The 70138-nt window shown below is 52.5% G+C and overlaps 2 protein-coding genes across 4 annotated transcripts; both read right to left on the reverse strand.

The window, feature by feature from the left end:
- Positions 1-28521: 28521 nt before the first annotated feature.
- CHST14 (carbohydrate sulfotransferase 14) lies at positions 28522-30567 on the reverse strand. Of its 2 annotated transcripts, XM_028496094.2 has the most exons (2): positions 30141-30567; positions 28522-29981 (listed from the first exon to the last, which is right to left on the reverse strand). In XM_028496094.2, the coding sequence occupies exons 1-2, from the start codon at positions 30447-30449 to the stop codon at positions 29319-29321; spliced, it is 972 nt and encodes a 323-aa protein (XP_028351895.1). In that variant the 5' UTR covers positions 30450-30567; the 3' UTR covers positions 28522-29318. The 2 variants fall into 2 exon arrangements, with proteins under 2 accessions (XP_028351895.1, XP_007111733.1); XM_007111671.2 differs by having other exon boundaries at positions 28522-30567.
- Positions 30568-33029: 2462 nt separating this feature from the next.
- Positions 33030-56192, reverse strand: BAHD1 (bromo adjacent homology domain containing 1). 2 transcript variants are annotated; one of them, XM_024118395.3, is made up of 7 exons: positions 56042-56192; positions 40349-41791; positions 38205-38587; positions 37064-37223; positions 36588-36664; positions 35739-35830; positions 33030-35317 (listed from the first exon to the last, which is right to left on the reverse strand). In XM_024118395.3, the coding sequence occupies exons 2-7, from the start codon at positions 41775-41777 to the stop codon at positions 35128-35130; spliced, it is 2331 nt and encodes a 776-aa protein (XP_023974163.1). In that variant the 5' UTR covers positions 41778-41791; positions 56042-56192; the 3' UTR covers positions 33030-35127. The 2 variants fall into 2 exon arrangements, with proteins under 2 accessions (XP_023974163.1, XP_023974162.1); XM_024118394.2 differs by having other exon boundaries at positions 35739-35839.
- Positions 56193-70138: the final 13946 nt, after the last annotated feature.

Genomic DNA, 70138 nt, shown 5'->3' on the forward strand with positions numbered 1-70138 from the left:
AGTTGCAAAAATTTCCCCAAATTTTACATTGTTTTCTGACTTTGCTTATAGTATTTTTGCCATGTGGGGATATTTTCTTTTTAATGTGGTTAAATATATCAATCTTTTTGGTGTGTGTGGCTGCTGGAATTTAGTTATAGATAAATTATTTTCCCACTTTAAGAGAGGAGCTTATTAAAACAGCTCAACATATTATATTTTTATAAGACTATTTACAACAAGGCATTTATTACATAAAATTGATCCCCTCCCCTGCCCCACGTTAGTACATTAGATAAATAAGAATGATATGATCATTTAAAATAGAAAATGTCTGCATTCAGATATTTTTAGACATTTTAATTTATTATAGTCTAGTCATATATCAAACAGATATTTAGTACCTTAACTAATTGTCACATTCAGAGCTGGAGAGCAGATTCAAAACTAAAGACATGAGAAGACCTCAATTTAGGGTACATTTTCAAAAAAATAATAATAATAAATTAAATTAAAAAAATAAGTAAAAAGGGAATTCCCTGGTGGTCCAGTGGTTAGGACTGTGTGCTTTCACTGCCGAGGGCCCAGATTCAGTCCCTGGTTGGGGAACTAAGATCCCGCAAGCCACACAGCCTGGCCAAAAAAATAAAACTAAAAATAAAAAAAAATTTTCAGTTAAAAAATAGCGTACATTTCACATCGAAGAAAGAGTGTCCGTGAAGGGGATTGATGCCTATAATATATAAAAAAGTATTAAAATAAATATTTTAGAACAGAATACTCAGGTAAGGCACAGTCATAACAAACTCTGGATCCACCTTAATCCATCAAAAATCAATATAGGTCTTCCCTGGTGGTGCAGTGGTTAGGAATCCGCCTGCCAATGCAGGGAACACGGGTTCAGGCCCTGCTCTGGGAAGATCCCACATGCCACAGAGCAACAGCTAAGCCCGTGTGCCACAACTACTGAGCCCGTGTGCCACAACTACTGAAGCCTGCGCTCTGCAACAAGAGAAGCCACTGCAATGAGAGGCGTGCGCACTGCAACGAAGAGTAGCCCCCACTCGCCGCAACTAGAGAAAGCCCGCGGGCAGCAACAAAGACCCAACACAGCCAAAAATAAATAAATAAAATAAATAATAATTTTAAAAAAAATCAATATATACTTAGCAGGGGCCTGCCGTGGCAAGGCACCGCCAGGCACTGTGGGGAATATAAAGAGATTGAGAGGCATTGTTCATGTTTACCCTTCAAAATTTCACATTATTTTTCACATATGTATATGATCATTTAGGTATTAAGTCATCTTTCTAAGGTATTTAGCTGGCAAGTCATCCAGCAACTTTGGCCAAAAGAGAACAAACGTGAGTAACCATGTAATTTTTGTTACTAAAATTAAAAAAGAAAACAGTTGACATTTCACTTTTTCTCTACCGACTAGAAGGGCCACAAGAAGGAGACCAGACTTCTGCCTCCCTCATATTGATTTATCTTGCCCTATCTCTGTATCTGCCCCCCACAATGGAGGGAATAGAGGTGAATAGAGGTGAAGGTTGGTCATCTTGCCACTCTCTATGGCCAACTCTTTCCATCTTAGGGGTACAGTTTTATGACCATTGCCTTTGATGCAATAGTGTAGTATCCCTATAAAACATAAATGATTACACAGTCTTTTATTATTTCTATTATTTTATGTCATGCATTTTAAGTGTTATTTAATGCGTTTTGGGGGCAGTGATAATGGGTAAAGATTTGTGAAGTCTGAAAATACATCTAGATTATTTTGCATGCATTTTTGCAGCCTTATGGAAATAATTACCATTTAGAAGATAGCCGAGATAGAGAGCTATAGACCAGACTTCATGCTCCTCTTTCATGGTGTAATATATTTCTAGAAAGGGGCTTCCCATCCTGGATCTGTATTTCCAGCTCCCCTTATGGGAGGGGCCACGTGCTAAATTTGCATTGGTAGACTACGAACAGAAGTCATTTTATACCATTTTCAGGCCAGGTCTAAGAAATATGGGTGCCTTCTCCAGGTTCTTTCTTTGCTGATTGGCTGCAGAGAGTGACAAGGCCCTGGGAGATGGCAGAGCCATGTGAGGGAAGGAATCACCAGAGGAAAGACAGGTACCCACTGAGCAGGAATGTTAACACCAGACTGTTATATGAGGAAGAAATAAACTTCTGTTGTGTTAAACCTCTGAGATGTTGGGGTTTATGTGTTACAGCAGCTAGTGTTACCCTAAATAAAACAAAAATCCATTCATTATGCGTTGCGTTTTTTTTGTAATATAACTCCAATATGGAATGTAGATCACTCCTCTATTTCGCCTGTGTAAGTTTGGTCCCTCTCTCCTTATGGATGTTATAATTTAGTTGACTGTTCTGTCTTTAGCCATGGTCTCATTTAGTGACCTCAATGAACGATAGAGGGTCTAAAAAGAAATTTGCAGACAGACGCAAAGCTGAAAGGGATAGCATGATGTTCAATGAGAGAATCAAGATCAAAAAGTTATCTAGATTGATCAAAAGGAACAAGGTGAAATTTAGGCATGCATTAAAATGACATGCTTTTATAGACAGTGGTTTGAAACAATTGTAATTATTCAGACATTATTATGAATTGGGATAGGGAACATTTGATAAGTAATGGAAGAAAAAAGGGATCATTTCTATTATGTGTAAGGAAAAAGCAGTTCTTGTGAGATGCAGCTTACTCTCCAGTTACCCGAATAAAAAAATCTGGGGCAGAATGCTTTAAATTGTCATCTATATACTTTCAGTGTATATGGCTCAGACATAGAGACTTCCCTCCACTTGGAAGACCTTGTTTACTTGAAAAACAACAAGAAAACACACATCAGAAAGACTGGATTCAAAAGATTACAACCTACAGTTTTTAAAATTCATTAGAACTCACGTTTGTAGAAAAAGGAGAACTCATTCTAAGTCAGACTCTGTCTAGGTGTCTAGGGGAAATGGAATAGAGTTCTGTGTGAAATTACCATAACAATAATCACTCATCTTTATAGTGCTCTAGAGCAGGGGTCCCCAACCCTTGGGGACTGGTACCAGTCCGAGGCCTGTTAGGAACCAGGCCGCGCAGCAGGAGCGAAGCTTCATACGCCGCTCTCATCGCTCGCATTACCACCTGAACCATTCCCCCCATGCCCGCCTCCCAGTCCGTGGAAAAATTGTCTTCCACAAAACCAGTCCCTGGTGCCAAAAAGGTTGGGGACCGCTGCTCTAGAGCAGTTCTGTCCAGTAGAAATATAATGTGAGTCACATATGTAATTTTAATTTTTTTAGCAGCCACATTAAAAAAAGTAATAGAAACAGGTGAAATTAATTTTAGTGTTAGATCTTATTTAACTGGTCATTTCCACATATATTCCACATGCAAAATTATTGAGATATTTTGCATTCTTTTTTTCAGACAAAGTATTCAAAATCCAGTGTATATGTTACACTAGCAGCACATCTCAGTTCAGACCAGCCACATTCCAAGTGTAAGTAGCCCCGTGTGGCTAGTCGCTGCTCTATTGGCACAGTTCTGAAGAGTTCATTGTCTTGTTTAATCTTCACAGAAACCCTCCACCATAGGTATTATTATTGACATTTTACAGATAATAAAACTTTTACAGAAGTGAAGTAATTACCCCAAGACACCCAGCCATAAGGGAAGATTCACTTTCTGATGGGCAGTGTATCTCAGGGTTAAGTGGGCCAGTGTGGAGTCAAACAGAACTCTAGCTTCAAATCCTGGCTCTGACATTTTCTTAGCTGTGTTACCTCAGGCATGTTTTTTTCAACATGTGATTTCATTAACCGAAACCTGGTGATAATAAGAACCCTCATAGGCTATTGTGGGATTAAATGAGATAATGCCTGCAAGGTCCTCAGCACAGTACCCACCCATGGCAAGTGCTCCCTGGAAGTTAATGGTTATCACCTTGACAACAAGCCCAGTGCTCCTCTCACCTTCCCACACTGCTTCCCGGGAGCCTCATCTTCCATTCACCCAGGGTTCATTCTCCATGTGTGACTTTTACCAGGAACCAGGGAACTGAATGTTGGTTCTGACTCCAAGACCAGACTCATCCCAATACATCACAGCTGCTTTGTTGTCATTTTTTGGGTCAAACATATTGTTGTCATCTTCCAACAGCACAGGGTGTGATGACTTGACAAACCACAAAGTGAATCCGGAAGTGTTGAAAGGCAGCCACGGAGTCTCATTCTGAGACCCCTCCAAAGCGCCCCCTCACAACTGCGGGCATTGTAGGAATACCTGTCACTTGGTTCTGGGACTGTTCCACCCCTCTTCGTGCCCTTTGCAATCTGCACAGCTGAAGGGAGGAGATAGAATGTCTCTAGGCAGGAGCTGGGGCGTTCTCACAGCCTCCTCCCTGCCTGGCACCAGTATCCCCACTTATCTGCAGTGTCGTAACATGACCCCTTCCCCCAGAGCCAGGTTGAACTTCCCGCAAGCCAGTAACAGAGTGTTTTTTACCACCCTGAACGAAATACTTTAATAAAATATGGGGTTGGAGTATTGAACCCACAAGTAGTAATATGGTGGTGCTCATACATGCAATGCACGCTGGTTAGTGACTGCCCCCCAAAGTGCTTTCTTTGCCGTCATAGAGCAATAGTTTTACCGAAGACAGGCTCTCAAAAGATTGACACATAATGAAGTGAATCTTAGTTCATTCACTCATTCAACAGATATTTATTGAGCCCCTACCACGGACCAGGTGTCGTGCAGGGTGCTGGGGACGCGATGGTGGGCAAAAAAGACAGAATTACCGCCTTCAATGAACTTATCTTCTAGAGGGGGATGTAGATAGAAATCAAATATAGAATTACAAACTGTAGTAAGAGCTGGAGGAGAGGGAGCAAACCGCAGAGAGATCTGATCTGGTCTGCAGGTCAGAGGAGGCTGCCCTGAGAAAGTAAGGACTGAGCTGAGGAGGCTTAGACTATGTGAGGGCCTGAGGGGATAGGGGAGGTATCTTGGCAGAGGGGAAAGTGTAGCAAGGACTATGCTGGGGTCATCTCAGGTCTAGGATAATGGAGCTGACTATCAAGAACCTCTTTTATACAAAGGCCCACTGTGTATCCTGCGGAAATGGCAAAGGGATTTTGGGGTTCAAGGTTGGACTCCGGAGGTTCCAAAATCATCTCTCCTACGGAATTCCCTGGTGATTCAGTGGTTAGGACTCCACACTTCCACTGCAGGGGGCCGGGGTTCGATCCCTGGTCTGGGAACTAAAATCCTGCAAGCCACGCAGCGTGACCAAACAAAGCAAAACAAAACACAAAATCAACTCTCCTAAATAAGAAAGAGAAAAATGCTGCCCCAGACTTCTGAGAGAAGCAAGCTGGGTGGGCAGGTATGAGAGGGTTAGGCCACTTGTACACACCATCCTGGGGCACTAGCTGGTGTCCCACTCACAGGCCAGACGGTTCAGGGTTTGCCCAGACTTGAGAAAGCTGAGCGTGGTGACAGTGGAGGAAACATCCTCCCACCCCTGCCTTGATGGCAGCAGCAGTTGAATGTCATGAGGGCCAGGGTGGTGGCCCTGGCTTCTTTTTGTCACCAGGTGGCTGGAGCAATAAGGAAATGGCAGCTACAGAATGTAGTAGGGTGGGAGAGGCAAGCACAGCGCGGGCAGCTTCAGCTGAGCTGAAGAGGGCGGATCAGGGGTGCTGGGATCTCACCCAGTGATGTCAATGTATTGGGGGCTTGTCACGAGAGATCATTGCATTTTTAATGCCCATGACTGACCTCCAGGTTGTCAGGTTGTGAGAACATAATGATAAAGCTCAAAAAATGTCCAGACTTGGGAGGTGTGTTCCTCTTCTCCCCCCCCTTCTCTCTTCCTCTTCTCTTCTTTTCCCTTCGCTTCTCTTTTCTTCCTCCTTCTCCTTTTTCTTGGGGAAAAACCATGAGTTTTGGACATGTTGAGTTGGAAGTACCTTTGAGACATCCAAGTAGTGATGTTAATTACCAGCTGGACATGTAACTCTGTAACTTAGAGGGCAAGACCTGGGCTAGAGATCTGTGTGTGAGCTCATTGACATACATGGTACTTGAAACACTGGGCATGAATGCATGGCTGGGGGAGAAAGCAAGAGAGAAAGGGGCCCAGGAAAGGTCTTGAAGAGCCTCAACATGCAATGACTGAATGAAGATGAGTCCACAAAGCAGCCAGAGCAGTAGGGTCAGAGAGTGAGGAGGGACACCAGTAGAGGGGGTTGTCCAGAAATCTAAGGGAGGAGTGTGTTTCTGGAAAGAGTGTGGTCCACAGGGTTGAGCTCCCGGGAGGTCAAGAATGGAGACTGAAGATGCCCACTGGATCTAGTGAGTCAGAGCTCATTGGTGATCTTGGGGAAAGATGTTTCTATGGAGTTATGGGGGCTGGAGTTCAGGAATAAATAGGAAGTTCGGAAATGGAGACAACAGGTGTAAACAACTCTTTCTAGAAGCTTGATTATTCTGTTAGAGCATGCAGTTGTGACGTTGAAATCTGTGCATTAGGATTCACTGAAGGAGGTACCATATTTCAGTGGAAAGAGAGCCATCATTTGTCAATGGGAAATCACATACTAACAGAATTGGCGCCCCCCTTAATGAATCTGTAGAGCATTGACTCTGGTGGGATTGCTACATATATCATGGCAGCAACAAGACAAATATTCTTCATTTTGGGTATGCACCTGTAAACCTGAACAGCATGATCTGTACGTGCAGATGGTTTTGTAAACAATTACTGATATAGGGGCATTTTTAGCCCATTGATCTACTAGGAACAGGAAGTGACAGGAAAAGAGACTAATCACGGTGATGGATGTGTGCGTCAGAATTCCTGACTCACAGCATGCATCAGCACCCAGGTCTCAACACCATTGCCTGTGACACTTCAAACGGCATTGAGGCCACCTTAAAGCCAAGGGGGAGGGTCTGCCATGGCAACACAGGCATGTGGCATTCATTCAACTCTGACAAATGTGAACTGCGAAGGCGAGAGTGTGGGACCAGATTTTTGGAGACTGAAACATTTACTAACACCCACAGCTTTGATGCCCAAAGTCAAAGGCAGAGGATTATTTCAGTCATTTTTGATCGCAATACTTCAGACATTTTGACCCATTTGAAGACACTGACAACACTCACTTGGTTCTGAATGGAATCAGCACTTTAAAAAAATCTGTGTGCATACGCCTCAAATCTCTTAACTCTAATTTCTGACACCCAAAGCGTCCATGTTAGAGGCGGATACTCCTCTTTCTATTTTATCCTTTTTACCTGGAAAGAAGTGGATCCTGAAAAGTTGAAATACATGTCAGGAGAAGGGAGAATGTTTGAAACTTTCAAATCAGTGTTCATTAAGGTAAGTATCTTGACGGCGCATCACACTGACAGCAGAGACGCCATACACTGAGAGCGTTGGTACTCACTTAAAAACGGCTTCGGGCACATTTGAAATGTACTTATTCATAGACTGTGCATAAATTAAAGGGAAGGGTTTTCAGAAACAGTTATCTGATGGTGACAGTTATCTATGTTCAGACATCTGGTGCTTGTCTCTCCTCATGCCTGAGCTCCTCGTTGGGTTTAAGAAAGATGCCAAAGCTGCCAAAATATCTCTTTTGCGCCCAAATTCACTTTAATAAATACGTCTCCATGTCTTCGGGAGGAAGAGAATGAAGCAGGTGGGCTGAGGCAGGACATCAACGTGGGCAGCACCAGAGGACCCCAGGGTCTCCTTATTACCAGGGAGAGAAGGTGACCTCCTGCCTGGGGTGATTTTAGAATGCCTGGAAAGGACCCTGGGTGGGGGGAGGGTGGGAACGATGACAAACTGCAACCACAAAACTCCCCCACCTGTAAGTCAGGAATCCCTCTAACAGGAGCTAGAGATAAAATGTAAATGCTTATGGCTCTGCAAGAGATAATTCAGAGATTTTAATTCACCCTCAGGTGTAAATGGTGCTTCCAGAAATCTGGTCAAGCCTGAAGGAAGGAGCGTGGGAGAAAGACCCAGGCAGTAGGGCAAGGGCTGCCTCAAGGGCTGAGGTGTCCTCTGGGGGCAGGCAGACAGGATCCCCATTTTGGCTTTGGTTCAGGGCTGGGTCTGACTGGGAGGGAGGCGGAGAGAGAGAGAAATTGTGAGAGATGGGAGTGGGTTCTTTGTACTCTTGGGAGCAGGGTGGTGGGTTGTCGGATAGCGGGCACATCAAAAAGATACCACCCTTTGGCTGCCTTCTCTGCAAGCCTCAGGCACTTCTTTCACAAGGACGCCTCCAACGTCTTTTCATCAGTCCTGACAACTGCCATGTCAACACAGGACCTTAAAATTTGTTGCAAGACACCATTTTCAGGTATGCTCAGAAGAATCAATCCTGTCCACTACCTTCACTTTCTGAGAGAATCAAAGTGATAGTTGGTGGGGATCAAACCAGATTCAGGGGAAGGACCCCACTGAACTCTTCTATCCCTAGTTTAATATTATGGTTTTAGCATTTGCATATATCTTCTTAAATAACATTTAGGATCGTGTTTGTATGTGTCTGTGTATACACGGACTTACCATTATTAACTTATAACTTTTATTTCTTTAAAAAAGCACTTTTTTATGAGAGGCAATGTAACCTAGTGTTTAAGGGAGTAGGTCCTGGAGCCAGATGGCCAGAGTATAAATTCCAGCTCACGTATTTGCTAGCCATGTGACCTGGAGCAAGTTACTAAACCTCTCTGTGCCTCACTTTCCTTATCTGCAAATTAGGCATGATAACTGTACCTGCTTCCTGGGGGTGTTATGAAAATGAAGTGAAATCATACATGGAAAGTCAGGCCAATGCCTGGCACGTAGTAGCACCTAATAAATGTCAGCCGCTTTCGTTGGTGGTTTAGGGTTTTGCTTCCTATATCCTTCCAGCTCCTTAAGCCACAGTTCAAGATGTTCCTCTGTCTTCTGTATTTCCTTCAAATTGGCAGCTGGTTATCTCAGGTTTTGTGATGTTAGTGGCTGTTTATGCTGAGTGCCTAGATCCATTAATTCGTTGGGGATAGCGAAATGGTGATATTCTACCAATTATTTTTTATTTATTAATTGGAATACTTTATTTTAAAAATGCTTCCCTTCAGCTAATACTTGGTTACCCAGTGGTAAAAGTCAATAGAAAGGCAAAATAAAGGCTTTATTCTTTCTTTTTATTTACCAGTTTTGAAAATAACAGCTATCATTTTCTGAAGACGACTTTTTTTAAATTTATTTTTTTAAAGGTTTTTCTGACGTGGACCATTTTTAAAGTCTTTATTGAATTTGTTACAACACTGCTTCTGTTTGGCCGCGAGGCATGTGGGATCCTAGCTCCCCGACCAGGGATCGAACCCGCACCCCCTGCATTGGAAGGCGAAGCCTCAACCATTGGACTGCCAGGGAAGTCCCTAAGTTCATAGCAATATGGACTCAAGTTTGAACGCAGCTAAGTTTCAATCAGTTACAATTATTATCCTTTTTGAAGTTAAAATTGTCCCATCTTTGGCGGGTGGGAGGCTTTTTAAGTTGGCTCCTGAGTCTTTTGACATGACTGAAGTAGACTTTGATCACTTCCTTGCTACGCAATAAAACAAGATGTCCAGGCTGATCCTGTATACCTCTTACCCCAGACCTGGAATCAACCATCTCTCCAAGAAACTGTGGTTTCTTTTAGTAGAAAATGGTATTTCAAGACTACAGTCTGGATACTATAGATACTCATTGCTCCTAGGTTGGTCACTGTTTCTAGGCCTCTTCAGTTGACAGAGCTAGGATGGATAGATCAATTGATAGATCAATCAATAGATATAAACTATCTCATGAGTTCCTACTGATACTTCCAATTCAAATTCAGGACTAAAGGGGTTTTTTTTGTTTGCTTTTGTTTTTGTTTTTGTTTTTTGGCTGCACAGCTTGCAGGATCTCAGTTCCCTGACCAGGGATTGAACCTGGGTCAAGCAGTAAAAGCCCAGAATCCTAACCACTAGGTCACCAGGGAACTCCCCTGTTTTTGTTTCTTTAATCTTAGGGGGTTTTATTAGTCATGTATACTTTAGTAAGAATTAGCTAGACCCTTTCCAAATTGACAGATGAGAACAAGTTCTCAAGCAAGCTTAGGCAGAAAAGGGAAATTTAGTATAAGGATACACAAGGACAGAAATGCAGACAGACCTCAGGAAAGTGGTGAAACCAGGGACAAGAAAGTTATCAGGGATTAGGGCAGCCCTTCCCTATGGGAAGCTTCTTGCTTTTCTTTCATCAGGTCTACTTTCTCCACTTCATCATCCACATGGTTGGTAAAAGGTGTCCAAACACTTTCAGGAGATGGGCATTTTCTTGTGTTACAAACATGGCTACTGGGGGTGGAGACTAGGGAAGGAAAAGGAAGGGCTGTTCCTAGGCAAGAGGGACTCTCAATCACCTGGAGTCCATGTCATGAGGGGTGTGAGTGCATAAAGGCTGTGGGCACAAGGGAAGGCAACCATGATCGTGAAAAGAATGCAGGACGGGGTTTTCACGTAACGTTTTCTGTATCACATTTGTATCTCTTTTCTTCCACTCCAAGAAGCCCGGTTCACAAGGACATAGGGCAGGATAAAAATTAGAATATCACATAATTAATAATCTACTTTAGGACTTCCCTGGTGGCGCAGTGGTTAAGAATCCGCCTGCCAATGCAGGGGACATGGGTTCGAGCCCTGGTCCAGGAAGATCCCACATGCCGCGGAGCAACTTAGCCCGTGAGCCACAACTACTGAGCCTGTGCTCTAGAGCCCGCGAACCACAACTACTGAGCCCGCCAGCCACAACTACTGAGCCCGCATGCCACAACTACTGAAGCCTGCTCGCCTAGAGCCCATGCTCCACAACAAGAAAAGCCATTGCAGTGAGAAGCCCATGCACCGCAACGAAGAGTAGCCCCAGCTTGCCACAGCTAGAGAAAGCCCGTGTGCAGCAACGAAGACCAGCACAGCAATAAATAAATAAATAAATTTATTTATTTTAAAAAATAATAATAATCTACTTTATCCCACTTCACACACACAATAGTCTCAGAGTAACATTAATACCACCACTATCAATGTAATTACTGAGAACAGTTAAAACTCAGTTTTCACATATGTTCTCCCCATTCTCCCATTTTTACAGTTGTCTGTAGCTACCCTGTATGAGCATATGGCCTTTGTGCCCTATATTTTCTGTTTTAACCCTCACTCAGTCTTAGTTCTCTGAGTAACCCTTTATTTAATGCTCACACCAGTCCTAAGGTTGATGTTTTTCTAGTCATTTTTATTGTCTTAATTGTGAAAATTTAAGAATATCCATCAAAATTGTATTAGTATGGTTCTCCAAAGAAATACAACCAATAGAATGTGTATGTGTGTGTGTGTGTGTGTGTGTGTGTGTGTGTGTGTGTGTGTGTGTGTGTATTTATTATAAGGAATTGGCTCAGGCAATTATGAAAGCTGAGAAGTCCTAAGATCTGCAGTTGGCAAGCTGAAGACCTAGGGGAGATGATGGTGTAAGTTCCAGTCCAAAGCCAGCAGGCTCAAGTCTCAAGAAAAGCCAATGTTTCCGTTTGAGTCCAAAGGCAGGAAAAGACCAATGTCCCAGCTTAAGGTAGTCAGGCAGGAGGAGGTCCCCTTACTCTCAGGAGGGTTGGCCATTTTTTCATTCAGACCTTCAACTGATTGGATGTGGCACACCCACATTAGGGAATGTAATCTGCTTTAATCAGTCTAACAATTTAACTGTTAGTCTCATCCCCAAACACCCAGAATAATGTTTAACCAAATAGCTGGGCACAGTGTGCCAGGCAAGATGACACACAAAATTACCCATCACAAAAGTAGAGGGCAGGAAGACTTTTTGCTGCCGCTAAAATCAACAAGAAGTCATTCATTCTGCCTGCTAGTTCACAAGGCCAGACCTAGTAATGGTGCTGGTATTATATGAAAGATTGCAATTTACAGAGCATTACATGCATTATACCATCTAAATCTCCAAACAAACCATAGTCTACAGATCCAGAAACTGAGGCTTCGAGAACTAAAGCAATTTACCCAATGTCATACAGATAAGTAATGAAGTGGGGATTTGAATACAGATCTCCTTGATTTCCAACCCTGTGCTCTTAACCACTATGCTAGATATCCTGGAAAGAACACAGGCTTATAAGGATAGAAGGTGAAGTTTTTTACTCTGTGGCACACAGTTCAGCTGAGTGATATTTACATGTGTTCCAAGCCTCACAGTCTCTTTAAATATCCTTGGAAAAAAACAGGTTTAAAATAGTAGATAACTGAGAAAAGAATAAACCTGTCATGACCATTTTTTGGGGGCCATGCCGTGCGGCTTGTGGGATCTTACTTCCCCAACCAGGGATTGAACCTAGTCCCTTGGCAGTGAACGCGCCGAGTCCTAACCACTGGACTGCCAGGGAATTCCCATGACCAATTTTTTTTTTTTTTGTGGTATGCGGGCCCCTCACTGTTGTGGCCTCTCCCGTTGCGGAGCACAGGCTCCGGATGCGCAGGCTCAGCGGCCATGGCTCACGGGCCCAGCCGCTCCGCGGCATGTGGGATCCTCCCGGGCCGGGGCACGAACCTGTGTCTCCTGCATCGGCAGGCGGATTCTCAACCACTGCACCACCAGGGAAGCCCCCCATGACCAATTTTTAAATTTGCTTACTACAATTTAAAACTTCAGGAAGCTCATTTCTCCATTTCTAGAGTTCACACAGAATACCAAATAGTGGTATGTGGATAATAAAAGCTATGATACTTAGAATTAAAGCAAGAGAAAAATAATTTTTGACAAAATATATATACAAAAGAGCATACATAAAATATATGTACAGTTCAAAGAGTAATAAAATAAACACTCATGGACACATCTTTCTACCTGAATTATATCTACTAATTTCTACTACTTCTGGAAATTAGAAGTAGATGGAAACATTTAGTACATGTGTTTATCTGCAGGAGAGAGTCAAAATTGCAAAGCTGATTTAAGAGCTGGTGTGAACCTCCTAGAGACTTGTCTTTCCCAAAGTGGATTCAGAGGAACCCCAGACCTGTGAAAAAAGGGATTCTATAGTCAAATAAGTTTGGAAGAGCAGTGAATATTCACCTATCTCCACCTTCCACTCAGATCTACAAGGGACACATTAACATATCAGGAAAAAAATCCCTGTAGTAATCTTTTAAATTCTGTGTAACACTGGATTTCCCCAACATATTTGACCACGAAAACTTTTCACGACTGTTACCGCCTGAATGCAACTTGTGTTCCCCTGGGGAAAGGCCAGCACAGGTGCACACTGGTGACAGGGGCATGAATGGAAGCTTTCCTGACCAGTGATGCTGATGAGAGCACAGTCTGAATGGTCAAATACCTCTACACTCCTAAGAAAAGTAGAGGTTCAGGAGGGAGTGGGGAATGGGAACAAAGCCATAGCCACTCTAGTCAAAGAGATGGGTAGAGACGGGAGCCAGCACAAGATGAGCAAATTTGCTTTGCTGCTCCAAGGCAACATTACCTTCAAGTTTGCAATTTAGGTGGTGGTTTCCAGGAGGCCTATGAAAAATAAAGCATAAGATCCTGTTATTTGACTTGTGTTTTAACCGGTAACAGTCTCTCTTAGTTCAGGCTACTGTAACAGAAATGATAGACCACAGGCTTAAACAACAAACTTTCATTCCTCACAGTTCTGGAGGCTGGGAAGTCCAAGTGCTGGCAGATTTGGTGTCTGCTGAGGGCCCTTTTCCTGGTTTGCAGATGGCCACCATCTCACTGTGTGCTCACATGGCAGACAGAGAGAGAGAAAACTCTGGTCTCCATCCCATCATGGGGGCTCCACCCTCATGACCTCATCTAAACCTAATTACTTCCCAAAGGCCCCACTTCCTAATACTATTACATTGGGGATTAGTGCTTCAACACATGAATTTTGAGGGGAGTACAAACATTCAGTCTATAGCAGTCTCATTAGCAATGATTGCATTAGCAATTATTGTACAAAACTTTGTTGTCCCATTATGCAACAAAAGCAAAAGCAAAAATAGACAAATGGGACTACAGCAAACTTAAAAGCTTCTGTGCAGCAAAGGAAACAATCAGTAGAGTAAAAAGGCAACTTACAGAATGTGAGAAAATATTTGCCAAGCATATATCTGATAAAGGGTTAATATCCAGAATATATAAAGAACTCATACAACTCAACAACCAAAAAACAAACAAACAAACAAATGACCCTTTCAAATGGGGAAAGGACTTGAATAGATGTTTCTTCAAAGATGATATACAAATGGTCAACAAGCACACGAAAAGATGCTCAACAACACTAATCATCAGAGAAAGCAAGTCAAAACCACTATGAGATATCATCTCACATCCATTAGGATGGCCACTATGAAAAAGGAAACTCAAACAAACAAACAGAGAATAAGAAGTGTTGGCAAGGATGTGGAGATACTGGAACGCTTGCACACTGTTGTTGGGATTGTAAAATGGTGCAGCTGCTCTAGGAAACAGTATGGAGGTTCCACAAAAGAATAAAAATAGAACTACCACATGATTCAGCAATCCCTCTTCTAGGTATATATCCAGAATAATTTCAAACAAAATCTTGGGACTTCCCTGGTGGTCCAGTGGCTAAGACTCCGTGCTCCCAATGCAGGGGGCCTGGGTTCCATCCCTGGTCAGGGAACTAGATCCCACATGCCACAACTAAGAGTTCACACGCCGCAACTATCCTGCATGCCTGCCTCAACTAAGACCTAATGCAGCCAAATATTTGTTTAAAAAATCAACAAACCCCCCCAGAATCTTGAAGAGCTATTTGCACACCCACATCCATTTCAGTATTATTCACAATAACCAAAATGTGGAAGCAACCTAAATGTCCACCAATAGATGAATGGATAAACAAAATATGGTATATACATACAATGGAATATTATTCCACCTTACAAAAGAAGGAAATCCTGGCATATGCTACAACACAGACCTACCTTGAGGATATTATGTTATGTAAATAAGCCAACCACAAAAACACAAATGCTGCATGATTCCACTTATATGAGTTATCTAAAGTAGTCAAATTCATAGAAACAGAAAGTAGAATGGTGCTTACCAGGGGCTGGGGGGAAGGGAAACTGTGAGTAGTTTAATCAGCATAGTTTCAGTCATGCAAGATGAAAAAGCTGTAGAGATCTATTGTACAACAATGTGCATTTATTTGACAAGATTGTATTGTACACCTAAAAAATAAGAGGGTAAGTTTATGTTATGTGTTTTTTACCCACACACAAACAAAAAAAACGCCTTGTCTAGGAACCTCCTCAGATGCTGCTCTGAGTAATATTCCTCAAGCAGTATCCACCAGCCAGGCCCCGGGAGACTTATTTTCCAAGTTTCTTCTAGAAAAGGAATGTAAAACTGAGGTTTCTGGGTACTTCAAGAGCCAGAATGATGGAAGTGAAACCATCCTGACCTCAAGGCAGGGCAGTACGGGGAGCTGTATTTGCAAGTACGGACACGACAGCCTAGGGTACACACTGCTGGGGTGGGAAGGAGTTGGTGCCAAGAGGGAGCTGCCCTGAGGAGGGGCAGAGCTGGGGCCAAGAGCCAATCTACAGACTGGTGTGCAGCCTGGAAGCAGAGGAGGGTCACCAGGACAACTGGAAAAGCCCCCGCAGCAGTGGAAAGGCAATGTGAGCAGCTGGGACTCTTAAGAGAGGGAGCCTTTAGTTCTGGGAATGACACTGCTAGAATGAATGGGACTCAAGAGTCCAACAAGGGCTACACACCATATTAAAATGCCAACACTGGTAAATTGCTTGATATTTAATCCTCAAGAGGGTCAAAGTTAATCACCATTTTTGACTCCTTTGAGACAGACCTTAAAGTTGAACCCTTTGACACTTTGTAGGTTTTCAAATTTTTAGGTCTTACTACAGGGAAAAAAAAAAAAGTATATATATATATATACACACACACATATATATATACTTTTTTCTGTAGCATATATATACATATATATTATATATAATTTTTAAACTATGGCACTATAGAAAACATGACTTAAATGCCTTCCAAAGTAGATTGGGAAAGGAGGAATATTTCATGTATACCAGATGCTCAGCCCGGCCTAACCCCTTGACTCCATGACAGCAGGGAAAAAAAAAAAAGTATATATATATATACACACACACATATATATATACTTTTTTCTGTAGCATATATATACATATATATTATATATAATTTTTAAACTATGGCACTATAGAAAACATGACTTAAATGCCTTCCAAAGTAGATTGGGAAAGGAGGAATATTTCATGTATACCAGATGCTCAGCCCGGCCTAACCCCTTGACTCCATGACAGAAGGGCACCCCCAACTGCCACCCACGATTAGTGCTTACATCAAGAGGAAGACACATCTTGGGAAAGTCAAACTGTCCAAAGCGCTCACCGGAATAACACTACCCACACACTTCAGTCCTCACAATATGGAAAAGTGACTTTGGACAAATCAAGGAATCATACACTTGACATTTCTAGAAATTACTAGGTAATTTGCTGTTTAATCCTGTATCTGGGAAGTCTTTGAAATAGAGTCACTCTAATGCTTGAGACCCTAACTCAGTTATTCTTCAAAAGAAAAAGGGGTAAGCTAGAGAGCGAAACATGAAGAGTTACCAGTAAGTGCCGGAGCCCAGCATTTCCCACCCTTGAGGAACATGTCCCCCTTAAAGGAGAAGAAAAATTGCCCAGCTCTCTGGCGTCCACTTGTTACTCAAGGAAGTACAAAACCTGAAGCTGAGGAGACTTATGCTAACACTTATTATACTGCTGTAAAAAACAAAACAAAATTACAAGTTCAAACAAAATCACAACTAAAAACCATTCAAATTAAAGTCATTAATTTTATGTGATAAATGATATTGTGTTGCTACACTGAATTCTGCCCACTTGATTATGGTGCCGACCGCAGGACACAGGTTCTTTGAGTTCACCTTACTTCCTTCTACCAACTTCCACACCATTTTTTTTCATTTTTCTTTTTTTTGTACTATCATCAGGGAACAGTTCTGGTGGAGCTGCTTGCGTCACCTCTGCTGTAAACGCAAACTTGGAAGTTGAGATGACATGGCAGTACTGGATTATAAGGTAGTCGTTCAAACCATCAGGAATGTTATACGATAATTCGTTTAGGTTAGCATCAAAGCTGAACATTCAAAATTAGAAGATGTCCCGGAATACATCCTTGTGTCTTAAATATTTTGACAAAAACTTCTAAAGCCTAAACCTGAGGCTCTTAACTTTTTCGTACCACAGCTCCCTTTGGTGGTCTGGTGAAGCCTCAGAATAATATTTTGCATAAAAAATGATAGGATTGCAAAGGAAACCAATTATATTGAAATTTGGTTATCAACATATTAAAAAATGAAAATGTGGTATTGACATATGCTTTTTTCTGAATATATTATTCATAGGATCTAGTGGCAGATCTGGTAACTCATAATTTCTAGGTGGTGATAAATGTAATTGATAGTTTGTGATATCTTCAATAACTGTAAAGTGGTATTAAAAAGTGCTATATACACTACCAAATGTAAAATAGATAGCTAGTGGGAAGCTGCCACATAGCACAGGGAGATCAGCTCGATGCTTTGTGACCACCTAGAGGGGTGGGATAGGGAGGGTGGGAGGCAGACGCAAGAGGGAGGAGATATGGGGATATATGTATATGTATAGCTGATTCACTTTGTTATAAAGGAGAAACTAACACACCATTGTAAAGAAATTATACTCCAATAAAGATGTTAAAAAAATAAAATAAAATGAGACCTCTTGGAAAGTTAAAAAAAAAGTGGTATTAAAAATATCTGTGGGGCTTCCCTGGTGGCGCAGTGGTTGCGCGTCCGCCTGCCGATGCAGGGGAACCGGGTTCGCGCCCCGGTATGGGAGGATCCCACATGCTGCGGAGCGGCTGGGCCCGTGAGCTATGGCCGCTGAGCCTGCGCGTCCGGAGCCTGTGCTCCGCAACGGGAGAGGCCACAACAGAGGAAGTCCCGCATACCACAAAAAAAAAAAAAAAAAAGCACTTCATGGGAGAGACATGTTTTGTAGTGTCAGTAATACAATAAGGCAGTTTATAAAATGTTTTAAAATACTTCCCACTTTTACTTCTCTCCTTCACTCCAGAATAACTGAGTAAGAATTTTTGGCTGTGATTTCTATAAATGACAAAGTCACCAATTTTACTAATATTTCATAAAACTATGAATTTATAATATTTTATATATTTCAGAAGAAGTTAGAGAAAATAAAGATGTAACTTTCCCCCAAGTTCTTGAATTCTGTCCACAGACCTCTAAGGGGTCCCAAGGACCCCAGACAAGGACCCTTGCTCTAAATCTTACCCAAATAAAATGGTTAAAATTATGCACACATATTCAAGATTCACTGTAGGCTTAGATGATTAAGGAGCTGCCCAGGTACATGGATTATCCATCTCTCTCCCTTCACAGTGCAACTGGCCAGGACCCAAACCCAGCAGACCTCTGAACCTCTGTGGCACCATACCATGAGAAGCTGGGCTGTCCTGGCATGATGATGTTCTTACCTGGATCTTCTCCTTTCACCCTCTTCTCTTCAAAGATTCACTGCAGGGTGAGATGTGTATCCGCCCCCTGAGCTCTCAGGAACTCCTCCCTGGGAGGAGCCCCACATTCTATAGCGCACTTGTGTGGCTCCCAAGTCAGGAGGAAAGGCCCTAAAGAGACTCTGCTAATCTCCTATGAGGAAGGGCGTAACCACACAGAGCACAAGGACCTCCTCAGTCGTTAGGCAACTGGTCAAGAGGAAGTAGGGCCAGGAGACCTCCTGAGCAAGAGACACCCAACCAGTCTCGTGGTTGCCCTCTCTACCCACCCTCTGGCTGGGAAGGGCTGAAATGCCCTAGTACTGCTAGGCAACAGGAAAGAATTCACTGATGATGGTACCCAGAAGACTGTTACACCCTTGGTAGTCAGTGGCATGTGGTATGTGTGTGTATGATGTGCCCCATCACTTCCCCTGGAGGTCTAGAAGGGGGCAGAAAAAGTCAAATTTCTAAAACAGCTTAAAGGGGCTTTTGGGGGTTCCAGCCAGGCGATGAAGGCTAGGGTTCACCACAGTATGTTGAAGGTGCCCCTCCCCTGGGGTGTCCCTCTTCTTCCCGTACTATTCTGACTTCCTGTCAAAATCTGCTCTCCATTCACGATCAAGGTGCTAAAAGGGACTGGTAAACAAATCCATCATAAGAACCCAAGTTATAAGACTTCCCAGCTGCTCCCTGCAGTGTGGAGAACGAGCACAGACTGAGAACCAAGCTCTCTGCGTCAACCCCCGCTCAGCCTCTCAGTAGCTGTGTCGTGACAGCCCTCTCTGAGCCTCAGCCTCCATTTCTGTAAGATGGAGCAGTAAAATCCATCAGGGAGTCACTAGGAGCATCAAGCATGCAGGCCAACCTGAATCTAACCAGGAGGAGACCATCCGAAAATCCAAAGTGAGGGACATTCTGCAAATGACTGATTCGAATGCTTCAAAATGTCAATGGCGGGGCTTCCCTGGTGGCGCAGTGGTTGAGAATCTGCCTGCCAATGCAGGGGACACGGGTTCAAGCCCTGGTCTGGGAGGAGCCCGCATGCCGCGGAGCAACTGGGTCCGTGAGCCACAACTACTGAGCCTGCGCATCTGGAGTCTGTGCTCCACAGCAAGAGAAGCCGCGACATTGAGAGGCCGGCGCACCGCAATGAAGAGTGGCCTCCGTTTGCTGCAACTAGAGAAAGCCCACGCACAGAAACGAAGACCCAACACAGACAAAAATAAGAATAAATAAATAATTTTTTTAAAAAAATGTCAATGGCATGAAAGACCAAAGAGGGGGAAAAAAGGTGGGAGACTGTTTTAGATGAAAGCAGACTAAGAAGTCATGACAACTAAATACAGGGCATGATCCTTGATTTGGTTCAAAAAAGAAAAAGTCAAAAGACATTATCCAGACAATTGGGAAAATTTGAATATGGATTTAATACTGTTGTATTAATGTAAAACGGCTTAGGTTTGATTGTGGTATTGGGTTACAGAGCAGAATATGCCCTTTTCCTTAGGAGATACATGCTGAAATATTTTGAGAGTGAAGTATTACGATGTCTGTAGTCTATCCTGAAATGGTTCAGCAAAACTTATATACACAGAGAGATAAAGCAAATGTGGCAAAATGTGAAATGATGAATCTAGGTCTATGGGTGCTAACTGTACTATTTTTTACAACTTTTATGTAGGTTTGAACATTTTCAAAATAAAAGATAGGAGAAGAGGTATACAGACATCTCTTCACAGAGGGCCTGGCCCAAGGAAATAGTTAATCAACCATGATTGTTTGACCTTTGCATCTACAAAGGGATGATTTCATAAACCAAAAGAATGACTATAGAAAATGGAATGACAGGTTCTAACACGGGATGGTGGCAGGACTCCGTGTGCTGGGGCCTCCCTGCTCTGCCTGCCCCTCAAGGGGTGATGACAGTGTCCCTGACACAGAGCGAGAGCTCCTCCTCTCACCTCTGGGAGGAGGACATCCTGGCTGGCCCAGCCCAGGCCATTGGCCGTGTTCACAGCCTGGCCTTGAGACTTCTCTGTGGAAGGTAAGAGATTAGAGCTGGAAAGGACACTTTCAATCCCAGGCTTGATGGCTGCAGCCTCCCAGGTGAGGAACTTGGAGAGCAGACGGTACCTTTGTGAGAACGAGAAAGAGGTGCCCCTTCCTCTGGGAGACCCAGCCCGTGTCCAGGCACTGGCCATCCAGTCACATGCAGCAGCCCTGATTAATCCTGTGCATGTAATATTAGCTTCCATTAATTGAATGCCAGGCATGTTCTGTGACTTTTTGTTTTTTTTGCGGTACGCGGGCCTCTCACTGTTGTGGCCTCTCCCGCCGCGGAGCGCAGCCTCCGGACGCGCAGGCTCAGCGGCTATGGCTCACGGGCCCAGCCGCTCCGCGGCATGTGGGATCCTCCCAGACCGGGGCACGAACCCGCGTCCCCTGCATCGGCAGGCGGACTCTCAACCACTGCGCCACCAGGGAAGCCCCTGTGACTTATTTTGAAACCTCACAACTCTTCAGGACGGATGTTATTTTGCTCATTTCAATTGTGGGGGAAAAGCCTCAGAGGCTTGTTCGATTGGCCCAGCTAGTAAGTGTCTGAACAAGAGAGCAAAAAGCACCTGAATCTAGGACTACCGAGCTCTCATCCCGCTGCCGCTTTCCAGCCTCCTGTTTGTGCAGAGTTTTATGCCATGTCGAACTCCGTTCCTCTGTGGTCTGCAAGTCCCCATAACTCCACAAAGTAGAGAAGGTAACAGGTGAGGAAACTGAGAGAGAAGGGACTTGCTCCAGATCATCAGAGGCATGTGGCACAGTCTGGAATGTAGGAATTGGGTCACTCTGTGTCCTTAAGGGACTCCCTCCCAAATAACCATTGGAGGCTGTGACCCACCTCCTCCGGAAGCCTGAATGGGTTAGGAACAAATGAACACGGCCCCCTTTCACCTCTGCTTTAGAGAAGCCATTTGACTGTTGCAAGTTCCTCCATTTGGGGAATTCACATGGTCATGCTTTGACTCCCAGGCTCCTCTCTTGGTTTTACTTTTCATGACATCTGTCTCTTACCTATGTTCCTGCCAGTCTGGTGGCACCCCTTCCCTCCTATATCTCAGCAAGCCCAGGACCCAGCCCTGCCTCAGCTGCTTCCTCCATCTCCCAAACCTGTGCTATTGCTTCCTTAGTGGACATCTCTCCTTCCTTCCAGGCTTCTCCTTTTAAGAAGCAATATGCTAACCACCAGATAGATGTTTACTGTGATTCTTGATTTCTCTTCCTACAGAAGTTCTTCTTCCTCTATTCCCCTTGCTGCCCATCTATCCATCCATGTACTTCCTCATCCATCCATCCATCATCCATCCAGCTACTTATCCATTTAGCCATTCATCCTCCCATTCACGTATGTACACACACACACACTTACTCACACATCTATTCATCCATCCATCCATCCATCCATTCATACATCCATGTATTCATCCATCTATGTATTCATCCATCTAATCATATGACCTTCCACTTATTCAACCTTTATTGAGCACCTACTATGTGCTACAAATACAAAGAGAAACAAAGTCTGGCCCTTGTCTTTGGGAAACTCCCGGCCTATAGGGCAGGGGTAGACAAGTATCACCATGGGTTGAAAGCTCTCCTAGAAGTATGCACTAGGGACCATGGGACTTCAGAGGAGGAAGGGGCTAACTGGCCAGTGGCTGAGAAAAGCCTCAGGGAGGGCCAGGCATCTGAGCTGTGACTCTGAGTCCCCTTCTTTGTTCTGTTCCTCCTCTGTGCCCATCATTCCCCCAGTCCTCCATCTATTCATTTTGTTATCTGTATGTGCTTGGGCTGAGGGCAGTCTCAGTGGACAAAAATCGAAGACTCCTCCCCCAAAGTTGCACAGGTGCTGGCTTTTCCCTCCTGGCTTTCCTGCTTTAGTTAGGCCAGTCCTTCGTTTCATCTATCAGAGCAGGTCTCTTTTTATTGCTGGACACTTGCACCCAGGCAGCAGGAGACACCTCCCCCCCACCTTCCAGGGGACGAGCCTGCCACTGAATCCAGCAGTTTCTGTAGAAGAGGCTCATTATAGCTCCTCTCACTGGGAGGTGGGGAGGGGTGTGTGTGTGAGGGAGGCATGCCTGGACTTCCAGGGATCAGCTGGCGCCCAGTTTGGCTTAGCGCCTCAACTGGAAAGCCTTGCCGCATTCCCCCCACCCCTGCCTAGCCAAACCCACTGTTCTTGGGCCTTCCTCCAGGGAGCCTGTGGCCCTCAGCAGCACTCAGGGGCCAGCCTGAACCTCAGCTCCCATGGACTCCTCTGTTCTGATGGCCCCTCTGGTCACAGTGCCTGGACTCTTGGGACTCCGCTGCGGCTCTGGTGGGGGTCTCAGGGGCAGCTCAACTCGCCAGGGCTGCAGATGGAGAAATGATCCAGTGGATACTTGATGACTTCCTGCCCCCTGGGCTGCTGTGAGATTGAAACCTGGCTCCCTCTATCTGCAAACAGTCACTGAAGTAGTGGCCCAGCAGGTCTGGGGGCACTGCAGGGCCAATGGTAGGAGTAATACAGCAGGTTCCTCCTTCCTGAGCTCCTCAAGCCCCTCATGTTTTTCTGTCCCCCAAGCTCCACCCAAAGGCTGAGGCTGGCAAAGCTTTCCTGCTGGAGGGTTGAGGGGCAGAAGAAGACCTGGCGTGACCTTGGTTCTCCTTATCTCCTCACAATAGCACAATCAGGACTAATGCTGTGATTCTCTTTGTTTCTGTGGGGACTCCTGTGCAGAGGGGTCCAGGACCAGGCAGTATGAAGAGCTCAGTAGGGGGATTCTGCAGAACACCTGGTGTTCCTGGGCATGAAGATCCCTAGAAGCTCCCTTTAGGGGAATTTTGCTTCCCTCTCAGGCCGCCCCTGGCATTTAAGTCCAGCTGGATGATCATCTTGGGAGGAAGCCTAGACTGTATCCCCTGGGAAATCTGGGGCTCCAGCAGCCAGACTCAAGTTTTGGGTGAATCTGCTCTCAGCTGAAAGGATGAGAGCCTATGAGAGATGGGAGCTAAGCTACGGTGATCATCAATATCCACCCAATTAATGCCAGTGACACAAACCAAAGATAATCAAAACCTGCAGTGAGTTGGGTAAACTGCAAAGAAAACATCCTGAAAATTACAGTATGGGCATTTGGGCATGATGATGGCACATGTTTTCCAAAGCCCAAAAGAAGAGCAGGGCCAGCAGTCCTGCTATAAAGCCAAGGAATGGCCATGGGGAAGAGTTTAGTTCAAGATCCCCCAGACATCTAGAGGCTCTTGCTAGGCCAACAGCTGTTTTCTGTTTGTTGAAAAGGTCATTATGTCAACAGAACCTAAGGGGACCAGTGCCCATAAGCTGGAGTAGCCAAACTGGGTCTGTGAGGCAGCTGGGGAGGTGCCCTGCTCACAGCTCCTTTCAAGAGAACCTGCTGTGAGAAGTGTAATTGTCTGATAGTCCCCAGCCATTGCACCTTTCAGTCTGCTTCAATGTTCACGTCCCCCCATTTCTGCCCAGTGGAGGACTCCTCCAATAGGCAACCTTTGCCACTAACCTTGCTGAGATTTTCTTAGAGCTGCACTGTAATCTGAGACTCTTCCCACCCAATTCTTCCTTCCCGCTCTCCTTTCACAAGTGTCAGGAGACACTTCCTGCCTATTCCTGCTCCCTTCCCCCTTTATCCTTCACAGCTGTTTTCTCCTATAAATCTCTTTTATTTTATTTTTGGCTGTGTTGGGTCTTCGTTGCTGCACAGGGGCTTTCTCTAGTTGTGGCAAGTGGGAGCTACTCTTCGTTGCGGAGCACCGCCTCTAGGCTGCACGGGTTTCAGTAGTTGTGGCACGCGGGCTCAGTACTTGTGGTTCACAGGCTCTAGAGCTCAGGCTCAGTAGTTGTGGTGCACAGGCTTAGTTGCTCCACAGCATGTGGGATCTTCCTGGACCAGGGCTTGAACCTGTGTCCCCTGCATTGGCAGGCGGAGTCTTAACCACTGCGCCACCAGGGAAGCCCCTCTCCTGTAACTCTCTTGCACGTCTAATTCTGCCTTGGCATCTGCTTCTTGGAAGACCCGACTGAACATCTACTATATTCGTGGTCTAGGGCTTCCCTGCTGGCGCAGTGGTCGAGAATCTGCCTGCCAATGCAGGGGACACGGGTTCGATCCCCGGTCCGGGAAGATCCCACACACTGTGGAGCAACTAAGCCCATGAGCCACAACTACTGAGCCTGTGCTCTAGAGCCCGTGAGCCACAACTACTGAGCCCGCGTGCCGCAACTACTGAAGCCCACGCACCTAGAGCCCGCGCTCCACAACGAGAGAAGCCACCGCAATAAGAAGCCCGCGCACTACAAGGAAGAGCGGCCCCCGCTCACCGCAACTAGAGAAAGCCCGTGCGCAGCTACAAAGACCCAACACAGCCAAAAATAAATAAATAAAATGAATAAATTAAAAAAAAAAAGAAACAAATACTATATTCATGGTCTGGATCTACTGGAAAGTAGATTCTCAGGGCGGGCAAATCTGGAGAATTTTATAATAGCTGGAGAGGTCTGTGGAGTGTTGGGAAAGAGGGTTGGAGAAGGACGCAAAAATTAGAGAAAATGAACACAATGCTTATCAGCAAATGCAATGAGCTGGATAATTCGTGATGCATTCAACGGAGCTGGGTTTTCATCTCAACGCCACCACCTCTTTGGGCAAGTCATTTAGTATTACTTTCTTCATCTATAAAATGGAAATACTTTTACTTACCTTGCTGGGTTGTTGTAAGAAGGAAGAGGATGATGCATGTAAAGTACTTCACAGCACGGCTGGCACAGGTGCTCTCAATTCAGAGTACCTATTTCCCTTTAGGAAGAGAAAGAATGTCTTTCCTCTTGTTTGAAGCCAGGCAGGGACTCCTGCGATAAATAAAAGCACTGGATCCATCCTGGGAGGGGGCCCGCAGGCTTGGTCCCCTTTCAGCCTCTGGGAAAGGTGAGGGCTCTGTATTTGCCCAGAGGGCAGGTCAGCGACTCCACTTGGACCTTGTTGCTTCCTGCAGAGGGTCCGTGGGGTGGGTGTGGGACAGAGGTGGGAGGGGGAAGGGGAGGGGAAAGGACCTTAGGATCTAAGGGGAGGTGGTCTCTGGGCGGTAGCTTCAGACGCCACGAAAGATGGACCAGAAGTGGAGCCTGGAGGTGGAGTCAGGACCCAGACCTGGAGGGCGGGGCTGCTCTGGGCTCCTCCCCTCTCCTGTTCATCACCCTCAGCTGAGAGAAGTTAAGCTGCTAGCCTCATCCCCCTTGCCCAGGAGGACTCAGTTGTCTGGGGACTTCTTCTTCAGAGTCACCAGGCAGTGGCGTAGGGCTTGGCTCCATGTGGGGATGAGGGCAGACCCAGTGAAAGGGAGAATCCCAAGAAGAAACAGCCCAGGCGTCTAGTCCCGAAAATGCCCTTGCCCCGCTCCTGGTGACCCAGAGCCTGTCACACACCCCCAGGTCTGGCCCGGGTGCCCAGTGTAAGGCAAGCCCCACTAGGGCTAGCTGGACCCGCACAACTCTCTGCCACCTCCGTGGCAGCTTCTTTTAAGAAGTCCATTTTCCTGAAAGGAAAGGTAGATGACAAATTAAGTTCCTCAGGGGCTGATTCGAGGGAGAAGAACGACGGTAGGCGGCAGTTCACCTCAGGAGGCCCTCTCCCTCTTACCTCAGACCTTCCTCCCCACACCACAGGTGTCTGGTTCTGGCTGTCAGGATGCTCTGTGGCCTGGCACCCTTTTCCACCTGGCAGAGAATAGCCAAGAAGCTAACCACATCAAGGACTTCATCTGTCTCCCACCCCTCCAGGGCAGGGACTGGTAAATGTCAGCTGAGCTGAATTGGGTTCTCTGCAAATGAAGGAATGAAAGAACTGCGGAGGGAGAATGTGTGCAAACACCCCTAAATCCACCCCCATTCACCCTTCTCACCCTACCTTCCCATCCCCTTTTCTCTCTCCCCCCACCTTCCATAATCTCTCTCTCTCTCTCTCTCTCTCTCCACACACCCCCCATCCCCATAATTTGGGAGGCACATGGACCTGGGTTGCACCTGCTCCCATAATTGGGAGGCACACAGACCTGTGTGGGACTTCGGGCAGGATACTTAACTCTCTCTGTGCCAGTTTCCATGTCTGTAAAACAGGATAACACCTGTGGAACCGGGCTGTTGTGAGGTTGAAAGGACATGAAGCAGACACAGCAGCTGAGCTCCAGGCTGCAGGGCTTTGGGAGGGGGACTGAGTAGCCGCTAGAAGAAGCTGGGGGCAGGGTGGGGGTGGGAGGCTCCTGAGGGGCCAGAAGCTCAGAGAAGATCTGACTGGTTAGCAGAGGAAGTGGGTCATGGGTCAGAGGAGCCCTGCCCAGAGGCAGCTCCGCTCTCCAGCGCTGGGTGGACGCAGTGTCCTGGCTTCTCCCTTGTCCCCACAGGTCTCTGAGGGATCAGGTGTTCAACTAGCATTTCAGAGAACACCTATTGAGCCAGCTGCTGGGATGGGCCCTTTAACTCATTTTGTCTTCATTCTCACAGCGATCTAGATAAGATAGGCATTGTTATTCCCACAATACAGAGGAGCACACGGAGGCTCCGAGAGAGAGGCAGCTGGTGAGGTGTAGAGGTGGGACTTGATCGGTCCAGATGGCTCCAAGCACAGTGCCTCTGTCCTGCAGCAAGATGTACACCTTGGTTCTGCTGGGTCATCGACCTCCTGCCAGCCCCTTGGGCTAGGTTCTGGGAATGTCACGTGAACAGGACAGACAGGGTCTCAACTTCTCACAATTCACATTCTTGGTGGGAGAGACTGACAAGTTAACTGGACAGATACAGCAGCGCATGGTAGGTGCCATCTGAGGTGAAATCCCCAGGGCCAAATGTGAAATCTCAGGACCTGAGGATCAGGTCCTGTACAGGGGATCAGTTAAGGCCTCCTGGTGAGTCATGGCAGAGAAACATGAGTGACTATAGGAGCCCCCTCCCCCAAATTTGGGGAATATGGTTGGTTTGCTCCTCCAAAGTCAGGCCAATAGCAAGGCTAGGTATAAGTGACATTGGCAAGGAGGTTCTTTCCGCCTCCGTCCCTCACCCCCTCGGGCACCACTTCTCACCGCAGCCTCAGGTCCCTGAAGTACAGCAGTTCCCACTGGGGATGTATGAAATAGGACTAACAGAGAAAAGCCAGCTCTGACCTTGAATCTCTCTCATGGGCATGGCTGGCCCAGCCTCCTATTCTCCATCCCCTGGTGGGTCCGGGATCTCTGGAGAGCAGTGGGGAACGGGTCACACTGAGGCCTGTCCTCTACTACCCTGACTGTATTCCTCCCACATTGCCCACAACTTCCTCTGAATCAGAGTCAGCAAAAGCCCGCCCCTCACTCAACCTCCTTGCCTTCCTTATAATTCTCAATGCCAGGAATAACCTCCCCTTGCTCACACAATGATCCCCCTTTTCATCTGAGGGCCTTGTCAGTCAAGAAGTATGCCTGCCTAAGAGGAGGAATATCTCTTACTTAGCTTCAGGGAATAATCGTGTAGACGTGCTCTAGACCTGGAGCCATTCCTAACGGGGCTTGCCCTTTGGTGGCATCCCAGAAGCTGAGTCAGTGATCCGGTATGGCTTATGGGAAGCTCCCAAAGGCTCCATGGTATGACGATGGCCCACTGCACTAGCCCTAGCAAGTTACAGCTTGTCTTACTTTCTCTACCTTCAAGCTCCCTCTCCTGACCTGGGGAAAGAGACATCAGGGGGACTTGGTGGACACACAGGAGCTCGGAGGGAGAATCAGAGATGTTGACTTTGTATACAAAATGGCTTTATTAAAAATTCAGCTATTAGGAAAACAAAGCCTTCTCAAAGGTTCTATCAAAAAGTACAAATTTTAAATAAATGCATCAGAAAAGTGGCAGCCAGATACACAGGCCACAGTCACAATCCTGGGGGATGGGAGAGAGTGCCCAGAGTCCCAAGAAGAGGCTGGGCACAGGGGTCTTTGGATGCTGCAGGGCCAGGTCCTGGAAGGGCCCTTTCAGTTTTCCTTTCCTTGGAAAAAAGGGAACGAACCCGGCAAGTGTAGGAAATTCGAAGTCTGAAGCGGAAAGATACAGAAGTCATTTATAAGGCACGACTGCTGACTCCAGCCCTGAGGCACATAGAGTGGATGAACGGGTGATCAGAGCCACAGGGCCCCCCCGCTGTGGTCATCTCCTGATTGGTGCCTCCTCCGGGTTTGGCTACAGGTTAAGTTAAGGTGGCTCAAGTGGACTGCACAATCCCTGCAGGCAGGGCCGTGGAGCCAGTCTTGAGAAGAGATGTGTTGCTACATTAGCAAACTGGTATCTAGCCCTGCCAGGGCAAGAAGGATCACACTGGCTCCCAAGAAATCCCCTTATAGAGAGCACCAGGCCACCTGTCCAACACTGGCCTCTGAACCACTGTGTGCACCCACCCTGGACAAGGAACTTCCAAGGGCAATTCTTTCCACCTAGGCATCTGGAGAAGCCCCAGGCCCCAGAGCCAGGGTTTCTCTGTATGGCAACACAGAAGGTGGCATTGTCAAAACCAGTCCCCAACAACTGCTGGCCCACACCCATGGTCACTTATGACAGGCCTCCCTGGTGACGTTAGGCAGTGGGTAGGCAAACAGGGAGAAGTCCAGGATATACTTAGGCAGCACATCCTGCAGCAGGGCCCGTGGGGCACTGCACAGGTGGTAGTGCAGGCTTTCGGGGCTGGCCGGCCGGTACCAGGCCTGGCGAGCTGGGAATCGGACATGGGGCGGTGCCCGCACCCACTCCAGCACCTGGTTGGCATCTGCCTCCAGTCTCTCATAGGAGCCCACAAAGTCGTAGCGCACGGCACAAGGCTGGCACAGGTGGTACACGGGCATCCAATGCTCGTTCATGCGCTCAGGGTCCTCGTCCACCAGGTATCTCAGGAACTCGGGGAAGGTGACATCGTCCCCCACAGGGCTGGGCCCCGCTCCAGCCCTGTACCGCCTCACTATCTCAGCCCCATAGCGCTGCTGGTACTCTCGGATCTCGCCAAACTTATTGCGGTAAGCAGAGAGAAGGCGTTCCAAGGGGTCCCGCACAAACAGGAACTTGAAGTAGTGCTGCAGGCGGTAGCGAATCTCATCAGGCCTTAGGTCTGCCAGGAACACCAGGTCGCTGCGGTGGTCCATCTTCAGGCGGACGTCCACGTTGTCCAGGACGCCCGCCAGCACCTTCAGCACCCGCTTCCAGTTCGAGCAGGCCACCTTGGGCACGTAGCAGTAGAGGAAGCGGTAGCGGTCATTCACGAGGATGTGGCGCAGCAGGGTGCGCCGCTGCCCCACCGGCAAGTCCCAGGGGTCCCGGGGCATGCCTGGCTGTCCGCACACTGCCCGCAAGGTCCGGTTACGGACGTCCTGCCTCACCTGTAAGTCCGAGTCCCCCGCATCCAGGGACAGCCTCCCAGGCCTGGGGACCGTCCCACGCCAGACCGCGTCCTCGCGGTTGGGAGGGTGCAGGGGAAGGGGCTTCATCTCGGCCAGGATGCCACGCTCGATCATGAGAAGCAGCCCGCTGGAGGCCACGATAACCGCGAACATCAGCATGGACGGCAGCAGCAGGGGCGGCCCGCCCAGCCCGGCCCGGGCCCTGCCCAGGGGGGTCCGCCTCAGCGCCCGGCCCAGTGGCTCGGCGCCATTTGGGGCCGCCAGCGGGGTCAGCGGGCGGGGGAACATCGTGCTCCCGGGGCGGGGGCCTGCGCGGGCCCGGCAGATCCGAGGGTTGCCCGGGAGGCGGGCTCGGGCTGGGGGCGGGCCCGAGGGCTTGGGCCCGCGGAGCCGGGAAGGGGTAGGGGAGCGGAGCGCTGGCGGGAGGCCCCGGCGCGCGCGGGGGTGGCCGACTCCCGGGCTGCGGCGCCGGAGCGGGCGGCGGGCAGCGGGCGGGCGCGGCGAGGGACCTGGGCCGGATGTCCCGCCCGGCCGCTCTCCGCCCCCGGCCCCGCCGTGACACAGGCGCGGGGGCGGGCCCAGGCCGGGGGCGTGGAGAGGGGCGGGCGCCCCTGCGGCGAGGGGGCTGGGAGGGCGCGTGCGGACCCCCACCCTGGAGAGGGCGCCTGAGCCAGGGCCGTCCTGGTCCTCCGCGCTTCGGGTTCAAAAGCTGCCGAGGCCCCGAAGGCAGGAAAGACCCAGGCCGCGGTTCCCTCTCCCGCGCAGCGCGTGCCCTCAGGGAGCTGGAAGGAGAGGACCTGCACGCAACGCCCTGCCGCACACTCTGGCCCGGCCGAGCCCTTACTCCAACATTAGGTCTGGAGGCAAGGGGCTTCCGCAGTGCTCTCCACCGACTCCCAAATTTGAGTCCCAAATTTCTGGAGGTCTTAATTGCTGGAAGCAGAGTCCCCAGTGTGCTCCCCCTACCCGCCGTGTCCTGGCCACTCCAGTAAAGAGGAACTAGACGGTCAGGCACTGACAATGGCTCAGCTCTATGGTGACCCTTAGATTTAAGACAGTACCTAGTGGTTATTACAGTGTTTATCCACTGGGGAATGCTGAAATGTCTGGAAATGGAATCTTCTCTCCTGTCTTCCCTCTTCCAGGCCTGAAGAGGTGGGACACTCTCTGGTGAGGGGCCAGTGACAAGTTGGTGCCTCATGACCACTGGTGTGGGCAGCACACATTTTGAAGGGTGAGGAGCTGGGGGCACAGAGCAGCAGCCTCCTTGCCTGGAGTCAGACGTGTTCAGGGGCACCGAGCTGGCCACGTGGACTAGAGACAGACATGGGGAATGCCTCGGAAGTCAGTAGCCAGCCTTTACTGATCTGAACTGGGCACCTAGCTGAGTATCCAGACTTCACCCTGTTACATGTGGGAAGCCCGTGAGGCTCTGAAACAGAGTGTCCACATTATTGAGGCAGGTGTCATCTGTTGTATTCATTACCTTCTTTAGTGGTCACAGTCACCCGGGGTGGTAGGTACTATGGGCATCCCTGCTGCACAGCTGAGGAAACAGGCTCAGGGAAGCTGAGACTTTGTGTGGGTTGGTCTGATTCTAAATCCTAAATTCCTAATCACGATCCTTCAGAGATGAATGGAGCACAAACACGGAGGGAGAAAGCAGCTGACCCCAGAACACACTGTACTGAGGGTGTGATGGAACAGGAGAAGATGCCACAGGCTTTTAGTTTAGTGAGAATGGAGTTACACTGATGAGAGGAATTCAGAGGATGAGGACTCCTGAAGGATATGAAGCTAAAAGACTCAAGCATGGCCCGCCCAGTCCTAGCAGTGTGAGCACAGCAGATGCACAAGGGGAAAGAATGGGAAACCTGGTGGCCTTTCAGCTCCTCAGGATAGGCTCCCTACTCTGTCTGAATGCTGGGGTGCATCTCAGGATGCACCATTCACTGACTTAGAAGTCTGCATCAGGGTTTAGCCCTCACCGAACTGCTTCTTGCTTCCAATAGCACTTAAGGTAGACAACTGGTCGAGGGATTATTTCTGAAATCTTTTTTTTCTTTTAAACGGTAAACTAGGAGAGGAAAAAACTTTGAGTAAGTTTTTGGTAACTGCGTCACATGTGCTCATTTCTCTGAGTTTTCTGTGTTAGCAGTCACAGTGAGGCAGTCTGAATACAGGAATAGCCACTTACTCTGGGGGAGTCCTTAGACAAAGTACTTGTCTCCACACCAGTTTCTCGTCTGTAAAATGATGGGATACTGCCCATCTCATGGGACTCTTGTGGACAGCACACTGATGGCAGTGCTGCAGTATGTCCACGATGGTGTCTGTGCCACTAACAAGCTCTATGGAAGTGCAGCTGCCCAGATGTCGTTACAAAATGCAGGAGCGGGTTGGGCAGCATATCTGCTTCCTAGGAACCCCGACAGCCTTAGGTCCACCCCACCTTGAACAGTCAACACCGAGGCTTTGGGGCTAGGGCTAGGTTGACTGAACCAAGCGTCCAGGCGGTCTGAGCCCTTGGCCTCATGATGCAGCCTTCATTACCTCAGCAAGGAGTGCCAGTTCCAAGATACCAAGGCCCTCAAACAGTTTCTGCTGGCCACTTCTCCAGGGGCATGATCCAAGGTGATGAGGCAGTATCTTCACCATGCAACCACTTGGAGACCAGTTCCCAAGCCCACCACGATGCGAAGAAGTCACCTCCAAGTTCCCATTCCCTCTGTCTCCTCTCCTCCCGCTGTTTCCCAGCACTTTCCCGTGCTCTTTGCTTACTGACCTCAGCGAGCCCCTGCACTGCAGTGGTTAAGAGTGGTGAGCCCCTCTGCACCCACACACAAAAAGATGACACGACACACAAGAAATGGTCCTTTTCTAAATCAATACAATTTCTCAAATTTATTTTTTTTTTTCTTAAAGAAGTACTTCTAATCTCTGTCAAAAGGGAGGTGAGGAAAGGTCCTCCCTCCCTTGTAAACACTGAAATACAGATCTGAGAAACCAGGGTCGACACACACAAAAAGTGCATTTTACAAAATATCAACTAAAATATATTTTACATGAATTATGCTTCCATTGAAATTCTACCAGCTGCATTTTCAGGTTCGAAAAAATATTTCCACATCTAAGAGATTTCAAAAGCATTTAAGTTGTGGGCAGTGGACCCTGCCTCCTGGGAGATGAGGGGCCTGATCTCCTGCTGGGTGAGGCTGGGCTCCTTGGCAGCAAGGGCCCAGCACCCTGGGAAAGAGCAGGCTCCGAGGCTGGGTCTCCAGAGCCACCACGGCCCCACCCCACGGCCACTCTGCCAACCTCTCTTACTGCCCCGCCCTCCTGGACTGATGATGCCGTCTTCCAAACAGCTTATTCAATACAAGGGGACCCAAGTTCCTTCCCTTCAGGTTTGGGGTTGGGCCTCCCATGTGTAAATTCACCTCTGAATGGTCCAGGCCTCACCAGAGCCCAATGACCAATCAGGAGCAGCCATCTGCTCAGGGACAGCACAGGGCTGGGGGATCGCTGGGAGTGCCCTCAGGATTCGCTTCCACCTCCCGCCCAACTGTCCTCACCCAGTGCCACCGCCTCAGCCTGCAGGGTCTGTGTCTGCCCCTCCCTAGGGGAGGGGACCCAGTGCTGCGCTCCTTGGCTCCTGCCCCCAGGGTTGTGGCCTGTGGAATCACTCACGAGCATGTGCCCAGCTGCCCAGCGGCGGCCCAGCCACATTCCCTCTCCCCACCAGGCTCCTCTTTGGTACAAATAGGAAAGAACCAGACTGCTCCAGCCGCCACACGGAGTGCCCCAGGGCCAGGGCCAGGGCCTAGTTCTGGCAAGGATAGCAGGGGGCTGAGTCTCCTAATCTACTCTGGGGAGCAGCATGAGGTGAGAACAGGGCCCCTGGGCAACAGGAACAAACTGAAAATGCAGGTCCTTAGCTCCTAGAGTGAGTGGCTGCAGCTCAGCAGGTCTGTGGACTGATACAGTGTTGATTCTCGCTGGGATGTAAATTAGTGCAATCTACAAAAGACTAGGGTAAGAGGTGGCAGGGCAAGGGGAGCCACAGCACTCCTTTGGTTTGATTTCAGGTGGGTGTGGCTTGAAAAGTCATGTGTGAAGTTCTGCAAGAGGTTTCCTAAACCTCCCAAGTGTAAGGCAAGAGGAAAAGTCTTCAATACATCAGGTAGCAATTTTCCTTGCCCCCTGCCCCCACCCCCTCCCAGCTCCCTTCTGCTCTCCCAGACATGACAAACCCCATGTTGATCAGTTAATTTCTGGGAGGCCAGACCTGCTGGGTGGCCTTCACCAGGAGGTGGACAGGAAGCTGACTCCCACAAGGGGGCCACACCCATGACTGTGAGGGCTGGTAACTTGTCCCAGCACCAGGGGCTACTGCAGGGGCAAAGGAGGAATGCCAGAGAAAGGCCCCAAGTCCAGGAAGAGAAAGTCAATGCTCCGGGAGCCAGACTTTGGCTCCCTAGGCCTCAAAGGAATGAGCTCAGAGCTGTGCTAGAATCTGGGAGAGCCTGGTCCCAGGCTAATGGGGAAGCAGCGGGTCACAGTGGGTGAGGTAAAGCTGGCTCCCACTCCCCCCTGAAGGGCCCAGGGGAGGATAAAGAAGGGCCTGGTTTCTGAAGGACCTTCCCCCAATCCCCCCAGGGGCCATGCCCCTAAGGCTTGGCCCAGCCTCAGGGAAGACTGCTTCTTCAGGAGCCTCTGCCCAGGGGACCACAGAGAGGCACCCTGGGCCAAGCTGAGGGCTCTGATCCTTTTCTTATACCCTGGCCTCCCCTTCCCTCCCATAGGGCCCAAACCCATAGGGGCCCCTGCCCTCCCCCCACAAGAGAACCACAGGCCAGCCACCTCAGGCTCCTGTGGCCCCTTAACCAAGTGCTGTGCTTCAAGCAGTGCCCCCTGCCCTGAGCCCCACTTGCCCGTGGGCAGCCCCAGTGTGGGCGTGAGGGGGCTACTGTGGGTTCTTGAGGATGCGGCCATGGCGGAAGTCATAGACATGGCGGCAAAGAAACACCAGCTCAGGGTCCGTGTCCTCGGGCACTGTGCGGTGTGGTGGGGTGGAGTAGTCCGCAGAGGGGGGCACCAGTGCTGTCTTTCGGCTGGGGAGACCCTCGCCTCGACGCTTGGCCATGGCACAGAATCTGCAGTGACACACCATTCGTTGTCTTTACCACAGCTATCTTAGCAGGAAGACCAATTCCTTCCCCACCCTGCCCAGAGGGCTGGGACACCCCCTCCCATCTCCACAAGGGCACTGCCCTCTCTGCCAGCCATCTTCTCTGTCACTGGGGAACCACACCTACTGGGGCCTCCCTGTCAATTCTCCTTGATTTTTTCTGAAAGCAGTACTGTAACCATCCCTGCCTCTGCAACTCTGCCCCAAAGGAGGAACAATTTTTCTTTTTTTCCATAAAAATTAGATGATGGAAGCAGACTGTGGGAAGAAAGTTCTAGGAGGTCAGGCCCAGTGAATCAGATCCCCTTGGGGATCACAGGCAGCCCCCAAATAGCCCGGGGAAGTCTGAGGGGAGAGGCTAGCCAGAGGTACAGGGCACCACCCACCTGCAGTACTCAGCAAAGGTCAGCACGTAGCACTTCTCTTCAATGCAGGCCACACTATTCTGGTCCTGATGTCTTGATGCAAAGACTTCATTCTGCAAAGGCTCAAGGAGAGGGAGGAGGAGGTTGGCTACCAGGGTGGGAAGCACCTAGCTCCAGGAGCAAGGCAGACATTAACCACTCTGCTGGGACTCCTGACCTGAGATAGACAACTCCAGCTAGTGCCCAGAAAGCTAGGGAGCTTCCCTGGAATTTCAGCGTAACTGCTCCTCATCAAGCAGCCCAAGGCATTCCTCCCAGGTCCTGTCCTACTCAGGAGCAGCCAAGTGCCTGCTCCAGCCTCTGACTGACATCAGCCTCCCGACCCCCACCCCATCCCAGCCCAGGGGAGGAGAGGGGAATTGGTGTGCATTCTCCCATTTAGATGAAAAGTCCCAGCAAGGGAAAAAAAAGTAAAAGGGAGCCCAGACCAGGGGTGGAGCAACCCACACACGGCTTGGTAGATACCAAGGGGTGTCAGTGGAGTCTTTTCTCCCCTTCCTCTCCTGCTGCAGACAGTAAAGGTGTGCAGCTCCACCTCCCCCTTCCTGTCGCCAGGAAGACACAACTACTTGCTCCCATTCTGGCACCCCTGCTCTTGGGGGCTCCCTTTCTGCCCCACCTTTCAAGACAAAGGTTACTATTCCCTTCAAAACATGAATTGGGGCAGTGTTGGGAAAAGAGGCTAAAACTCAGGCCTTTCCCCAGGTTCTCTGGTGTCCAAGGTGATGAGTCCAGGGATTTGAATGCCCAGGCTGCCCCTCCCATCCCGCGTTCTCAGTGCCCCAGCCTCTCCGCCGCCAGGCAGCTCACCTCATGCATGCTGGGGCTGCGGCCTCCCTGTAAGTGCTCTGGTCTGTAATACCACAAGAGGCTCATCATCAGCTCTCCTAGGGGGGAAAGAGAAGCAATCAGGGCTTGAGCTGGCAGCTCCAGAGTTACTTAGGCAGGCGGGCTGGCCACCTGCCCTGGAGGCTCGTCCAACTTCAAAGCCTAGGCCAATTCTGCAGGCTCCGGCCACCCCTATCCCCTGCCTTGGGCCAAGTCTGGCAATTCAGTGGCCTAGAATGCTGTTAGGCAGGGAGGAAGGAGGAGGAAAAGGCACTGACAGGTGAGGCAGGGTGACAGGCGCCCAGGCCCCGATGGCTGGAAAGGTTAATGAGCTGATCCAACCCAAGCACAAGGCCGTCTGCAGCCCTGAGCACCAGACAGACGCTGGCTTAGTGGAAGGCAGACTCTGCCAAGGACGCAGGACACTAGTGCCAGGTCGAACTCTAGACAAGGGGTACCTGATTCCGGGTTCTCCCAAAGGGCAGAGATCTTGGCCACATAAGGTGTGGACGTCTTTCGAGGGCCTGACTTGAGCAGGACAGTGTCCCGGACTCGGATCGTCTCTCCATGCCGCTCCACCGCCTGGTAGCTCTTTCGGATGGCTGGTTCCGGTTCATCCTGAGCAACAAACCAATGACACAAACAAGGCTTGTGGGGCCACACTCAGCATGGGGAGGGAGTGACATCCTCTCTGTGCTCTCCTCAGGGCAGTCAAACTGCTGAGGATGGGAGACTGCCAAAGTGGTTTGCACTCTGGCCCCTCCTCCCTGAGCCTGGCTTTCAGAGGCAGGAAAGGGAATCCTCACCGTTGGAGAAAGGAAGAGAAATGGGAACAGGGGTAAGAAAGCGGCTCAAAACTTCTGGGCCTGCACTCTGACCACCACACCCACGACAGCCGGCTCTCGTGCTCCAAGCCCCTAGCACCAGGTAGGTCCTCAAGCTTCCTAATGGACAGTCTGGGTTTGACTCTTAAACCACCATGGTATAAGCGGCAAAGCCTTATCACGGGCAAATGACTTAATCTACTGCTAAGCCTGTTTCCTCGTCTGTGAAATGAGGGTAGTTCTAGGACCAAAGGGTGCGTGCGTACCTCACCGGGCAACGGTGACGATGAAAGCGGATAATGCATGTAAAGTGCTTAGCTCGGTTCTGGCACCTAAGAAGTGCTCGATACATTTCAGTCTACATTCTTTTCATCATCCCAGATGTTCCTGTATCACCAATTTTCTCTGCCTATCCCAATTTCCCCTATACATACTTATACAAAAAGCCTCCAGGAAGTCTTCCACTTTATAATCCAGGATGAGAGGTGAAGACACTTCAGGAGGCTTCCCTAAGAGTCGGTGACAGAGATGGCAGCCACCAGCTCTGACTGACTATGCATTCCGTGACTCCCCAAGGCACAGGGCACAGGATCAGTAGGGGCTGGGGGAGCAGGCTGGGTCAGTGTGATCAGTTCCTGGGGTACAACTGAGCTGGAACCCCTTGTCACTTCTCAGAGTGGCTAGAACCAGGGGTTCCTGGGACCCAACTCACTGCAGGTCCTATGTCCCTACCGCCGCCCTCCCTTCTCCCCATCAGCTGAGAGCTGGCACTCACCAAGACATAGACGGCTTTCTCACAGGCAGCCCCAACGGGCACCCAGCCGTTAGTGCGGCGGCGGCGGCGGCGGCGGGGGCGTGGGCGCTGGACACGAGGCTGCTTGGGGTGGCTGGGCCTGCGGGCAGCCTTGCTCCGCGCAGTGTGCCTACAGCTGGAGCCCGTGCGCAGACCTGACTTGGAGCCGCTAGGAGGCTTGGCGCTCTGAGGGCACGCGCGAGCTACCGTCTGGGGCTCCGAGGTGGGTGTCTGAAGATGGGGGACAGGCTCTGCTGCAGGTGGCACGCTGGGCACAGGGCATCCCAAGAGGGGGTGGGCAGGTGAGGCAGGGTGGCCGGCTTCCGGGAGAGGAAATTCCAGCTGGCCCAGGGACCTGCAGCCTTCTGGAAAAAGGAGAGAGGGGGTTCAGGGCAGGTAAGGATAAGAAGGGAACCCCCGGCCCCTCTGCTTTCAGAGCCTGCTTCTTTTAATTCTAAGTGTGAACCCAAAGGCCACTGAGGTGGCAGGTGAGGTCAGAAGCTGTTAAGGGAGATGATCAGTGACTGGCCAAGGGTTTTTCTTGACCTTGGAGACTGGCCCACAGACATCTCCATCTCCTCTTCTAGCCTGAGAGAAGGGGAAGTAATGGGAATGGCATCTCTAAGCTCTGACTTAATCTTCCTTCTCTAAGGCTTCCACCATACTTAGGAGCAGGGGATCTGGAGTGAGACCAGGATATGAGTCCCAGATCTGCCACTTACCAGCTGTGTGACTTCAGGCAAGTCACTTTACCCTTCCGTGCCTTGCAACAGAAGTAGTAGTTGTGAGTATCATATGGTGTGTCCTAGGTGTTCTCCTATCAACGTATTAACTCTTCACATCCTTACAACAACCCTATGAGGTAGGTACCATTACCCCCATTTTACAATTAAGGAAACTGAGACACAGGGTGGTTACTGGTTTTTCCCACAGTCACGTGGCTGAGGAAGTGGGGAGAACGTTTCAGTCTGGCTCCAGAGTCTGTGCTCAATTAACATGCCATATGGCCTTCCATATATAAAGCACTAAGAACAAGCGCCTGGCACATGGTGCTTACTGGTGTCCCAGGGCAAGGGGCTAAGGGTCTTGGGTCCCACAGGTTAAGTGACTAGACTTAGAGAGTGGTACAGAAGAAAAAGAAAAGCCTAAAAAGAAGCTTGTTCTCATTTCTTAGAGCTCCAACTCATGCGAGAACCTGAAACAACCAGTCTGGCCAGAGTCAACCGGTCTATAAAGTTGTTTTATGGACCCCTTCAAGAAGGGCTGTGCAGGGGAGGGGAGAGCCCTGAGAAGGCCTGGCCCCTCACTTCACCAGCAGCAGGGCAGACCTGCTGACTAGCATGGCTCTGGTCACCTCACTTCCACCCAGGAGCCCGGAAGGGAGCCTGGAGAGGCATGTGAGGACACTCCTGCCAGATTGGGGAAAGAGAGATCACTTAGGGGTGTCTCATCAACTACGGCACAAGACTCTCAGGTGTCTGGATCTTGCCAAGAAGGTAGACACCAAAGCCCAGGCCCTGATGGCAGCCTGTCTGTTCTGAGTGTGCCCACCCGGTCTGCACCTAGCAAGGTGATTCTAAGTCTGAGCATTACTTCTCTTTCAAGGCCTGTATGGCCAGGACGAAGCTGTCCTATTGCAGCTGGTACCCTACCAGGCCTGGTACCCACCACCCCTCCCGTGAATGCTGAACTCGGTTGGCATGCAGATGGTCTGGGTTCCCGCGAAGTAAGGAATTCTAGTTTTCCTCGAGGAAGGCAGAAGGACATGGGAACAACTTGGCAAAAGTGCTAATTTCAGCATCTAACTTGCTACTCAGAGTCTAAGAATGGGCATCCTAGTGGAGAGGGAGGAGAGACACGCCCTGCCCACTTCACCACCACAATGGTACCTAACTGCCATGCCGAGAAACCTCCATAGACAGTGGGGACGGAGCAGGGCTGCTAAGAGCTAAACACGGGCCTCTTTCCTGGGAATCCCGTAGGCTGGGAGCACAAAACTAGAGGAATCCTCCCTTCTCAAAACCCCCGACTCTCCCACGTGGTAGAAAGACGCCAGTGCGCCCCACCCTCCTGGGACACTGCTTCTCAGAGACTCCCTGGTGTACCCCACCTCCAGGAAGGCATACCTGCTGCAAAAGGCATTTTGTAGGGGCAGCCGCCACAGGTAGTGCCGATGTGGGTAAGAGACGGGGGCAACATTTCACAGATGCTGTAGCCATTCACTCCAGTATCCTCACTGGAGCAGTAGCGAGAACCCCACGGAGGGTGCTGGAAGTGGGTGCCCGCGGTGGGCACTGAGCTCGGGGCCAAGAGGAGCCCCGCGTTAGCTGCAGCCACTGGGGAAAGCTTGCCCTCGGGGAGCACGGAGCAGGAGGAGTAGCCCCCACACCGCAGCCCGGCCTGGCTGCAGTACAGGTAGAAGCTGCCTAGCGCAGTGAGCTCAGGCCCACCACACAGGCCACTGTAGTCGGCGGGGTTGCCAGGCATCGGTAGCGGGGAGAGCTGGGGTGCGGGGAAAGAGGGCTGGTGCAGTTCCTGCTTGGGGGCAGGTGACTCCTCGCCTGGGCGCCCGGGCTCCGGCTTCAAGGCTGCTTGCCCACCCATCAGCAGGGGCAGGTGAGGGCGCAGCCCCAAGGGGCTCTCCAGAGCCTCGCTCAGGGGCTGGTAAGGTGGCTGGCTGGATGGCCCATGAGGGGTGGCAGATGGCCATGGCTCCTCGGGGTGTCCTTGCCAGCCGGGTGGGCCTGCAGCCTCCCCAGAGCCAGCCCCCTGCCGGGCCTTGGGATAGTTCTTGCCATTGACCTTGGCCCACTTTGGCCTTGGGGCCCTCAGTGCTGGTGGCTCAGTGGAGTGCCCATCTGCTTCTGGGTGGGCACGAGGCGGCCGCAGGGGTAGCTCCCGCTCCTGGCTCAGCTTTAGGAAGGCAGCTGCATTCAGGCTGGCCAGTCTCTTGGGAGCTGGATCACCATCTCGGCGGGCCCCTTCATCCGGTGCTGGCTCTGGGGACAGGTCCCGACTTCCTCCTCCGAGGTCCCCCAGCCGGGGCCGCTTCTTGGAGGAGGCCCAGCCTCCAGTGACCCGATCACGGTCCCGGCTGCGGTGCGGGTCTCCCCCTCGGCTGCGGCGGGTGCCCATCAGGCTGCTGGTCTCTTCCCGCTCCAGCAGCAGGTTATTGAGGGCCTCGGCGTTGAGGGAGGCCAGGCGCCGCTTGCGGGGCTGGGGGAGGCCAGTGTCCTCACTGGATGGGGCCGGGCTAGGGGGCTTGGGCAGGTCGGGGGGCAGCTCATCAGCCTCATCTGCACTTCGTGGACCAGCCACATTCTCCAGGCGGGTCAGCAGCACTTTGCAGGCCTTGGGCTTCTCGGGAATTAATGGGCGCTTCCGCAGTGGGTAGTTCTTGCGGCGCCCCGTGAGGTGCCCTGGGCTCTCAGGAGGACCTGGCTCCACACCCTCTGCCCCCTGCTCCATACTGCTGCCTTCCATCTGCAGGGGCTCCTGGCGGCCCGTGGGGCCCGAACTCAGCATGGAAAGAGACTTCCTCCGAGTGTGTGTCATGGAGTACCTCCAAGCTGCAGGACATAAGGCAGGCAATGAGAGAAGCCTGCCCTGGCCTGCTTTCTCCCCCACTGCAGCCCATCCCGCATCCCCTGCAGTAACTCTGGCCTGCCCTCACCCCATCTCCAGCTTGGATGTTCCCGGGACCCCCCCCCCCTTCCAGAGTGCAAAGGTCTAGCGGGGTCAGGCTACCAGCAGCTGTGCAAGGACTGGCTGCCCCACTCTCCTCTGAACGAAGCCCCTGGGGACCCTATGGAGCAATGCAAACCCCAGAGCTGGAAGACAGAAGAAGCTGGGGGCAAAGCTCTCGGTTGTCTCCACCTGTTCTTCTCCCACTAGATACTCATCGTAGGACAGGAGGAGACTGTCCTGAGGACACGGAGCCAGGATAGGGGCTTGGGTGGTGGGAGCCCACTAATTCCTTCAAAGACATTATCAGCCCCCTCCCCCTTCTTGAGGCTTCTGAGATTGGCCACAGGAGGATAAGGAGATGGACAGTGAGGAGCTGAGATGAGGAACCTGCCTGCTGGGCCGTGGAAGAGGCAAAGCCCAGCCTGTGAGGACACCTGCCTGGCACATACAGCAGGACAGCCATAACCTGGGTATTGCTGGAAAGCCCCCTCAAGAGTGAAGGGCTGGCTGTGAGGAGCCTGTGGGGGGAGGTCTCAGCCAGTCCGTGGAGCCAGCCCCACCTTAGTTCAGATTCCAAACAGCCCAGTGCCAGTGCCTGGGGGAGGGATGTCAGTAAGGCTGGGGCCAGCATTCCCAGGTAGGAAACCCAGGGACCACACTCTAGACCTGTGGTACAGCTTTAAAGGCCCACCAGCCACTAAGAGCTGGGAAAAGTACCAAATAGAACTAACTCAGGCGACAAACCCAGGCAGCCCTGTTAGTCCTGCCTTACTCCTCAGGACTCCCTCCTTGTAGGCAAGATGCCAGGCAGGGGGCAGGATGGGGGTGAGTCACAGGAAACCCAGAGCCCCAGACAGAAAATGCCTGCGACGAGGCATCATCCCTTAACTTTGCTTAGCAGACACACCCCCACCTCCAACATACCTGGGCCCCCCGGGCACCCTCCCTAAATGAAAAAGGCAGCAGGCTGTGTGCAGGAAGCTGGCACGGCCCAGGCAATGGAGAGCTGAGGGGCAGGGCTGGGGAGACGGACACTGCCGGCATCGGTGGTCAGAGACTACTATGCTGTTCACTCCCTACCTACACCCCAACAAAGCAAGATGCTGCCGAGTAAGGTGTCAGACGGAGCTCTGCCCTCCCCAGCACTCTGCGACCCCTCCTGCCCAGCAAGCATTTCAGCTCGATTTCTCCGCTGCTATTGTTATTCACTCTCGTTCCACCAGAGGAGTTGGGAGCAGTCCCTGCAGGGCCAGGATTTAACCCTGAAAGTCCTAAGCCTGAGGACTCCCAGGGAATCCAGAGCCCCTTCCAGTAGCTCCTGTGGCCTTGAGCCAGTGGCTGGGGTCACTGGGTACCCTTCTACCCTCTCTCCAGAGACATGCCACACTAGTTGAGAAAGAGTGCTCCAAAACCCAGGCTGAGGGCAGCGGGGGTGTCCCTCACCCGTGAGAAAGAACTTGGAAAACTGGAAAAGGGAGGCAGGGTGCCAGGCATTGCTCTGGCCACGTGCGGGGACCTGCATACCCAGAGACCAGGCCCCAGGCAGGACAGAGTCACAGAGGCAAATCCATTCATTCCTGAAGCACAGACTCGAGTGCTCCTGAAAAACCCCAGGCATCTGCTAGGCTACCTAAGACTCTTTCTTATATCAGGGTGTCCACCCATCCCTGATTGCTCAGCACGCTTATTAGCAATGCCTTTTTTCACTCTCAAAAGAATCCCAGTTGCTTATAACCCCAGGCCCTTCCCTCAAGGGCAGGGCACCCCTGTGCCAGAGGTGAAGGAGCAGGGACAAGGAGAAGCACATCCGTATTTCCTAGGGAAGCCTGCACCCAGCCCTCCCCCACCCCCAAAGGGCCTGGAGAAGGAGGACAGTGAATAGACCACAGAGCTGAGCAGGGGCCAAGGCCCCTCAACAGGCCCCAAGTTACCAGAGGAGTCAGGCCTGGGAATGGCCGGTGGCCAAGGCTGAGGTCACCTGGGCTTATGGTCTTTAAGGACATGGACGCCAAGCAGAGTAAGGAGGGGTGTATGGGAAAGGGAAAGCGAACACAGGGAGGTGTTTCCAAGCCTGGCCAACGAAGAGCTCTTAGCAGACCATGGTCCTTGGTCTGCCCTCGCTTCCCCCCACCGTCAATTTGCTGGTAGACTTGCTACATGGATGGATGGCCCAGGGATTCTGGGATACTTGGTCCCACTCAGTCTTTCCCTTGCAATATGAAAATGATTAGGAGGAAAGCCTTCCACTTTCGGGAGCCTGTCCCCAGAACCTGGGAATTTGTTCCCGGCAGAGTATCTCACTCTTTCACCTCCCTCTTAGTCCCTCAGAGACACCCACTGTGCCTGAGGCTGATGATCCCAGGAAGCTTCTAAATCACAGGGTGCAAGTCACATTTTCAAATCAAGCATATGGGTCTCCTGCTAGCCTCTCTTGAATTTGCCAGATCCCGTCACCTGCAGAACTCCTAGCTTTCACGTGGTGCCTAAGGCAGCAACATCACTCACGCTCCTGAGGAGAGGCTGGGGACTCTGCTGCCTACCGCGCTGCACTCCAGGCTGAAGAGAGTCAGTGAGTCATGCTTTGAAGCCAGATGGACGTGTGAGAACTTCGGCAGCAGCTTTTCCCTGGGGTGGGGCTGGGTGGAGGGGCGCCCAGCCTGCCAGGGCCCCTCCAACCTGCAGGGGTGGCCCAGCTCAGTGGGGGAAGAAGATCCTGGGAGAGCAGGAGGTTTGGTTCCCATTCCAGCTCTGCCAACCATCCTGCTGTCCTGTCCCTCCCACTTACACACCAGCTCAACCAGGAACTTTCTACCACTACCAACAGACAACACTGCCTTGCTTCTCTCAGACTACCCTCCTCTTCCCTGGGAAGCCCTGTCCTCCCAGGGGCAGATAGTTCAGGCACCCTCGGGAGAAGCTTCCTAGGAGGGACTCCCCAGGGCTTCTTAGAGCTCGCCTAGACCATGTCAAGCAAGCCCTCACTGAAGAAAACCAGTCTGAAGCACAGTGGCCGGCCGGTGGTCCTCCGAGCCAAAGACCCAATGAATCACAAGTTGAATCCAAAATCACAAGCCTGACCAGGGCTGGGAGAAGTCATCTCCACAGAAACAGAAAAGGAGGGAGGCCTTGTCTTTTGCCCTCAAGCTGCAGCAGCACCTTAAACGTAGCCCCCACAGGCCACCAGGGCCAGTGGAGGACACCCAAGGTGCTGTGTGCAAGGGCAGGTCAAAGGCCTGGAGGAGATGGGCTGTGGGCACCAGAGGGCAAACAAGGGCAAGGGTGGGGGCCTGGATGAGCAGGTCGAGACCAGATCACTCCCCCAAGCAGAGGCTGCCCTGGGACAGAAAGAGGCCCTCAGCCTTGGCCATGGCTCTCCCTAACTTACCCAGCTCTAGGCCATACCCACACCCCCATCATTAGGGGTTCAGGACCCAGGGCTCTGTCCCACTGCTCTTCCTGAAACCTCTCATAACCACTGCACTTGAAATTTTGCTTTTCAGGCTTTTTGGTTTATTTGTAATGGGAGGGAGTACTGTGGGGGGGGCGGTCTTAGGTAAGAGCAGACCACGTGGTCCCCTGGGTGAGGGTCAGGAAGGGCCCTGACCCAAGCCACCTCCCTCCAATTACACCTAAAGCCACACAGTGGGCACCAAGTAAGCACTGCCCACTTCTGCAATCTCTCTTGGAATAAAATAACCCCCTCCGCCACCCCTCAACGGAATAATACTTTTTCACGAACACTGAGTTTCTTGAATCTGCTATCAGAGAAGAAAAGCAGCAAGAGCACAAAGGCAAGCTCCTGTTCTTTTAAATTTAGTTGATGTTACTTCATGGTAAAACAGAGAGGTGAAGCTGCTGAAATTCTTGTGATAAAGCCAGATAAAGATGCAGCTGGTATCTCTTGAACCCCCCAGAGCTGGTAAAATGGAAACAGCCAAAGCTTTAAGTCAGCCAGACCTGGATGCAGCTCTGGCCCTCATGAGCAACTTACCTAACTTTGCTGAACTTCAGATACCTCATCTCAAAGAGACACATCAGAAAGAACTTTACTTAAGAGCGGTGGCAAGAATGACACTAGGGACCATGCAGGAGCCTAGCAGAGTAGGAACCGGGCAGGCCAACATCCTGGGGATCCCCCTCTTTCAGACCCACAGACAGAGGAGGGCGGCCTGCCCTCGGCCCTCGAATCCCCACATTAGGAGTCCAGAGCCACCAGGGGTGGTGAGAAATCTGAAAACGCAGCCTGTACCTGACCCCTGCTCTGCTACCGTTCCATTGAAAACACCCGAGTGTCCACCTGGGGAAACACAGCAGTGCCACCCCTATCCCACTTGGGACCCAGTATGGGGTGAACTCTGGGGGATTCGGTTTACAATGCAGCGAAGAGGGCAGGGGCAGAAACTGTATCCCACAGACCCTGAATAACAGCTCCACGCCTCCAAGAAACAAGAAAGGCGAGATCTTCAGATGCTAAAGGCCCAGGGGATGGGGTCAGAGGGCACTCGCTCTGCCTGCTGCTGCCATCTGACTGCAGCTTCAGTGCAGGCTCCCAGAGAGAGCAGAAGCCTTGGCTCCAGCAGCTCAGAGCTCAAGCCCCAGGGTACTGCCCCGAAGAGAGGGCCTCCCTGGTGCCCATTCAGCCTCACTTGCTGTGGGTACTCAATTCACTCTGCAGTCAGGCTGGGACCCTACAAACACCTGGGCGCCTGACCAAAGGGAACTGGCCTGACCTGTCTGGATGCGGCTTGTTTTATAGACTGCCCTCGGGTCGTGGCCATCTGAGGAGCTGGGCCCGCCTGCCCCGGAGGCACCAAGCCTATCTCTGCCTGTCACACTTCACACTGGGGGCTCCCAGGAGCCCAGAGAGGCAGGAGCAGCAGTGCGGGGGAAGGCCCACCCCCACCCCACACAGGGTCCGGTGCGGCCACCAGCCCAGTCCCACAGCCGGGCCCCACCTTTGGCTACTCCTGTCCACGCTGAGCATCCCAGCGGAAGCGCCCACACACACAGGCCCAGAGCTACACCCGAGAGTCCAGAACCTCCACGTACTGCTGGCTCTGGACCCAAGGCCAGATAACACACCTCTTGTTAACTGTAAAAGAACATGAATCTCTGTGGGGAGAGAGGGGAGCTTTAACTCAGACTATCAAATGAACCTCTCCATTTTACATTAGAATTGCAATTAAGTACAGGAATATAGTAACAGTAAATATGGTGGAATCTCCTTCACCTTCTCACTGGAAACAGCCAGTTCCTAGTCTCAGGGCAAGGCCCTTCCTGCAGGTAAGGGGCTGAGAATGAGGGAGACAAGACTTACCCCTGGGACCTAGAAGTCAATATATACACACAGACCCCTGAGCGAGGACAGTGGGCAGAGAACACTGTATTTTAGTCATACCACAGTGCTCTGCTCTAAGAAACTCAGACCTGACAAATTAGAAGGTAATCATGTGCAATACAAAACTAGTCTGTAGAGGCTTTCTCTAAAGGCACATGTCCCTACTGAAGGCAACCTACCTTCCCCCAGCTTCTTCCCAGTGCCCAGCTCCTGTGTGCACGGGGCAGACCTCTACGTGCAGGTGTCGGTCCAGCTAAGCCAGAGCACCCGTCGCTCACTCCCAGGGACATGGCACCTCTTATGACCTTTGCTCATTCAGCCAACGTTTGCTGGCCCCTCACCACAGCTCAGCAAGGCAAGACCCACACGGGGCTGGAAGCCACTTTGTGCCACTGCTAATCCGAAGTGGGCTTGGTCGATGGCTTGAACTTCTCTGAGCCTTGGTTTGCTTACCTACACAGCAGGGTTGTTATGAGGATCAAGTTAAATAAGAATGTGTGTCAAGTGCCTAGCAGAGTGCCTGGTATACAGCAGGTGCTCAACACAAGCTCATTCTTTCCCCATACATGTCAAGTATCAGGCTAAGTGCTGAAGAAAAATGCAAAGCAGACTGAGGAACTGGAGCTTGGGCTGGTAGGAAGACAGAGGACAAGACAGTGTGACAGGGCTGTGACTGAGGGCTCGGAGCTCGGTGCAGAGCTTGGCTCCATGGCAGCTTCCCAGAGGGCACAATTGAGCCAGGACTTTCAGACTCTTACTGAGGGTCTACGGTTTACTTCTTTCCAGGTGTACTAAGCCCAACGGGAAATGGGCAGCACTTTGAGAAATGTGCTTCCTAAACATTTGGAAAGGGCGGGAGACAAATGCAACTTTCCCCAGACTCACCACCATTGGCTCCATAAAGGATTACTCCAGGCTGGGGGACAGGGAGTGCCAGGCTAAGGATCCCTCAGACCCTCCCACCCAGACTCCACAGTGCACAGACCAGGCCAGAAGCAAATCTCCTCCTGGAGCAGGACCCATTTGCTCCCAGCAGTTAAAGTGTGGGAAAAATAAAGCAGGAACAAGGACAGGGAACCTCAAGGCTCAGCAACAGGTCAACCAGGAGGAAACCTCGTGTACTGATGCACCGTTCTTCAAAAAACACAACAGCTCACCAGCCTGCTCTGGGCACCTGCCCAGGAGTGGCAAAGGATATGTGCCGGTTCAACCACGAGGACACTCCAGGAACCAGTAACTTAGATTTCTAAGATGGCTTGCCGTTGACTGGAGGTGCAATCTCTTGTCCTGAACACAAGAAACTGGCTAGCCAGGCCAACATGGGAGCTCTGCCCTTAGCCTCCCCAGCAAAGTGCTGACCTCCTGAATGAAACAGCCATGAGGAACAAGACCCAAGACCAGGGCTTCCCAATACTCCCACAGCGCGAACAGAAACACAGGCAGCCAACCTGAATGTCTCACGCCTAACCAATTAACTGTTTAGTAACACCCCCATTATGCAAGCTCTGCAGGGACAGGCGGGCTCTGCCTTCCTTACCAATAAATCTTATCCACAGGGCTTAGTAAGAGCTTATTGAACAAATGAAGATCTGGGTGCCCACCTGCTCCATCCCATATAACATTGCCACCCTAGACTGATGGCACAACTTACAGCCCAGAGAAACTCTGACCTCCCAACTATCCCTCATCCCCAGGAGTCCACCTTGCCTCTTCAATATAATCTAGAGTTCAATAGGCTACTTTAGGAATTCTCTCATACTACACAGCACAACCTTCTTCCACTACTGTCCTCTTTCTTCTCTCTCCCAACTTGCCCAGCTATCTCAGGAGAATATTCCTCTCGTTCCACTTACTTCTTACAGTCACCGTCACTCTCATTCATCCTTGCCACCCCCCACTCCCGGTGGCTGATATCATCTCACCCTAACATGGAGAAAACAGAGGCACAGAGAGGCAGAAGAACCTGCCCACACTCCCACACCATCGAGGGCAGAGGCGGGGCGGCTGGTGTCAGTCCCCAAGCCCACGCCCCAAACCGCAACACAGGACGGCTGCTGAGTCACAGACCAACATTCGAGATCAACTTGCATGTGCAATTCTGCTTCTCTGTGCTGTTTTAATTATTGGCATTAACACATTATTAGTTTTTCCTGATTTTTCACCACAAAAGAACTGAAAATGTACTACGATTAAAAGCCATCTATATACTGGCCAGGGAACATAAACATAATTTTACAAACTGTTTCTACAGAAAAGTCTGCTCAAAGTTTCCAATATGCTCTTAGATGCACTTCTGAAACAAACCCATTTTATATCCTCGAAAGGGGTAAGGGCTACAAAGACATGTTTTCTTGATTTTAACAGTCAATCCAGGAAAGGAGTCTACAGACTGCCCCCCCACCCCATGCATCTAACCACGTCTCAAATCAGATGAAATCTCCATGACGGACTGCAATGAAGACTGAAATTTGGTCATCACACTCCAAACAGCCATCTTAATATGTGAAGACATATTACCTGACCTCTTGGCTATCTCTTTGGGCCGAATAAGTCCAAGTCCTTCCAATTTCTCTGACGATTATCTCTCACAGTCATTTCATCTGTTTTACAATTCTTTTCTACACTTTGTCCCAACTCTGTGAACGCCTCCAGGCACAGAGCAGGGGACACCCCTCACTACTGAGGAGGGCCTGCTGACCCTGACTACAGTGGAACGGTGACTCCATCTTCCATTCTGGCATACACGTCAGGATATCCTGGCATCAAGCAACACCCTAATACCTTTGCTGTGGTATCTGTGAAGATCCTCTAAAAACTAATTCACCTCTAGGGAATTCCCTGACCGTCCAGTGGTTAGGACTTGGCGCTTTCACTGCTGAGGCCCGGGTTCAATCCCTGGTAGGGCCACTAAGATCCCCCAAGCTACAAGACACCGCCAAAAAAACAGTAATAATAATTATTCACCTCTAAACCACCTGGCCGGATGAGAATGTGATTAACAAACTGAATTTTCCCCAAACATTTAGATAGGCAGCTGCCGTTGGAGAAGGGCCACCCCTCTCCTCTGCAGGTAGGAAACTGAAAGAGCTGCATGTAAGGAGGGCTGGGGCCCAAACAGGCACTGAAGATAGAAGGGAAGTATGGGGTGGTCAGTACCACTCCAGGTGAGACCCTGGGGTCACAAGAGGCAGAGACACACCAGGTGTCTTAACACACCAGGTGTGTTAAAGCCCCCACCCCCATCCCGCAAACCTACTGGAAAAGAAACATAAGAAAAAAGATGTAGACCTCAAGTTTCTGCCTGGCATTGATCCCGTTAACTAAGACGAGTCACTTGTCATTTTTTCATTCAGGTAACTTGGTTACGGTGCCTCAGAAATAAGTTCCTATTTCAAACCTTAGAGGGGCTGAGAGACAAACCCATTCTTTTATTCCTGGTGCCTGCAGAGGATCTCAAGGGCAATGTTATTATTATTGTTATTATTACTGGTGCGACGCTGAGACAGGTTAATAACCAACCATCTTTGCAGGTGTTTCCCACTGGGAAAAATGGAATCTGGATGAAAATGCTTCCCGGGACATCACACAAAGTCCTGGATGTGACTTTCCCCTGAGGCCTGCTCACCAAACCCACCACAGTCAGATCCCCAGCCACTAGACCAAGTCGCCTAGGGCTGGACACCAATCCCTCCACCGCAACCCCAGGGCCAGGCTAGTACTCAGCCACTCTGCAAAGCCAGCTCAGTGGAGCCAAGGGCACTCGTCTGGCCCTGAGCAGGTCGCCTGCAGCCTCGGTCTCACGGCCACTGCTGCTGCTCCTCCTCCTCCCTATTAGCCGGTTTACTGCTCATTAGTGGCAGTACCAGGAGGTGAGCAGGGGAAACATAAAGGAGCTGAAATTCAAACCAGTCTATTTTACTCCAGTTAGGTGCCTCCCCTAAACACAGGCAGGATTTCATCATCCAGGACCTCCCTATCCCCTTTTCCGGGGAGGTCGAAGCAGCCTGAAGGGTGAGGCGCTACAGAATCTCAAGACCCCAGGTGCCAGGAGCCTATGCTTCTAATCATCACAGGCTCTTGACTGCATGCTGTATTGTCCACCTTTTCAGGGTTAGCAGGCACTTCCAGCCATGAGGTGGCCTATCACGTCAAGGCCAGGGACCTGCAGAGCAGGAGTGCTGGGGCTGCCCTCCGTGTCAAAGCACACTCTTCTTGTCTCTCCAAAGTCCCCAGCACAATGGCAAGTTCACAAAGGAAGTGAGCCCTGCCAGACTATGCTAGCAAATTCCCATAAATACTCAGGCTGGGGTAGTACTGCTTATGTAAAATGCTTCCCCATTGAGAGATGCTGCTTTATTTACATTCTTCACAACCCATTCATAAAAAGGAGGCCCTTTAATGTTGGGGTTGTTCGTATAATGCTCCATAAACCCGGCAGCTTCAACTGGCGGCCTTAGTTCAACACTGGCAACTTCTCAACTCGAGACATCTTCCCCTTAAGGTTTTTTTTTTCTCTTTAATGACACCTTGCGACAGGGCGCTGAGGCCAGATGTTGCCGGAGCAAGGCCAAGAGGAGTAAGAACAGATAAAATGAAAACACACAAGTCCTCCTGAATGCTGGGACAGAGGTGGGGAGGAATGAAAATAAAGAAATCGAAAATCCCCACAGAACTCCAATGTGAACTCTGTATGCTGGGAGGCTTAATCCCTTCCAGGTTTACTGAAACTTCCTTTATGGATGTCAAAACGCTCCCCAACTTACACCTCTATGTACCAGACACAGTGTGGAGGGGATTTTTTTTTTTTTAACCCCAAAGGAAACGATAGAAAAAGGCTCTTTTTGGTTTTTAATCTGCATTGTGGGTGAATAAAAAAAGCAGAAATTTTCTCTGCTTCTTTGTAAAAGTGTTCCAGGGGCTGCTAGATCCAAGAGGGGCACAATTTGCTTAGAGTGGAGAAACTCAGACCATCCTCAGAAAGAGAGGAAGGGCCGGGTTCTAGGACACACAGCACAAACAGCCCAAGCAGCTGAGAAGAGAGGCCAGGAGATACATTCTGAGGTAACCTGTCTCCTGCTACTGTAGAAGCAAGGAGGAGAGAAGTAGTGCGGATTTTTTTTTTTAATTGACGGGGGAGCGGTCTGCATTGCCATGGCAACTGTGAGGGGTGGCATTCCTGCTTGGAAGGGAAATGCTGGTCCATTAATCATCAAACTGGGGCACAAAAGGGAGGTTTGGGGGAAAGGGGATGGATGCAGAATTTATTTTTTCAATGTCTAGACTCAAACCAGTCACCAGTCCTCTCTCCCATTTCTCCCATGGCCCAGGGTTGGTGGTAAACAAAAACGGAAGTTCCAAGAGAGCTGGGATCATAAGCTGTCCTTTCTGATGGGTCCAGTGTGGGACTGATGGCGCCTCCCATATCAGCGATGCCTCTATAAACAACTCCTCCAACATCAGTCCCCAAAGCCCTGTCCACACGCCAGACCCAGGAATCTTCCTTTTCTGTTCTCGGAACCGTGTTTTCTCCCCCATTTACACCCAGGATTGAGAAGGGATAAAACATATGGATTCATTTAGCATGGACAACAAGGAAAATTGCATAAGAGCAGCAAAGCCGGGTAGCGAGAATGGCCTGGTAAGGTAGGAGGAAAACAGGATTACAGTCCTTTTCCAATTCATGTCTATATGGTATCATGTGAGCAATCCACAGGACAGACTCTTCACCAGCTGGAATATCAGAAGCAATCATTTGCTCCCCATGCTAAAGTACCCCAAACACACCCTATGTATATGCCTTAAAAAGGTCAGAAACCGCCAAGGACTCCTATACTAGCATTTCTAGGGAAACAGAAGGGAAGGTTTCCCTTCCGCTCCCACTCAACTAAGCAGCCAACTGCATTTATTCATTCAATAAAAACGATGTGCACAGCACTATACCAGAAATCCTAGAATACTCACACACACACAAAGGTTTAATACTCACACTGTCCTTGTCCTTAAGAAACTTCCAACTGACAAAAGCACTCAAGAAGACACCATGTTATAAAATCCAGGGTCACAATCTCAGAGGCAAGCAACGCTGGCCTGGAGTGGTCTGAGATGAAGGATGAGAGTAGGGTTCAGGCAGGAGAAGAAGAAGGCAAGGGGCTCCTAACTGGGGACAACTGGCAAAATCAGCAAGAGCAAAGATGCAGGGAGATAAACATGCACAGCGCAGCATGGCTAGGGGAGAGCCTTAAGGGACACTGTCTAGGATGAGACTGCAGGAAGAGGGGAGTCACTGCAAGTTTGTGGGTAGGGGAGTGACATGGGGAAAGGAGTGCTTTACAAAGAATTATCTACCAGCTGTGTACAGAATGGATCAGAAGGGCCAGAGGAAGCAGGAGGGACAGGGAGGTCATGACAACAACATAGGCCTGACATGGGAACAGCAGGGCAACAGAAAGGAAGAAAGGGAGGGAGATATTAAAAAGAGAGAAACTCTTCACTGGCTAAACTCTCCAGAGCAAACCCTCTTAAACACTTGATCTGACTGACATGAGTCTCCTGCCAGGTAAGAGCCTGTCAAAGAGGGAATCATTGTTTTGGCCATTCTCCTTTAGGCTCTGGTGGCCAGACAGGTCACCCCCTTCTGACTGCCACCAAAGGAAATCACATACATACTGGAGAGCCCCTCAGGAGACACAAAGACCTTGAGATGCTGCATCATCCTATGGATCTTAGACACACAATTAAATTCTCTCAGAAAATACTTTAGTCTCCTGCATGAGGTAATACCTCTCTTTCCCACAAGCCTCAACTCCACCCAGGCTGGGGTCTAGACCCTCCTGGGGAGGGAGATGGAGGGTGGCCATGAATTAACTCCATGCTCAGACTAAGCAAGGGTGACAGGCGGTTTTCCCAAGGAGGGATTACAGTCAACCACAGCTGGGAGCAGCTCATAACCAAAACCTTCCTGGGGTAGGACCCAGATTTTAGCAAATATCTACATTCTAAACACCCTAAGTCTCCCTGTTTTTGTGGTCCCAACTCTTCCATTAAGTATGGGATCACAGGAGCTCTGAGTGGGTTTTTACATATGCAAAAACAGCATCCAGCTTAGAGCTGGTAACTGGTGGGGTTAGAGGCACTCATGGCTTAAGCCACTGGTTCCCAAATGTCCTCTACTTGGCCAAGGACAGTGGTGTTCCTCCAGGACATGTGGTGTCTCTGGGGCCCTTTTCTCCTTTTTGCAGAAGGCATGGGGGTGGAAAAGGTGGGAGGAAAGTCTCTCAGGTGATGGAAAGGAAACCTTTTTTATTTAATAATTAAATTCCTGCCTGGGTTTATAAACTCAGCTTCTCATTTCTCTATGTGAGTACCTTCTTTCGCTAAAGAAAAGTGCTGAAGGCAGTTATCCATGGATTGCTGGAGCACTTCTGGGAGATATTTCCTAGTCCCCAGTCCAACTGGTCTTCTGCTCTCTTAAGACTAATGACAATGGGCAACTGGGAGATGTCCCAGGTGGGATTAACCCTCTGCCTGTGGACAGAGTCTTCTTGCTGAAACCCCTCAGTCCTGGCAGGCTCTAGAGCTGCTCACCGGACTCTCTCCTGGTGAGTCCAGCAACCCGGTCGCCACCGTCCAGGCCCACCATGTGCACACCCCCACCTCTGCCCCTCTGCCCCACTGGGTCGACCCCACTCTTCCCAGAACAGCGAGGTGATCCGAGACTTGAGCCGTGAGCCAGTGCCGCAGCTCCTCCCGGCGGTCGTCCCGGCCCCCGCAATCCCCAGGGCAGAGTCCGGCCCGGTCGCCCTCCCCTCGGGGTGGGTGGCTCGGACCCGCTCCCCTCCCCGACGCCACCACCTGCGCCCGCTCCGGCGCCGCCTTTGTCCGGCGCTTCGCCGCCAAGCGGGCCCCTCGGGCCCGACCTGACCCGGCCCCCGGCCCTGGAGGAGAGACGACGAGGCAGGCAGGGCCAGGCCCGGCCGCGAGCACTGGGTCCCGCTGTCACTTAGAGGCGGTCTGACAACTTCGATCCCCCCGCCCCACCTCGGACTCGGCCGCTGCTCCGCACGGTCCCCGCCGGGCCTCCCGCGGCCCACACTGGCTTCTCGAACCGGTTCCCTTCCCTCTCCGGCGCCTCCCTTCCTTCCAGTCCGATCGGGTCCGGTCTACACTACCCCCCGCCCCGGTGTGGCCCCCATCCCCTGCCCCCCATCCAGCAATAACCGGTCAGCTCCCTGCGCGGGAGGGCGCCCCCGACCCTGTGCTGGCGATCCCGCGGCGCCGCCCCCAGCCGCGGCCCCTTGCCTCGGGGACCGCGATGGGGGGAGGGGGCACGGGGGGGCGGGGGCCTCGCCGCCCGCGCACTCGGAGGCGAGCCGGCTCTGCCTCGGCAGAGAAACGACCGGCGTCCTCCCGCCCTCCGCCGCCCGGGACGCCCGCGCCGCCGCCGCCCGGCCAAGCTGCCACCCTGCGGCCCCCACCCACCCCGCCCCCAGCCTGCGAAGCGGGCGGCCCCCGGGGGCTGTCACCTCGAGGCGCTCTGCACTCCCCGATGGCGGGACCGTGGCGCCGGACCCGGGGGAGAGAGGCGGCACGAGCGAGCGGGCGGCCGCACCTGCTTCGCGTCGTCCGTCCGTTCGTCCGTCCCTTCCCGGGCTGGCGGGGGCGGCGGCGCGGCGCGCTCGGTGGGGCGCGCTGACGGGAGACCGGTCCTCTCCCCTTTACTCGTCTGCCTCCCTCGCTCGCTCCCTCCCGCCCGCTCGCCCCTTCCCCCCCTCCTCGACCGCGGCCCCTAGCTCACCGGGACGGCGGCGCGGACGGCGCGGCTCTGGGCTCCCGCAGGCCCCGGCCGGGCTGGAATCCGGCGGCTGGAACCCCCCGGGGGCGCTCAATTCCCGGGCTCCACGCTGCTGCGTCAGCGCCTCCTCCTGGGGGCCGGGGCCGGGCGGGCGGAGCGGGGGCCGCGGCCGGGCGGGGCCGTCGGGGGGGCGGGCGCGCCTGGCCGGGGCGGGCGGACGGCGGGGGCCGGACGGGCGGGGCAGGCAGCCGGACGGGCGGGCGGCGGGGGCCGGGCTCCGGGATCCGCTACGCCGCTCGCGGTTCCCCCACAAACTCCCCGAGAGCGGAGCCTCCGCCGCCCTCCTTCCTGCTTCCTCGTCCCCAGCCAATCAGCAGCGCGCCCCTCGGCCAGCTCCGCCAATCAGCCGCCCCGCCCTGCGCTGGCCCCGCCAGCCAATCCGGCCCTCGGCTCCCCCTCCCGGTCTCCAACCAATCAGAACCGTGGGTCGGTCGTCCCAACGCAGGGGGCAGCACGAGGCGGCCGCGGGAGGCGGTGCGGGGAGTGGTGGGGCCTGGGGGGAGGGGTACGGTGCCAAGGGTGGTGGAGGGGGCGGTTTTCTTTGCCGGCTTCTTGGATTTTCTCTTCGTCTCCAGAACATGAGCCCGTATCCCATGGTGACCCGACCCTGGAGCCCCAATCCCCTAGCTGCTACCCGGCCCCCCCCGGGAAATCTAATCTTCCCCCCGCCCTGGCCGTCACCTCTCTACATCCCTCGTCCCCCTTCTCCTCTCCAGCACCCAGTGGAGAGAACTGCGAGCCAAGGAACACCCCCACGCTCGCCAGCGGCTGCTGCCCCCAGGGCAAGGCTTCGGGAAGACCAGCCGAAAATCAAGCGAGGACAACCCCCCTTTCCTGCAGAAAGGGCCCCAGACTCCAACGAAAGGGCCCCGACTGCTGAGAAGCCCCTCCCGCCCTTGCCTCATCTTTCCGACTTCCCTGCCTGCCACGTCTCCTTTCCTTTCAAGCAAGGTCGGTCCTGGCTCGGTAACCCCTCACCCGCATCTCTTTTTCCTCTTTCTCCCCTTCACCTACCGCCCCCCACTCCAGCTCCTAATTCACCCTTCTCAGAAGAAGAGTGTGGAACCCTCATCCATTTCCAGCCGACAGCAGAGCCTGGTCTGTGAGTCCTTGACACCCACACACCCTCTTCCACCACCGCGGGGAACATCAGAGCTCTCCGGGGGAGGGAGGAGGGGGTGGGCAGCCTGCCTTCCTTCCAGTCCGATCGGGTCCGGTCTACACTACCCCCCGCCCCGGTGTGGCCCCCATCCCCTGCCCCCCATCCAGCAATAACCGGTCAGCTCCCTGCGCGGGAGGGCGCCCCCGACCCTGTGCTGGCGATCCCGCGGCGCCGCCCCCAGCCGCGGCCCCTTGCCTCGGGGACCGCGATGGGGGGAGGGGGCACGGGGGGGCGGGGGCCTCGCCGCCCGCGCACTCGGAGGCGAGCCGGCTCTGCCTCGGCAGAGAAACGACCGGCGTCCTCCCGCCCTCCGCCGCCCGGGACGCCCGCGCCGCCGCCGCCCGGCCAAGCTGCCACCCTGCGGCCCCCACCCACCCCGCCCCCAGCCTGCGAAGCGGGCGGCCCCCGGGGGCTGTCACCTCGAGGCGCTCTGCACTCCCCGATGGCGGGACCGTGGCGCCGGACCCGGGGGAGAGAGGCGGCACGAGCGAGCGGGCGGCCGCACCTGCTTCGCGTCGTCCGTCCGTTCGTCCGTCCCTTCCCGGGCTGGCGGGGGAGGCGGCGCGGCGCGCTCGGTGGGGCGCGCTGACGGGAGACCGGTCCTCTCCCCTTTACTCGTCTGCCTCCCTCGCTCGCTCCCTCCCGCCCGCTCGCCCCTTCCCCCCTCCTCGACCGCGGCCCCTAGCTCACCGGGACGGCGGCGCGGACGGCGCGGCTCTGGGCTCCCGCAGGCCCCGGCCGGGCTGGAATCCGGCGGCTGGAACCCCCCGGGGGCGCTCAATTCCCGGGCTCCACGCTGCTGCGTCAGCGCCTCCTCCTGGGGGCCGGGGCCGGGCGGGCGGAGCGGGGGCCGCGGCCGGGCGGGGCCGTCGGGGGGGCGGGCGCGCCTGGCCGGGGCGGGCGGACGGCGGGGGCCGGACGGGCGGGGCAGGCAGCCGGGCGGGCGGGCGGCGGGGGCCGGGCTCCGGGATCCGCTACGCCGCTCGCGGTTCCCCCACAAACTCCCCGAGAGCGGAGCCTCCGCCGCCCTCCTTCCTGCTTCCTCGTCCCCAGCCAATCAGCAGCGCGCCCCTCGGCCAGCTCCGCCAATCAGCCGCCCCGCCCTGCGCTGGCCCCGCCAGCCAATCCGGCCCTCGGCTCCCCCTCCCGGTCTCCAACCAATCAGAACCGTGGGTCGGTCGTCCCAACGCAGGGGGCAGCACGAGGCGGCCGCGGGAGGCGGTGCGGGGAGTGGTGGGGCCTGGGGGGAGGGGTACGGTGCCAAGGGTGGTGGAGGGGGCGGTTTTCTTTGCCGGCTTCTTGGATTTTCTCTTCGTCTCCAGAACATGAGCCCGTATCCCATGGTGACCCGACCCTGGAGCCCCAATCCCCTAGCTGCTACCCGGCCCCCCCCGGGAAATCTAATCTTCCCCCCGCCCTGGCCGTCACCTCTCTACATCCCTCGTCCCCCTTCTCCTCTCCAGCACCCAGTGGAGAGAACTGCGAGCCAAGGAACACCCCCACGCTCGCCAGCGGCTGCTGCCCCCAGGGCAAGGCTTCGGGAAGACCAGCCGAAAATCAAGCGAGGACAACCCCCCTTTCCTGCAGAAAGGGCCCCAGACTCCAACGAAAGGGCCCCGACTGCTGAGAAGCCCCTCCCGCCCTTGCCTCATCTTTCCGACTTCCCTGCCTGCCACGTCTCCTTTCCTTTCAAGCAAGGTCGGTCCTGGCTCGGTAACCCCTCACCCGCATCTCTTTTTCCTCTTTCTCCCCTTCACCTACCGCCCCCCACTCCAGCTCCTAATTCACCCTTCTCAGAAGAAGAGTGTGGAACCCTCATCCATTTCCAGCCGACAGCAGAGCCTGGTCTGTGAGTCCTTGACACCCACACACCCTCTTCCACCACCGCGGGGAACATCAGAGCTCTCCGGGGGAGGGAGGAGGGGGTGGGCAGCCTGACAGCCCAGGCTGGACTCCCTCTCTCGCGTCCCCAAGCCAGGATGGGACCAAGTGTGGACACTTACCTGGCTTCCCCCTAGTCACCGAATGCTGTGGCTCCGTCTCACACCCACAGACGTGCCTTTCCAAGCCCGAGCACGCTCGCGGGGTCAGCGGGGTGGGTGGGCACAGCAGGCTGAGGTCACACGGAGGTGTGGGAGGTCCCTGTGAGGTGCGGGAAGGGGCTGTGTCTTCGGCACCTTGTATCGCCAGAGCCGGCAAAGGGCTTCACTTCAACAAGCACTGGATGCGCACATAGTAGGTTCTTGAGAAATGCTGAGTCCACCCTAGAACAAAGCCTCATTCCCAATTCAGGCGGGGGAGGGGAGCTTTGGGAAGTAAAAGGAGGAGCGGCAAAAAGGGTAGTGTCAAGTCACCAGAGCCTGGGAGCAGCCCAGGGAGGGGCTGAGTGGAGGAACACCTCTGGCAGAGAGAAGCACCCCCAGTGCTGGGGCTGCCTAGGCAAGAGGAGAAACCCAGCCTTGGAGTGTGGCTGAGGGACTCCTCCTGCACCACACATAATGCCTAGTCTTTCCTAGACCTTGAGACTCAGCAGTTTAAGAAAATCAGGGCTGCGAGCCCCTATGGCTGGGAAATAGAACCCTAAAAGACGGTTTGCCATCTGCCTCTGGAGCTGTCAGTGGGGCCCAGACAGTCTCAGCTGTGTTGGGGGACATGTTTAAAGGAGAGGGCCACCCAGGAGGGTGTGAATGGAAGCTGAAAACTAAAAGACTGTGGCACAGCAACTTCTCAAAGGGCCAGGGTCTCCTAAGACAACTGCTCCTACTTCTCCCACCTCCCACCCTTAGGGAAAGCAAAATCTCCAAACCTATAAAAGAACACTAAAGGATTTCTCCCCTCCCTGAGCCTCCCAGGACAAAGATTCCTAGCAATACCCCACCACCATCAGGCCAGCCCTACCCCCACCTCACAAAATACCCCTTCCACCTGTCTGTCCCGTGAGCTGATGTCCCCCACCCCTCATCAAGAGACTGGTGGTAAAGGGTAACAGCAGAGGTGGCTGCTGGTGCTGAGCCATGCCATCTGGCAGACTACAGCCAAGGCAGAAGAGGGGAAGGGGCCCCTGTCAGCAGCCCAGCCTATGGTAACCTTGGCTTCATGCCCACTAATGGGCAGGGATTGAGGCCAAGAGGGTCAAAAAAGAAATGTACCTAGTCACAGGAAAAGGAGACCCAAAGGGCAGAAAGCCTGTACTCGGCCTAGGAAGTGGTTGCAGGGTGAGGTTGGAGGACTGGACTTCTCCCCAGCATCCAGGAGTGAAGATCCAATGGCCCTAGGCTGGGGGAGTGGGGAAAGAGTTGTCTTTATTTGGGGCCCTGGTGGGAGGAAGAAAAGGAAACTGATTGGAGAGGAGGCAGAGTGGTCATGAGAGCCCATTCCAGCCTACCCAGCCTGCCCAGCAGCTGGAGGAATTCTACTCTCAGGGCCTCCCCCATGTGGGTGGCTGTCTCCTTTGCCCCAGGAAGCTCTCACTATGGTTTGGAGACAGGCTGGCTGAAGGCACTTGATGTTCCTCCTATGCCAGCCCACGATTGGAGAGGAGGCAGAGTGGTCATGAAAGCCCATTCCAGCCTACCCAGCCTGCCCAGCCTGCCCAGCAGCTGGAGGAATTCTACTCTCAGAGCCTCCCCCATGTGGGTGGCTGTCTCCTTTGCCCCAGGAAGCTCTCACTATGGTTTGGAGACAGGCTGGCTGAAGGCACTTGATGTTCCTCCTATGCCAGCCCACTGATGTACCTCTGTTCCCCATCCATTTTGTCAGTGCTGGTCAATGAGCCAGCAAAGAGACCAGGGGCTGCACACCCTGCCTGTTCCCCAAGGGACCTTTTGGTCTCTCTTCTTCACCCCACTTCCAGGGACCTCTTCACCTGAGCTTCCTTCCTTTCCAGTCCAGAGCCGTTTCCAGGTGTGGAAGGGCACCACCTCTTCCTCTAAACCTTTCCTGAATGAATGCTGCCCCCACCCCACTCCACCAAGGCAGCTGTGCCAACGCCTGGGGCCCCTCACCTTTCCTCACTCTGGCACACCCAGTAGCCCAGAGGTCCTCCACTGAAAAGGATTTGCTGCTTCATCTGGAGAGAGGAATGGATTCATCAGGTCTCCAGAGCCACCCCTTCTCTGCCTCCAGGCAGGGGTCTCTCTCTACCCAGTCGCCTCCAGACCCATCAGGAAGGGTTAACTGCCTCAGAACGGGAGAGCAGAGAGAGAGAGATGCGGAGAGGAAAACATCCAGGGCTGAGAGAAAACACGCTGCACACCCCTCCCCCACCACGTACAACCAGACTGACAGCCGGGACAGACTGGCTGCTCCGTCATCTCCAGTCCAGCCGCCAGGCACCTCCCCCACTGCCCGCCGCAGTCCCTGCAGACCGCCTGCCCTCGGGTCCAGCCACCTGGCACAGGGCAGGGCACCACAGCGGGGCAGCGCAGTCTTTGCAGTGGTGGCGGTAACCACTTTCCCCTTCCTCCATTCCACGCCCTGGTCCTGTCTTTCCTGGGAGTGGGGCAGCTGTTCCCTTGCCCCCGCCCCCCACCCCCCGCCAAGAATGCCTGAACTCTAGGTGTCAGGATCACTGACTGAGCTACCTGGTCCCTCATCCCCACTGGACAAACTGGAGGTCACGGTGCCTTGGGGCAGGGATACCAGGACACCAATTAACTGCGGCTGCAGCACTTGCCCCCCTCCCCCGTCACAGGAAGGGGGGGTGTTGGGGAATAAAGAAAGCTGGACTTTTATAGTCCTTTTATCTGACCCACTCCCTCTTAAAGGGATCGAAACCCCCTGCTTAAAGGGATCTCCAAAAATTATTTGCCCCCAGGCAAATCCAAGTGCAGCCGTCTGTTTGGTCTTTACCTGCTGGGGCCCCTTTCCCTAGGGATGGGGGAAGCAGAAGTGCTCTCCCTGTGAGTCTGAGCTGGAGGGGCAAAGCCCCCTCCTGCCGCCAAGGAGCCAGCTGTTGAGCGCCCAGCACGGAACAGGACCTCTCTTTCCTCTAATGGCACCCACTGCCACAGGATGAGGGGGAGGTCAAGGTGAGGCAGGAGCCTGTGTGGGCCCAGTCTCTGCATAAGAGGGAACAAGGGGGGCTACATGTACTCAGACCTTGGGGAACACATGTCCATGGCGCGGTGTCCAAAACCCCCATCTGTCCAGTGCTAGCCTCCAGATTGCTGGCCAGGGGAAGTCTTTGCAGGCTGCCTGCCTCCCCCCGCCCCCCCCCCCGAAAAAGCTGTTTCTGCGTTCTCCTTCCTTCTCACAACTCCCATCTCCCACCCTTCTTAGGGCCTCAGGCCTTCCCCTTGGGGTGCCCTCTCTGCCCCTTACCCAAGTTGCCTCCACCGAGGCCCCAACAACTGCAGACTAAACCCCATTTCAGGCTCTTTCCTGTCCTTGTCGTTGAGTCCCCGGGGTTCGTCTCAACCCCGTGGGCCCTCCAACCCCCCTCCCAGGCAAGAGGGTGGGGGATGGGCACACCTCGGCTCCCGGGAGCCCGGCGGAGCTGCATCCTCGCCCTCCTGCTAACGCGGCACCTCAGTCCCACCCGGCCCTGGCGGCCGCAGGGTTCGAGGAGGGTGGGTGTGAAGGGGGGAGGTGGTTACGAGGGCACTCCAGACCGAGAAGGAGAGTCGGAAGCAGGCTTCCAATGAAGCCACCCCTTCTGCCCCTCCTCCCTTCGCCCGTGGAGGGTCGAGGCTGCCGCCGGAGGGCTTCCCGGGCGCTTGGGAACCCGGAGCCCATTCCAGCCTACCCAGCCTGCCCAGCAGCTGGAGGAATTCTACTCTCAGAGCCTCCCCCATGTGGGTGGCTGTCTCCTTTGCCCCAGGAAGCTCTCACTATGGTTTGGAGACAGGCTGGCTGAAGGCACTTGATGTTCCTCCTATGCCAGCCCACTGATGTACCTCTGTTCCCCATCCATTTTGTCAGTGCTGGTCAATGAGCCAGCAAAGAGACCAGGGGCTGCACACCCTGCCTGTTCCCCAAGGGACCTTTTGGTCTCTCTTCTTCACCCCACTTCCAGGGACCTCTTCACCTGAGCTTCCTTCCTTTCCAGTCCAGAGCCGTTTCCAGGTGTGGAAGGGCACCACCTCTTCCTCTAAACCTTTCCTGAATGAATGCTGCCCCCACCCCACTCCACCAAGGCAGCTGTGCCAACGCCTGGGGCCCCTCACCTTTCCTCACTCTGGCACACCCAGTAGCCCAGAGGTCCTCCACTGAAAAGGATTTGCTGCTTCATCTGGAGAGAGGAATGGATTCATCAGGTCTCCAGAGCCACCCCTTCTCTGCCTCCAGGCAGGGGTCTCTCTCTACCCAGTCGCCTCCAGACCCATCAGGAAGGGTTAACTGCCTCAGAACGGGAGAGCAGAGAGAGAGAGATGCGGAGAGGAAAACATCCAGGGCTGAGAGAAAACACGCTGCACACCCCTCCCCCACCACGTACAACCAGACTGACAGCCGGGACAGACTGGCTGCTCCGTCATCTCCAGTCCAGCCGCCAGGCACCTCCCCCACTGCCCGCCGCAGTCCCTGCAGACCGCCTGCCCTCGGGTCCAGCCACCTGGCACAGGGCAGGGCACCACAGCGGGGCAGCGCAGTCTTTGCAGTGGTGGCGGTAACCACTTTCCCCTTCCTCCATTCCACGCCCTGGTCCTGTCTTTCCTGGGAGTGGGGCAGCTGTTCCCTTGCCCCCGCCCCCCACCCCCCGCCAAGAATGCCTGAACTCTAGGTGTCAGGATCACTGACTGAGCTACCTGGTCCCTCATCCCCACTGGACAAACTGGAGGTCACGGTGCCTTGGGGCAGGGATACCAGGACACCAATTAACTGCGGCTGCAGCACTTGCCCCCCTCCCCCGTCACAGGAAGGGGGGGTGTTGGGGAATAAAGAAAGCTGGACTTTTATAGTCCTTTTATCTGACCCACTCCCTCTTAAAGGGATCGAAACCCCCTGCTTAAAGGGATCTCCAAAAATTATTTGCCCCCAGGCAAATCCAAGTGCAGCCGTCTGTTTGGTCTTTACCTGCTGGGGCCCCTTTCCCTAGGGATGAGGGAAGCAGAAGTGCTCTCCCTGTGAGTCTGAGCTGGAGGGGCAAAGCCCCCTCCTGCCGCCAAGGAGCCAGCTGTTGAGCGCCCAGCACGGAACAGGACCTCTCTTTCCTCTAATGGCACCCACTGCCACAGGATGAGGGGGAGGTCAAGGTGAGGCAGGAGCCTGTGTGGGCCCAGTCTCTGCATAAGAGGGAACAAGGGGGGCTACATGTACTCAGACCTTGGGGAACACATGTCCATGGCGCGGTGTCCAAAACCCCCATCTGTCCAGTGCTAGCCTCCAGATTGCTGGCCAGGGGAAGTCTTTGCAGGCTGCCTGCCTCCCCCCGCCCCCCCCCCCGAAAAAGCTGTTTCTGCGTTCTCCTTCCTTCTCACAACTCCCATCTCCCACCCTTCTTAGGGCCTCAGGCCTTCCCCTTGGGGTGCCCTCTCTGCCCCTTACCCCTGCCCCCCCCCGCCCCCCCCCGAAAAAGCTGTTTCTGCGTTCTCCTTCCTTCTCACAACTCCCATCTCCCACCCTTCTTAGGGCCTCAGGCCTTCCCCTTGGGGTGCCCACTCTGCCCCTTACCCAAGTTGCCTCCACCGAGGCCCCAACAACTGCAGACTAAACCCCATTTCAGGCTCTTTCCTGTCCTTGTCGTTGAGTCCCCGGGGTTCGTCTCAACCCCGTGGGCCCTCCAACCCCCCTCCCAGGCAAGAGGGTGGGGGATGGGCACACCTCGGCTCCCGGGAGCCCGGCGGAGCTGCATCCTCGCCCTCCTGCTAACGCGGCACCTCAGTCCCACCCGGCCCTGGCGGCCGCAGGGTTCGAGGAGGGTGGGTGTGAAGGGGGGAGGTGGTTACGAGGGCACTCCAGACCGAGAAGGAGAGTCGGAAGCAGGCTTCCAATGAAGCCACCCCTTCTGCCCCTCCTCCCTTCGCCCGTGGAGGGTCGAGGCTGCCGCCGGAGGGCTTCCCGGGCGCTTGGGAACCCGCCAAGGCCCCCACCCGTGCCACTCCCTGGAGGAGAGGCTCCCCCAAGGACCGGAGCTGCGAGCCCTCCCCCCGCACCTCCCGCAGCTGCTGCAGCCTCCGGCTGAGGTCAGGCTCCACCTCCTTTCTCCGGAGGGAGAGCGCGAGGGTTGTTTGTTGTTGGGGTGTGAGAGGGAGAAGGTTCGAGATCACCTGGCCCAGTGGGCACCGGCCCCGGGAGCGGGAGCGGGGCCGGGTGGGCTGGGTTCGGCGGGAGCCGGCTGCAGAAGGTCGAGGACTCACCTCACCCACCCCCACCCGCTCCGATTCTGCAAAAGCGGCCCCATCCGCCGCTCTAGTTCCATTCAGCCGCCCACTCGCCCTTGCCCCCGCCCAGCTGTCCATCCCCGGAGGGATTCTGGAGGGCCAGAATGCCCCCGGCCAAAGGGCCAGCCCTTGGGTTACCACGAGGAACCAGCCTGGGTTTTTTTTGTTGTGGGTTTTTTTTTTGTTTGTTTTTTTGTTTTGCTCTCAAGAAGCTTCCAGTCGGGGGCTGGGATGTGTCCGGGGTAGAAGGACAAGTAGACAGAAAACAGCTTGACAAACATAACTTCTTGACAGGAACACGCAATGGCTGCTGAGGAAGCCAAAGGAGGGGTGCCAAGGTCTGCCCCTGGTGTGGAGCTGGGGTGAGGTGCGAGAACGTTCGAGAAAGGGCTAAGCAGTGAGCAAAGTCTTTATGAAGGAGCAGGCATTCTCCACGCAGACCTGCCATCGGTAGGGGCAAAGTTAAGGACGCCCCGGGCAGGGGTCCTGGCTTGAGCAAAGGCGCAGAGCTGTGAAGTAGGCGGCGAGTAGGGAGTTGAGGCTGGAGCGGGGCTGGAGCCACCCGGGTTTGTAAGCCCTGCCAGGGGGCTTCATCCCAAGGCAAAGCTCACCGAAGGCTTTTAAGGGAAGGAAGGTCCTGGTCAGATCTGGGCGTGACAGAGATCTGGGGAGGCGAGTTGGGGGAACAGAGGGGTGTAGCGCATGGATGGGGCATGTTGCCCCTTGGTTTCCACCCAACGCTGGCTTCTCGGAGGGAGGGTTTATCTCCGGTCTCCGCCCTCCCTTCCAGGTGGGTTGGGCAGAAAGGGTCTATCCTTGGGGAAGAGTCCTCTCAGCGCGGCTTCCACCGCCAAGCACGGGTTCTACCTTCTCTCTCCCCGGGGAAGGGATGGGGAGGTCCAATTCCTCCGTCTCCTCCCTCGCCCCTTCTAAGCAGTCCTTCCATTTCCTGGAGCAGTGGCAAGCAAGAAGTCGGCAAGCAGGGGGACCAGCTTTGCCCTCCAGGTGCTCTTCCTCTGCTCCACTTGGCATTGGAATTCTCAGGCATTGAACCTTGATGATTAAAAACCATATAGAGCTGGTTTCGTCTTCATCCCAATCCCAGGAGGCAGGCATGATCACTGTTGCCATTTCACAGATTAGGAAACTGAGGCTTAGAACGGTTAATGCCTGTCCCAAGTCACACAGGAGAGACTTATACCCCAGCTTGCCTGACTCTCAGGTCAGGGTTGGATCCCCTGGACCCAGACCACAGCCCTGATTTCTATGAGCCTGGACAGCCGTGCCCTGCTGTCTGCCCCTTTGGACCACGACCACTGTTGGTATTGCCAGGTCAAGTAGGACAGGGTGGGAACATATCAGTGAAGCCTCATATGATCGCCCTGCACTTTCTAGCCTTTTCCCAGACACCTGGAAGCAAACTTTCCAGGGCTTTTCTTTGGTGTCTCCAGCACAGGTCATACCCATTCATGTTTGTTCCTGGAGCTCCCTGGGCTCTCTGTCGCCAGAATCCTCATCCTCAGAGACTCAAGCCTGACTTCCTGGGAAGGTGTTCTGAAGCTCAGGTGAAGGTCTCCCAAAGCTTAGGTCCACCTTACTCCCTGATGTTCTGGACTCCCAGGGGTCCCACACTGCCTCCTGCTATGCCTTCCTGACCATCTCCTGCTTTGCCTGGGTCTCTGTGATGAGTCTATAAACCCCTGGAAGGCAGGACTGTGGCTTCAACTTCCTCTTTATGGTTTCCTGTGTGTCTTGCACATCCTTGGATCCAAGGAAGGATGGCGTTATAGGTCCCTCAGAACCTAGCTCCAGGATAGCCCTCTACCTCTCCCCTTGAACAGATACACTCAGGGGTCCCAATTTGTCAACCTTTGAGGAGAATTCAGCAGGCAGACAAGTTCTGTTTGACAAGCTTTTTCTCTCACAGGGCTTTCAAAAAAGATTAAAATTAGGAGTCAATGCTGAAATGTTTGGAGATTTAAAAGAAAAATCCAGATTTACAGTTTCTCTTGAAAAATCAGAAGATCTGGCTACCTTTGGCCCATATTTCCACTTGTAACTGTAGGCTGGTGCCAAGTAGCAAATGCCAACTTTACATGGCAGGCATGCTCCAGTGTGCCGCGGTTCCACCTTGCCCTCTACAGACACACCATTTATGTGTGTCTGACCCCTGAAGGTCTTCAGGTTTGTGATCCTTGCACTCTGGCTACAGAGACACAGATGGGTGTCATGGTCCAGGCCTTTGGAGTGTCTGCCTCCCTGGGCCTTACTTGGAGAGCCTCATTACATTCTCACAGCCTATTTCTCATAATACCTTTATTATTGTTTACTGAGCATGCTCCAAGATTCACGGGCCCAGGCTGCAGAAGAAAAGGGAAATTAAATGTGGTCCAGAGTGTGTGGGCTCTTCTGGGTGCCTACTCCCAAGAACATTGTATAATGCTTGGCAAATAGTAGATGCCTAATAATGTTTGATGAGCTGAATAGTAGATGGTAAATGGCAACTGAATAAATAAATTAATGGAATGGGGAGGATGGTTTCAAGAAACGCGAAATGTCCGTGATGATCTGGGTGTGGGTCGCTTGGGACCTCAGCTTCCTTGGGGTCACTGCTATCAAGACACTTGTCCACTCAGATATCAAATAGGAGTATGTTAAGGGGATCCCTCCTTTGAGGAACCCGGGAGGCTATGGACTGGAAATCCAGGAGTGTACCCACTGTGATTCCTTGAACCCAGACCCGCAGACTCCTGGGACCATGAGGAAACCCAGATCTGGAATGGGCCGTGTCTTCCAAAGCCAGGGGTCTTACAGAGGCCTGGGCAGGCACTCAACATGCATTTCTTTCTTTAATCTTCAACAGCCCTTTTAGGTTAATATTTTTCTCAAATTTACAGATGAATAAGGCCACTGAGACCTGAAGAGTCTAAGTAACTGCTCAAGATCACACAGGCTTGGAGTGGTTCAAGATCACACAGGCTTGGAGTGGTTCCTACCTTTGTTTTTTAAAATATGGCACTTAGGGCTTCTCTGGTGGCGCAGTGATTAAGAATCGGCCTGCCAATGCAGGGGACACGAGTTCAAATCTGGTCTGGGAAGATCCCACATGCTAGGAGCAACTAAGCCCGCGTGCCATGCGCTCTTGAGCCTGCGTGCCACAACTACTGAAGCCCGTGCGCCTAGAGCTGGTGCTCTGCAACAAGAGAAGCCGCTGCAATGAGAAGCCTGTGCACCACAATGAAGAGTAGCCCCCGCTCTCTGCAACTAGAGAAAGCCCGCCTGCAGCAACGAAGACCCAACGCAGCCAATAAATAAATAAATAAATAAATAAATAAAATTAAAAAAAATAAATATGGCACTTAGCATAAAGGGTTAACAGAGGTCTCACCCTTTATAGGTCTAAAACCTTTGCTTTTTTCACATTTCATGTAGTGTAGTGGTTAAAGAATACAAGCTCTAGCCAGACTCCCCGAGTTGGAGTCCTGGCTCTATAGCTTCTTAAAACATGCAAAGTACTTAGAACAGTGCCTGACCCACAGCAAATGCTCTCAGAGCATTAGCAGTTATGAGTCTACTTCATCATGCCCCCATCCTGCCATGCCTGCAGTCTGCCCTGTTTTCTGTATTTGTATTGGAATCCAGTCCTGCAAACCCTGTTTGCACCCCTGGCTCACACTGGAAGCCCCTACTACGTGGTGCCTGTGGCTGTATTCTGTCCACCCAGCTGCAGTGTGTCCCCCTCTGGCCTCAGTCAGGCTGGATGCCTCTCTTTGCTAGTCTGAGGGCGGAGCCAGCTTCTCTCCCCATGGCTTTCCCACTTCACCCTCCCAACACCGGGGCAGTCTCCATGACCCCAGCCATCTTCCTTTGCATTTGGAAAGATTTTCAGTGGCATCACTAATCACATTCCCCAAGCCTCCATCTCCTACAGGCTTCTAGCCATAGCCACTGACATCCCCAGTCTTCTGAAACCAAGAGCAGAGGCAGAGAGTCACTGGTGGCCCTTTGGCCATCTTCCTTCAACCTCAATGAATGCACAGGAGCCCAAGATCAGCTTTTCCCAGCAGAGACACCCCCTGGAGAGGCCCCCAAACTAAAGTCTGGGCCACAAGTGCTATGCTAACCAACCACAGCACCACTGACACTTGGCACTGTTCAGGCACCAGTGGACCTGAAAGGTGATGCTGATTACATTGCGTCTGACCTGGACAGCCACCCCTCCACCCATCAGAGTAGAGCCCCTCTGAAACTGAAGAACCCAGCCAAGAGTATATGACCCAGGCAAGACTGAGTCAGACAATAAATAGCTGGTCAGGTGACACCAAGACTCAGGCGTGAGGTCTGACAAACATTTCCCCTGATTTGGGAATATTATCCTAACTTTAAAAAATCTTACAAGGGGATTTGCAAAAATCATGATTGGTTATATGGGCAACACTTCTTCTTTACTGAAATGCATATGGGGAAGTCAGCAATTTTCTTTTTCACTTGTTTCTCTCTGTCAGAGTGTGTTCTGTAGTGATAGATAACATTCCCGGAGAGATTCCATGAGCTCAG

The sequence above is a fragment of the Physeter macrocephalus genome, chromosome 11 (genome assembly GCF_002837175.3).
Source record: "Physeter macrocephalus isolate SW-GA chromosome 11, ASM283717v5, whole genome shotgun sequence".
In the NCBI taxonomy this organism is placed as follows: domain Eukaryota; kingdom Metazoa; phylum Chordata; class Mammalia; order Artiodactyla; family Physeteridae; genus Physeter; species Physeter macrocephalus.

Bases quoted from the DNA above. Each gene is read 5' to 3' on its own strand.
- BAHD1 (XM_024118394.2), bottom strand. From the start codon at position 41,777: ATGACACACACTCGGAGGAAGTCTCTTTCCATGCTGAGTTCGGGCCCC. The intron at 38,588-40,348 runs GTATGCCTTCCT...TCCTTTTTCCAG, and splicing joins CAAAATGCCTTTTGCAGCAG to AAGGCTGCAGGTCCCTGGGC. The intron at 36,665-37,063 runs GTACCCCTTGTC...TTTCCCCCCTAG, and splicing joins TTGGGAGAACCCGGAATCAG to GAGAGCTGATGATGAGCCTC.
- CHST14 (XM_007111671.2), bottom strand. From the start codon at position 30,449: ATGTTCCCCCGCCCGCTGACCCCGCTGGCGGCCCCAAATGGCGCCGAG.